The 72089-nt window shown below is 40.6% G+C and overlaps 1 protein-coding gene across 2 annotated transcripts; it reads left to right on the forward strand.

Moving 5' to 3' along the window:
• Positions 1 to 21843: 21843 nt before the first annotated feature.
• Positions 21844 to 25416, forward strand: CBX8 (chromobox 8). 2 transcript variants are annotated; one of them, XM_044068070.1, is made up of 5 exons: positions 21844 to 22051; positions 23566 to 23609; positions 23752 to 23817; positions 23969 to 24035; positions 24314 to 25416. In XM_044068070.1, the coding sequence occupies exons 2-5, from the start codon at positions 23572 to 23574 to the stop codon at positions 25238 to 25240; spliced, it is 1098 nt and encodes a 365-aa protein (XP_043924005.1). In that variant the 5' UTR covers positions 21844 to 22051; positions 23566 to 23571; the 3' UTR covers positions 25241 to 25416. The 2 variants fall into 2 exon arrangements, with proteins under 2 accessions (XP_043924005.1, XP_043924003.1); XM_044068068.1 differs by lacking the exon at positions 21844 to 22051 and adding an exon at positions 23158 to 23406.
• Positions 25417 to 72089: the final 46673 nt, after the last annotated feature.

A 72089-nucleotide genomic window follows, 5' to 3' on the forward strand; every position in this document is an offset into this window, starting at 1 on the left:
AACATGGACAAGAGCATCTCACAGTGGCTGTCCCTGAGGGGGAATTAGGGCAAAGAACCTGCTACATTTGTTGTTCAGGGAGAGGTGAATAGAATGCAGCATAGTTGGCCCCCATTTACGAAAGATCATATTTGCCACTGACTGACTGAGAGACCACTTGTGAAGTGTCAAAATGGTCCTGCTGAGCTTGTCCACTAAGATGTTGAATGTCCCCAGTATGTGCATTGCTGCAAGAAAGTGACTGGAGGAGACTGTCTACTTCCAAACCCTCAATCCTTAATGTCACAGGGGATAGGATCTGGTTCCCTCTATTTGTTTATCTACCAGGCTACTGACATGTTATCCATTTGAATAGCAATGGTTGCTAGTGCAAGAGAGTAATGAAGGGCCTGCAATGCTAGTAGCATCACTCTCATCTCCGGGACATTTATATGCAAATGGTCTCTTCTGAGGACTATGTGCCTTCAACAGTAGGTCCCATGTAATGCCCCCCCCACCCCAACAGGGAGGAGTCCATAGTCAACATGGCGTTCAGGGGAGGAAGAATAAAAGGACATCCTTGACAAATCTCTTTGAAGTGCGTCCACTACAGTCGGGATCTTCTGCAAACTTGAGATAATTTTATTGGATGTCATAAGGGATGTTAATGAAAAGACCATTGCACTGTTAGAGTCCATTGAAGAATTCTCATATGAAGATGAGCAGTGGGTATTAAAGTTATTGCAGTAGCCATTGAACCTAGGGCTTTAAGTACCATTTTTGCTGGGGCAGATGGATAAGAAACAGCCTGTGTGACATGCGGTCTCAAAGTAAGAACTCTGTTTTGAGGCAGAAAAGTTAAATACTTCACTATATCTAGATGAGCTCCCATAAACTCCAAAATTTGAACTGACTGTAGTTGTGACTTGGCCAGGGTGATCGTAATTCCCACAGAATGGGATAATTGCAGTAAGTAATCCCTGGCTGTTTCCAGAAGATACCTGGTTGGTGCTGTAAGCAGACAGTTGTCTAAGTAATGAAGCACTATGAATCCAAGTAGTCTTAGATGAGCTGCTACCACTGCCATGTATTTACTGAACACCCTGGGGGCTGTGGTGAGACCGAAGGGCAGGGCTCTGAAATGACAATGACTGGCTCCCAGCCAGAAGCGTAGGTATCTTCAAGAGTGCCTGTTCATTTTGATGTACTAGTACATGTCTTGAAGACTGATAGAGCTCATCCAGTCTTCCTTCCACAGTAGAGGCAGAATGAAATGAACTGTGACCATCCATAATTTAGAATTCTTTACAAACTGGTTCAGATAACTGAGATCCAAAGTAGGTCACAGGTCCCCTGTTTTCTTTGGCATGGAAAAGATCCTTGAATAAATTTTGGATCCTGTTTGGTCTGGGAGGACCTTGTGGATGACTGTTTTGTCCAGCAGCTTTTGAATATCCACAGTTGTTAATTCCCTCTGATTGGGTGAAACATTGGGGAGACATTTCCTTTGTCTTTGGAGAACTTGTAAAAAGGGAATGAAATATTCTCTGGATATGATCCTTTGCACCTACAAATCTTTTGTGATGGCTATCCAGGCTTTTAGGTGCAAGGACAAGCACCCCCTGACTGACTTCAAAGAAGGATAGTCAGGCAACCTTTCAGAAGTGCCAAAAGGATCTGTCTGAAAAGGAATCTTATGACCCTTGATTCTGCTGATCCCCTCTGCTGCATGAGCAGCATCTTCCATTGTAACTATTCCCCCTCTGCTTTTGGGGGAAAAGCCTTCACATGACTCTTGGAAATGTCCTAGAGATTTCCAGAACCACAGCTTTTTACCACCACATTGCTTCTTCAAAAAGGATTACTTTGAGGTAGAAAAGTGGATTCCCATGGCAGATAAGGTCTTTCCATCCTTCTTACTGCACGAGAATGTCTCTTTAATTATTAGCCCAAAGAAGATCCATCTAAAGCAGCATTGATGACTGATACCTTGAAGTGCTCCACAAAATCACAAAACTGTATCCATGCATGTCTCTTAATGGCTATGCCTCAACTGGCTGCCCATAAGGAACCTTCAGCTGTGTGTGAGATTAACCTCATGGATGCGTTAGTAATAGATTACAAGTTGGCCAGTCATGAGGAAAAGGACCTTTGTTCCGCTGCAGACATGGACCCAGGGGTAGATTTAGAGAGTTTCTTAACAAAGGCCCTCTGTAACCTCATGAAATGTGCCAGGTAATTCAGTGACCATAAGGCAAAGGTCGCTGATGCATACACTCACTTCCCAAACTTGTCCAACATCCTAAACTCCCTATTAGGGAGATGGACAGTGGAGCTCTGTTCAGCCTGCTCCTTTTTAGTGGCTGCTGCAACAATCATGGCATCTACAGGGATTTCCTTAGCCCAATGTAGTCTGTCAGAGGGTGCACTCAGAATCTTGTCTGGGCATTTGGGGATCGGTTCCATGGAGTCTGGTTCCTTCCATGTCCTGTGGGAGAGAAGGTCTATAAGCTCATCTACAGGTGGGATAACCACAGTCATAGATGTTCCAGAACTAAAAGCTTCCAAGAACACTGATTCCTTCTGGGAAGGGTTTTGGGAAGACCAATCACCTTTCTGGTGAAGGATCTCTAAGACGTCTCCAAACAAGACATCCTCAGGTGAAGATCTAGGGGGCACTTCTGACTCATAAAAATAGGTGTCTTCTGTGAGAGATTCCTGCAGGCAATCCAAGTGCCTCCTTCTACAAGATCTCTTCGAAAGGAACCTCCTCAGTGGGGTATTCTGGGGCGGTGTCAAAAGAAGTAGGGTGTTCCCTTGCAGGAACTTCTTGGAAGATGATCCAGGCTGGCTGTTCCTGACATGTAGGATGAATACAATCAGACACAGGATCTGAAGAGGGGACAGGGAATGGATCTGAAGGTGCAACAGTCAAAACTACACTGGAGAGAGAGAAAAACCTCTCCACCACCTTGAAGGCAGAAGGACCAGGAGAAGCTGAGGACAATCCGTCCAGAGGTAAAACTCTCAGGGTAGATGATCCAAGGCCCTCTCCAACCCTCCACTCTGAGGAAGGAGTCAGAGCCGAGATGTCTGTCAAAATCTAGGGTAAGTGACAGCTCTGAAAGCTTTGGAATCAAAGTTAACCCCTTGGATCTGACTGTTCTGCTCCAAGAACCATTGTGCTTCAAAGGGGTAGGAGCTAATTGGATCAGGGAAATTTCCGAAGTGGAAGATATCAGAATCTTCAGATCCGATGGCTCAACTCTCAAGGATCTCAGATCTGAGGGCTCCAAAATGGCAGGTTGGATCAAAGCAGCAACAGCAAGCTGGAAGGAAGGCTTAAGGCTCATGGATCTGACATGAGATGGACCCGATACGATCCCCATTTGAATCTGTGTTCTGATGAATTTTCTCATCATTCTATCTACCTCAGCCTCAGAAAGACTCCAGGAAGACCTAACAGAGGAGGAAGTGAATGGTGGCCTGGAAGACTTTCTAGGCATCTCCTGAAGGAAAGGAGTCCTTAACCTTGGGGGAAACCTTGGAGTATGGAGCTGAGGAGAATTGGTAACGGTAGCTGTTAGATCAGGAGACTTCAGATCCAAACTCTTTGCAACCTTCTTAGGAGGCTCAGAAGAAGGTGCTGACTAAGAACACCATGCCGATGAGGACTGTCGGTGCTCCCTGGGCTCCTTACATTTATGAGAGGGAGTTTGAGTCCCTGATGAAGAAGTACCAGCAGAAGGAGCAGAGGCTGGAAGGAGGCCTTTTAGGATAAGTTTATTTCTCCTATCACAAATGGCCCTAGCATTAAATGCCACACAAATGAAGCAGAAGGTGTCCAAACATGCTGGGCCCAGACAATAAATGCACTCCCTGTGGGCATCAGAGTTGGGGAAAATATGCCCACATGAAGTTCACTTTTTGAACCAAGTAGGCTTATCAGTCATACTGCAAAATCACAAACAAAGCACCCACAAAAAAGAAAGTTTTTTTTTTTAAACAGTTATTAGAAAAAGAAGGAAAAGGGAAGTCTTAATACCAATAATGGTATGACAAAGGATTACCTTAAGATGAGATAATAGAGGGAGAAAGGTTACCAACAATGGGAGCTAAGATTACCAAAAAAGAACCCTAAATTTGGAGGAAAAAAGGTTTAGAAAAGTTTAGAAAAGAGGTAAGAAAGATACTATAAACTATTATAAGGAAAAGGAGATAAAGGAGAAGAAATATAGATTTATGTACTCACTAAAACCCACTAAAAGCTTGAGAAATCACTATCCTGTCTGATCTTGAAGAGCAGCAAATGAGATCTGAGGTAACTCAGTAGTCAGGAGCATTATGGGTAAGGGAGGAGCTTGAGTTGTTGGATACTAGAGTCTAAAGAAAGTGGCCGAGTCAGGTCTGAGGGTCAGATCTGAACCAGTTAATTGATGAACAAATGAAAATGACAACACAAGATTACTGGGACATTCTATCAATAGTCTCAGAGAAAGACCCCCCCCACACACACACACACACACACACACACAGGGAGAATCAGAAAGTGAGCTCTCCTCTGATTCTGAATCAGAAATCTGAGGACTAAACATTGAATCCATCCCTTCATCTTCCTTTTCAGATTCTGAATCTTAAATCTCTTCAAGAAAGCAGGCATTCCTCTTTATTTTACCAAAAACTACTCTTCAAGAAGAATCACCAGCCTTAATTAAACACTGAGCCAGACCCAGTAAACTAGTCCTAGCTAAAGAAATTTGAGGAGGATTAGATACATGCTTGTGTTTCTGTTTTTTTCTGACAGGAAAAATTGGGTCAACCGTGTTACTAATGGCAGAAGCTGCTTCCCCAGGGATGGGCACAGCATTCTGGCACAATAGGGACACCTTCTCTGTTCTCTCTCCCAGGACCGATAAAAGTGGCTTCCCCACTGAGGGGACTCCTAATAGCCACAGAAGATGTGGCTAACTCCTGGTCTATAGTGGCTGTAGGTGCTATAATAGATCCGGGATAAAAGATGTGTGCTATGAGGTACAACAAATGGCAACAGCACCCACCAGATGCAGAGGCAAATTGCAAGACTGCTTTGGTAGCAAAGGCTACTTAAGTTTTTCTTTTTGTGGCTGGATGAAGGACAGACTGTCAGACCATTAGTCTGTTTCATGGTCAAGTAGAAAATGGTGCCTCTTTCCAGGAAGACGATCAGCAAGTGCCAGTAAAACTGCCAGTCCACAAAGGTCATTTATTTAAATATATTTATTTATTTTTACAGAAAAACACAGTAAAAAGTACTATTAAGCACTATGCCAGGCCCACCGAGGAAAGATAAACACAATTATCTCCACAGGAAATATGTTTTCAGTTAGTTAATATGAATTTTAAAATAACAGAAGAAATAAGTGCTCAGATTAAAAGTAGATTACAGTATCAAGACGGTCTGTAAAAACCCACCAATCCTAGCTTTAAAATAACTTCCCTGAAAAGGAAAGTAATAAAAACATCAATAAATTTAAGAAAATGTAGTTTTTTTTCCCCCAAATTGAACTTATCTGCCCAGCAAAGGAAAGCACAAGCCAACCACCGATCCTCAAAAGCCTCAGAGGAGTGTATTCTTCGGTGGCGGTAAAGCTCTGAAAGACTTTGTGCCCAAACTTGTCTTTTAGTCAGCTCACATGAGCTGCCTGACAGTGTAGGCACCTAGAAGGTGCCCAGAAGCTGAGTGACTGTTACATTCTTGGCAGGCTATAACCCATACAGCCAAGACTACAGCAGTAGCGATCAATATGATGAACATCAGTAGATATTGCTTAACTCATAGTTAACAGTAAGGTAGCAGTTTTATTGTGGGATGTTTTGTGTGACCCAGTGGAGTGCAGCAGCGAGGTTTAAGTTGTTCTTTTGGAGTGGAGTAGTCTTCCATTGCTGATATGACTGATTAATAACTATTCATTTTTTAATGCCTGCATGGTCATCTGTGCATAAGCATACACTGTTACTCTTATTTAACAATGCAGTCATGTTTAATGTTCCTGTGCTAGTCCCTTACTGTTTTTTTTTTTGTTTCTACTCCAGGGCTGAGTCTGAGCTCTAAACTTCGCCACTGTTCTAGCCGTCCCTGGTAAACAAACATAAAGTCTATCATATTAATAAAAGTTGCCTGGATTTAGATGGCACCAATTAAATTATTTTATAGTGGTATTAGAGCATTTGAGCAGTTTATTGAGACTTTGTATGCGTATTATGAATATACAGGTAGTAAACTGTGAAGACGCAGTTGTCTGACTCTCACTTTTTTCTTCACTAAATCTGTTATAAAAGTGAATAAAACAGACATCGGAATTGGGAGAAAGCCACACTTTGGCATTGAATGTTACTGAACCTCATGGCTGATGACAGTTTTGCCACACACGCCTCAGTGGACATGTAAATAATCAAATCTGATGTTGTTAATCTTCATTCATTCCTTACCGATGGGTGTTGGCTCCTTCCTCAGAACCAAATCAGCCATAGCAACAAGCTTGCACCAGCCAGAAAACTCTTGAGCTAAGCCTTCACCCACAGTGCCCCTCTCCACATTATCTCAGATCTCATTTGCAGCATATGAATCAAGACGTGTCAGACCAGGCTCTCAGCTAAGTCACTAAAAATGTTTAATTTTTTGTCATATTCTAGTTTTATTACTTAGTCTTTCTCTCCTTTTAGAGTTATTGCATTTCCCTGATATATTTTTTTGTGTCCCTCTAGTTATTTTTTGAAACTTACTACCTAGTTTGGTATTCTTTATACCATCGCTGGTACTCCGCTTTCTTTATCCGTTTGGGTATTCCCATTACCATTGCTGGTAAATCTTTCTGCTCTTTCCCTTTATAGTTTAAAAAAGAAGAAGACCTTTTCTTATCCTGTGCATTTACTGGATATAGTTCTGGAATATTTCTGTGTGTTTACTAGATATTGTTCTACAAAATGTTAGATAAGAAAGGAACTACAGGTTCCAAACGCTGTGATAGATGTGACAGAAAGATGCCTAATGTAGAAAGCCATTCATCTTGTGTTTATTGCTTAGGGTGCCTCACCTGTCTGAGAAACCCCCTTGTCAGATCTGTAAAAGTTTCCACTTCTGTACGCTTGGGAAGCGTAAAAATAAACTAATGCTAGCAGGATTGTTAAAATTGCCATTCACGGAGGTTATTTCGGAGATGGAGGCCTCACCACCTCCTAAGAGATAAGATTAAAAGAGGAGCAAGTCATTACCCTCTTCTCCTCATGAGTCAAAGCAATCGGAACTGAAGCCTAAAGTTCTGAAATTGTCATATTTGTAGGTTCCGAGGCCTAAATCTGCTACCTTGGCTCCAACCTTGGTTCCAAATCAACCAGCCACTTTGGCGCCGTCCTCTACTTCTTTGGCACTGATAGTGTTACCTGCACTGACCATGGCACTGACAACTATAATTTCAACCTCGGTGCTGACTCATCTTTTTGTGCCAACAATAGTTATCCAAGATCCGGTCACCCCCCCCCCCCCTGTACTTCATTCTGATCCTTCGACCTCGGTACAGAAAAGTGATATTTTCCTTAGGACAATATACTCCCCCTCAGTGGACTCTTTTTATGGCCAACAATACAGCCCCTTTTTAGAACATCCATCTTCACCTTCGCAGATGTCCACACATTCCTTTAAGAGTCTTTCTAAACTAGCTGTAGTGAGGCTAATGGATTAGCTCCTAACGGCCAGATGAATTTCAACTCCATATAAACCCTCCCTCCCATTCATAGTTGAGGGTTCTGCTCCAGGGACTCCACAACATTTTTCTCCTTCGACCTCCTTGCAGGTTTTGGAGCATTCATTACTGACACTGACCCCAGTTCCAACTTCCTCGGCACCAGCAATAGATCTTAACATGGTGCCAGGGACTACCCTTTGGCCTATGGCATCTTCGAATCATGCCATCCTCGGGACTGAGATTGGCCTGTCAGCACCGTGTTCGCTGGCACGGTGTCACCTTTTTATACGTCTGCCTCAGTTCAGGTAGCTTTGATGGAGCCTTCTCCTCCCGTGGCTCCCTCCTTGGTGGTGGGTCCTTCGGGGCAAGGTGTAACCCCAGTTCTGAGTTTGTCTCTTTTGGTTCTGGGCTCACATCCCTCTTTGGGAGGAGCAGCTTTCCAGGCAATGGAGAGGGCCTTGGCCTCGGCAGGCTCTCAGTTGGTCCCTCCACAATTGGAGATTAGCTCCTCCCTTTCCTCTGAACCACAGCTGTCACAGCCCTCTACTCATGGACACCAGGCTCGGGAGCCACAAGACACCCTTCAACAAGGTTCCCCCTCTACAGGTTCCTCCTTTGATGCTCCCCTCGAAGAGGTTCCTTGCAAGAGATTGTGCAAGAGGAAGCATGTTGACTCCCCACAGCAATCTTTGACAGAAGATATGGATTACGATGAGGGGGAAGGGTCCCCATGGTCGCCCCCTGATGATGTCTCCTTTTCAAACATTTTTGGAGATCCTGAAGCAGTGGGGTGATTGGAAGTCCAGCACCCCTTCCTCTGAGGAGTCTGTGTTCTTGCAGGCTTTCCAGGCCCAGCCCTCTACCTCCTGGGTAACCCCACCTGCAGATGAACTCATCCAGCTCATTATGCAGCAAGCGTGGAAGAGTCCTGATGCCATTGAACCTATCCCCTGTAGACCAGATAAAATTCTTTCACCACTAGAGGACAATCCACACTGGTTAAAGGGCCTTGCTGTGGATGCATTGGTTGTGGTAACAGCCACAAAGAAAGAGCTCGCCGAAGAGAGTACTGCTGTCCATCCTCCTAACAGGGAGTTTCAGGCGATAGATAGACTGGGGAAGTGGGTATTTTCTTCAGCGACCTTCGCTCTTTGGTCCATGAACTATCTAATACATTTTACTTGGCTTCAGAGAGACATAATTTCAGAACTCTCAGAAACCCTTGCAGGAGCAGTCTCTGATTTGGTACAGAACAAAGTCACCTCACAGCTTGCTACCCTGGAGTCCATCTCAAATTCGTCCATGAGGTTGATTTCACACTCAACCATAGGGGTGGCAAGAGCAGCAGGTGCTGGCGTTGTAGCTAGACATCATGCCTGGATGCGTCTATGTGATTTTGCAAACTTTTTCAAGTCTTCCTTCCTAAATGCCCCTGTAGAGGCCTCATCTCTCTTTTTGCCTGAAGGTTAAAGCCTTCTTAGCCAGGTATGAGAAGGATGGTAAGACCTTGTTTGCTGTGGGCGTACATTTTTCTACACCTCTACAGCTCTACACCTCTACACATCTACAGCTCTCAACCTCATATGTCCTCTCCTGTTTGGCATCTGCTTCTCAGAAGTCCAGGCCAACATGGAAGGACTTTGGGTGACCAAGTTCACAGACGACTGCAAGCTGGGAGCCATTATTAACTCCCCAAGTGATGCAGACATCCTACAGAAAGGCCTCACTGGAACTAATGACTGGTGTCAAAACCATGGCCTTTAGCTTAATGCCAAAAAATACGTGGTCATACCCTTTGGGAAAAACTCATTTCCCACCAATTACCACATCGATGGGAGCCCACTGAACACTGAAGGCATTATAAGAGATCAGGGGACACAGGTTGATAGCAAACTCTCCTTTGACCACCACATTGCCACTGTGATCAGAAAGTCCTTCTACGTGGCACATCTCATTACCAAAGGTTTTGCATCCAGGAAGAAAGAGGTCATCATTTCTCTCTACTCTCCCCTCATTAGACCAGTCATAGAGTATAATTCCCCATTTGGCTTGTACCTCACCTGCAACAGCTGGAGAGGCCACAAAAGTACCTCATGAAGAGGATCCTAGGCCTTAAACACATGTCCTACATGGACAGAACCAAAAAACTCCAGCTATTCTCTGTCTCATATCATCTACTAAGAGGCGATCTCTGCTTGACTTACAAAGCCATGTCTGATCCAGCTCTGTTAGAAATGCTACATCTAAAGAAATCCCAATCCCTCCACACCACATAATCCCAATCCCTCCACACCACATGCTCTAGAGACCTCAACCTCATTACCACAATCAACAGAACATGCTGGAGGGACAGGTTCATAACCCAGAGACTGCCCATGCTCTGGAATAGACTTCACACACATGTCACTGGCCCTCATCGTGAAAAATCTTGATGAGTGGATGGGAAATAGAAATTTTGCCCTGGGGATTATTCCAGTGGCTCTACTTGATAGAAGCACTGGGAGCTAACATTGGGTGGCACAATGCCAGGGCACTTCTTTGAGCCAGACTTGTAAAGGCTCCAGGCCCACTAGCTTAGTACACACCTATGAACCTATGTGCAAAATAAAAGACAAAGCCAATAATCAGGGGCAAAGACCTCAAACCTAGAACATTTTTTTAAATACTGGTATTACTACTGCCTAACAATGTTTACAAAATTGGAGAACCTAGACTAGAATGTATTGTCTAAAGTAAAAGATATCTGTAACTATAAATAGAGTATTATCTGCTGTTCAGCTTAAAACACTTCTTTTTTTAAAAAGTTATCACTTTTATGAGGGACGGAACAGAAATTGTGACCTAAAATCAGCGATGTCCCTGGAAACCATGGGTCATCATCTTCTTTCCATTTTCTTCATGTCCTTTTACAGGGCAGAACCTTTTGTCCTGCAGTTTGGTCTCGTCGATTTTCAAATATTTTGTCTTTTGTATTAAATTAGAACATATTTAAATTTAGATTTTGCTGGAGAAAGACACTTTCCAGTTGTTCTTATGACATGTTATCAAATATAACATAGCTTCTGTCCTAAAGTTCTGTTCTGCTACAAGGATAATATCTACCTATATGTATATGTGATACTCCTTATAAGAATGAAGAATTAGAAACATTTTGAGGTGCTGACTTTGGGGGGGAATACGTACAAAGTCCAAAACGTCTGTATCTCAGCATTCCCTTCTCTGGTCTACAGCGATCACAGAATTAGTATAGAAAAGTAACGTGTATGTTGCCACGTTGGGTGGGGGGTCATACCTCCTCTCAATTGTCCAGAGTTTTTCAGAATGTCCAGACTTTAGACCCATGTTTTTCTCTGTTCCTCATGAAATGTGTGTTGTTCTGGCAAAATCTCTGAGGTTGGAAGTCAATAAGTAGAGACTTGCATTTCAGACTTCATATCCCAGTAAATACAAACTAATGTAACACCTGATATTTTATCAACTGTGCAAGAGTCAACTTTGTGTGAGCAATATTTAAATTCTGTCCCCAATTTAGGACTTTCCCCTTTTTTGAGATTTCTTGTGGCTTAGAGGTTGAGAAGTAAAGAGGAAGCACAAAAAATGCATTTGCTTATGCATTCCCCCAAAACATTTGTATATGTTAAAGTATTGTTTGATAGTCGCCCTCCCCTTCGGCGTCGGCACCCCACCACCACCACCAAAAAAATCTGTTAATTACAGTAATTAATACTTGAAAACTTGATTGTTCTAAAATAAGATCTTACCAAGCTTCCAGCTGTTAGAGGAGCAAGCCCCTAGCTCTCAACTTTCCATATCCAACATGTGAAACACCACCTACCTCTCATTGTGTGGAACAAATAAGCAATGTGTGAATCACTTAATACTTACAACTTCCAAATGCTGTGGTTAAAATGTATCATTTTATACTTACAGAAAGATCTTTAGCTGAAGAAATAAGATTTGGTATTGTTTATCTGAATATTTGTTAAAATGTTAATGATAGGGTTACCACCTGTCCCATTTTGAGAGGGACAGTCCCTCTTTGGTCAGTTGTGTCCTGCAAAAAAAATTGTAAAAATGTCAAATGTCCTGAGATTTTAGGACAGTTTTTCGGAGAATGTCAGTGTTTTGCCTGGTATTTTGGTCTGTTCCTGATAAAAACTGTTAGCTTCCTGGTAAATTACTGAAGATTGTGAAATCAGTAAATAATGACATGCATTTGATTTTCAGATTTTGCATCCTCCAGAAAATACATACTATTATTGTCTATATTTTATGTGATAGTTGCATAAAACAGTTAATCTGTATCAGAAACACCTAAATATTATAAGAAACAGAATAAACAACTAAAATACTTCAAGAATAAGCTTTTATTTAGGCAAAGAAGTGAAGTTCTGTCTTGTGTACTAGCCGTGGGTATGTTTCGGCCTGCAAAATCTGACGTTTCTACCAAAAATGTCCCACACTGGGCATTTGAAAAGGTGGCAACCCTAGTTAACGATGGATGCAATGTAGAGCTATGCTTGTACAAAAAATATGCATAGGGTGTATACCTTTCAGCTGTTGCTAAATATGCAGAACTTGCCTGATTTTTGTCTCATATGTTATCCCGTCCCTCCTACATTTTTTTTTCCTTTGGTAAATCACTGAGGATTACAGTCAGTCCGTAATACCAGACATTATAGTTTTATCGTTCTGAAAATTCGCGTGTAGATGTACAAACCCGTTGTTCTATTGTTTTGTTTTTTTAAGAAAATTAAGAGTAGTATTTAAAATGTCGCTGATTTGAGGGCTTGCCCCGAGTTTAGTTTTGTCTAGAATTCTTCAACAAAGAAATTGCGGGGTATTGCTGGGTGAAGTAAGGGAAGACACAACTGCCGTAGAGGGTATAGAACTTCCTTCGTTCTCAAGAAACAAATATCATCCGAACTGCAAAACTTCGTGGGAAAATTATATAAATTTATCAACCATGTGTTTTGACGCAGTACTACATATCACGGCTGTAAATTAGAATGAGTTCATAATTTCTCTCTACTGAATTTAAATGCAACAAGTAGCATTTCAACAGAAAACACAAAAATGTTATAAAAATATATAGTCCTGCCTACTAATAACATATATGCACGCGCGCAAACACACAGTCCGGGACTCTGGAGTTTGGGCTAACATGTCACACAGATTACTGTAGCTTTTGAACCAAACTCCGGAAAAAAAGACAGGCATGGTTCTCAGCCTTCTGTCCATAAAATGTGGAACAGTACCTCTAAAAATGTTGAACAAATGGAAAACATGCAGAACGCACACTGACAGCTAACTAACAGCTTCAACTAGGAAACTTGTTGGATGGTTACACCTATACAGAGCTGTTTGGTGAATTAATACGACTTAGTATTGTTTACCAAATATATCCGTTTAAAGAGTACATTTGCACTCAGTACGCAACTGACCCTTTCAATGTAAACTTTTTAAGACTCGTCATAATGAGGAACGTTCTCTGAGGTACACACTTGTTGAGAAGGTACGCAGAGAGTGAATGAGACCGACGCAATCATGCATCTCAACTGGCCAGTTTTTCGGAGAAAGTCAGTGTTTTGCCTGGTATTTTTGGTCTATTCCTGATAAAAAAAATGTTAGCTTCCTGGTAAATTACTGAAGATTGTGTAATCAGTAAATAATGACATGCATTTGTTTTTCAGATTTTGCATCCTCCAGAAAATACATACTAACACAAATCCTGTTATTCGGGCAACTTTCTAAGTTTATAAGAGCAATATTAAAAATCTGTTCCTATTTTCAGCCTTGTTTGCCATTATTTTAGGATTTGTTCAGATTTTTTGCACTAAGAAGTTAGAACGTAATTATCACTACTATTAATTGGTTAGTATTGGGTTAGCTGTCCTTGTGGGTCATTTTAAGCCTAGCCCATTTCCCCCTTCAAAGGCGGGGATTACATTCTGTACTTGGTGTCTGCGCGGTAAACACCATAACCATTACACCACTCCCCAACACCTAATACTGGGCTTGTCTGGGATTATTAATACAGTACAGAGCTTGCTTGTATTATCATATCTCAAGCGTGCACACACATACGCATTACTCAGCATTCCCACTTCTGTAATATTTCAATTTAAAATGAAAACTTGAAATTGTACAGCAAATGTACAGTAAACATAAGTACAACGGCCACAAAATATGGCTGTCTTTGTACATGTGTGTATGTATATATGTGTGTATGTATGTATGTATGTGTATATATATATATATATATATATATAATCTAGTTTTTATATATATATATATATATATATATATATATATATATATATCTGTGTGAGTATGTATGGGTCCACTTTGTAATTTCGAAATACTGAAATCTCGAATTTCAGTATTCCGAAATCAAAAAGCCGAAAACTCAACCACAACTCACAAACTCGAAAACACACAACCGCGAAATTCAAATTCCCGTACCCACGCTACACATACAGTACACACATAAACATACACAAAACTCCCCTACTCACAATCAAACAAACCAATCTAACTACATATAAGCAGGGGGCAAGCCCCCACACCCCCTACTTATATATTCTAACTCCGAGATCGCACAAACAGTAACACAAACGAAACTCACAAACACGCATCTTACAGTCTCTCAAACACACACACAACAGTCACAACACACACTAAACCCCTAACCAACCTACTTACACACATATACTTACCAAAATTAAGCCCAAACATCCACATTCTGTAACACCGGAAGCAGAAATTCAAAATATCCGCGCTTCGGTATTTTGAATTTCGCGCTTCTGCCGGTTTCGGAAATGTGAGTATTCGGCTTTGTGATTTCGGAATACTGAAATTCGAGATTTCAGTATTTCGAAATTACAAAGTGGAGCCGTGTGTGTGTGTGTGTGTGTGTATATATATATATATATATATATATATATATATATATATATATATACACACACACACATATATATATATATATATATATATATATATATATACACATATGCACATATGTATATATATATATATATATATATATATATATACACATATGCACATATGTATGTATATATATATATATATGTGTGTGTGTAAACATTTAAAGGGTCTAGTTTGAGGTGTGTCCTTATTCTTGTGCTAAGACATTGGGACTTGTGCCTAGAAAAAGTGTTGTGTAGAAGTTCATAAGTAGGAACTATCACAGTCGTTAAGATGTATTTTATCTGTATGGCTGCATGCACATATCTTACTTATTCATTTGTTTATTGGGTGAGTGGCCTAACGGCCTAATGATATAAGCCACATAAACTTTCATTAAAAGCTATGGCAAACAGAAAACAAAAACTATCAAGTTCATTAATAATAAGGAACGCAATAAGCAGTTGCACGACTGAGGCTATTTTCCTTCCACTGGCATCCAGGGTGATCTAAGAAAGTGTTCTAAACCTGCGAAACAAATTACTTTAGCAGTGACAAAATCATCATTTTTTTTTCATCCCCGTCCTGTCTGTCCACACAAGAGTCCTACAGGGACCTGTCTTTGGATCTATTTAATTTACTATTACCATTTCTGCTTTCCTAAACTCCCTAATCTCCGACGTTTTGAGATTTTCTCTACAGAGGATATCATAATTCTATTCAGAAAGCAGAAACCAAGTAGGAATAAGCAACATGCTAGAACAAAGTATAAAATTGAAGAATTGGGTAGACAGAAATAGGGTATCCCTTTGGGTCTCGATTTGGGGACTAATTGTGGGGACGAGTCTGAAACTTGGAGGAATTAAAGCGTTTAAACTAATCAAGTATTTCTGGCAAGTCATAAACCTTCAATCTATTATCTTCAGAATCATGGGCAAAACGAAAAATGAACGGGGATAGATGCCTCATATTAGGGAAGATATTTTGTTGAACATTGGTACCTCTGATTTATAAGGTTGACAGAATAACAGGATTTAAACTAGCATGTATTTATCTTAAGTAAAAGAAGTATGTAGCTGTAAACAATGGCATTACTGGTTTACTGCTCCATTTTATCTAAAAAAAATAGACTTTAGGAGAACGCAAACTCGAGCCATAATTAGGGACATCCCTGAAAACAAGATATACAGGTGTGCAGTACTTTATGCAGAAAGGCTGTCATTTGTAAGGAGTGGATAGATTTACAGAATAGATCACTGGAGGTCAACGTGGAGTACAGTGTGGAAGTATTCCATGGGACGTGCTAGAAGTGGTATTTGGGAGAAGTTCAGGCAACACTAGTGTGCTTTTTTAAAACGTTTTAGGCAGATTAAATGACACAGGGCTGCATGTTATAATAGCATGGGAGAAGAAAGGAATCACAGAGTGACTCATACCTCTCAACTGGCTTGATTTTCAGGGACGTCCCTGATTTTAACTCAAATCTTAGTTCTATCCGTCTTAATCCCGCCCAGAACTGGTGACTTTTGGAGAGAAGGTAGTGAATTCTACTTGAGAAATAATAATAATTACAGTTCTAAACTTATTTTACTTCAGAAAAATATATACTAATTCACATTCGGTCATTGTCTCAGGTTAACAGTACTAATATTTAAAAGTGTATTGATCGTCCCTGATTATTTCTGGATTTGTCCCCGATTCTGTTGAGATTTACCCCTATGTTGGTTAAGAGGTGTGCAGAGTGCTGCTACCCGGGTTGAAGGTGTTTGCTCAAGCGGGACTGGTTTTAAAAGTCATTTTGATCTGCATATCTTTTTCCTTTTTCCCGTGTATGCCTTTTCCCTCTGCGCCTACAGATTGTAAGGCCACCTCTTTCCGCCGTGTCAATTTGTTCAATTGTCCTGGGTATTTCTCACTAAATAAACGTGTTACAGCGCTGTCACTCCTCTAAGGGACTTGACATTAGATGGGCATGGTATCCTCCTTCTCTCTGCTTCCTAGGATGAGTGCCCCCTTTCAGTATCATTAAGCGCCCCAAGCATTCATCCATGGGTCGGCTGGTGCCTAGTCAGAGCTTTACTCGTCTTCAACTGCCGGTCAGCAGACTGGCCGTATTAACGAATACCAGGACTCACATGAGCAGGGACTAGGGGCCCGGGATAATAGCGGCTAGGTTCGCATTAAGTTGAACATGAATTTGAAGGTATACTACTGCTTGCAATGCTGTTTTACACAATAATGTATTAATTTCTCTCCTGTCATTAAATATATAAGAGTCTTCTGGAAATTACGCATGTTCGGTTGCTTTATTTTACAGTAATTGTCTGTTATCTCTGTTTGTAGAACCTCCGTAAAGAAAACATTGTTTGTTTCTGTAATGCTGACTCTTACTTGACTTTCTAATATTTTGCTCCTGGTAGTAAATATTCATATGTTTGTACAAATTACGCCGGTTTTGTTTCTACAGTTGTTGGTGGCTTAGCTTTACAGTAAATATCACACAAATGTAATGACAGTTGCACAGATAATCAATATTAATTAATGCTTAAGGCGCACACAGATGTAATGACAGTTGCACATATGGTCAATATTAATTAATGCATAAGACACACGGATGAATATTCATGCTGATACTGCCTCCGCCGGGTTGGAGGCGTGTTTGGGGCGGGATTTTCTACTGTGCATCCTGCGAGGTACTACACTAGTAGATTACCAATTGGTTAACATCAAAAGGGTTGCGATTAATCGTACCCAAACCAAGGCAAATCTTGAAGATACTGGCCCAGTCAGCATTTTAATTTCTCCAAGAGTATTCCCCCAGTAAATAACACGTTTAAACTCGCGCAGAAAATGCATCGAAGCTGGTCTGCAGTAGCGCGTTTGCCTTCTGTTTAGAATGTTACGCCATTAGCGCAGTTTGACAACTTCTCGCTTTTGCTGTAACATTCTAAACCTTATCACAAACCGTATTTTATAAAAAGTTATGGCAGACAAAACAACAAATAAAAAAAAAAATCAAGAGCTGATGTTACGTGATCCTTGTCATCTAGAGCTAACAAAACATTTCTTTAGCTGTGCGATTTTGCAAAACACTTTCATTTTTGCTTGTTTTGCCCTGTCCCCATGAACTGTTAGATGTTCTGGTAAACCACTGAAATTATAGATTTTAAATATTGCTCTTAAAACTTAGAAAGTTTATAGAATAATATGTTTTGCATTAGCATGAATTTTCTGAAGGATGTGGAGTCAAACTCAAATGTTTGTCATTATGTAATGACTTCAATCCTCGGCTATTTGCCATAAAAGTAGAGGAGGTACACGCCAAAAATATGAGGCAAAAATCTGTACAGTTGAGAGGTATGTTCTTCGAGTCCCTCTTGATTTTTTTGTTTTTCTGGTAAATTACCGAGGCTTGCAGCCAGTGTGTAATGACATACATGTAGAGTTTCATACCCCTTAATGTTCCTAAAATAAATGCTGATAATCTAATAACTTTCTAAGTGGATTAAAAAAGCTTCACGTGTGGTATATTGCTGTTGGTAGTGAAGTAGGCAATACTGGCATCTTCATCCTTGAACGCGACTTAATGGTCCAGGGTTCTCCATTACTGCAGATCATTTAAGTTCTACATAAAACATTCTTTCAACTCCTTTTCACAACCTTAATTCAACCATTTACAGCTATCTGTAACATTAGACAGACTATCCAAAGTATGTTTCATTCTTCACGTCCACCATCAACAAAACTGTCTTATTTTAACATCTGGGAGGAAGCGGTGATCAGCCTGTAAAAACAGGTAGCAAAATGATCTTGAGAAGTATGCCATATATAATTAATAGCGTGCATTCATAATAAGGACGGCAATGAAAATTTGATGAATAAACATAATTCTTTCATAAATAGAAAAGCCATTTCTAGCCATAAAAAGTGGATTTTTCTGGGTACTATTTGTAATGTTGCAACACTACACTATATACAAACATTTCTCACCTACATGTTCTGATTGTTGCAGGCTTACTGTTCACGTTATCGTTTAATCTACCCTGTGTGCCTCCTATAAAATAACTCATTTAGCAGATAGGCCTCGTCTCACATCATTTTTAATGAGTGTTTTTTTATGGATTACATTTCACACGGGCGTGTGTTCGTGCGTGCGTACACATCCAGGGACACGTTTTAAATATTGATTCTTTTCAGTTAGAAAGCTCATCAGCTTGCTGTCACCGCGATGGTTACTAAGAAAAAATGGTTTAGAAAATGAATAACTGAATGTATTTTCAGAGGAATGAGAAAAGTGTAACTGCAATGTGTAACATTTAAGTACAGTAACAATCACTGCTTCAGCACAAGGTCACCTGTATTAACTGTCGGCGCTTTTTGCAATGTCTGAAACCGTGAAATGAATTCAGAGATGTTCCTAAAAATTGAGGACAGATGGTGTGTGTGTGTGTGTGTGTGTGTGGGGGGGGGGGGGTTCTCACAGGGAAAAAAAAACAGTCCTAGTGTAGGTGCGGACATACAGTGCACTTCGCACATTGGAACAATGGTGTATCCAAGGTCACGACTACAATCCTGATGCGATTGATGTGGGCAAAAAGGTTTCACCCAAACTTACGTATTTGCTTATTTTAGTTGCAAAAGTCACAGTCTTGTTGAAATATAACCATACTTTGTGACAAATAATGCTTTGTGTTGTTTTTGCCCGTGCGCCTGCCAGCCATCAATTGTCCTCTCTATTAGACATGCGGTGTCCGGTTGGGTGGGGGCGATATCAGCTTAATAGCTCTGTAACAACCGATTGAGCTGATTTGAACTTTTCCTGTGTAGTCAAAGTTGGTTTACCCAGGCAAGCCCGCATAAGGGTTTAACTTTATATCTATTTTCACCGTGCAGTGTTAAAAACTGTGTACCACACGAAGGAAGCCCATAGAAATGAGTCATAGTTGCAGTGAGGATTATTGTCATATTTCGTACATTAGTGACAGCTGGTAAAGGTTTTGAGACATTCTAAGAATCTCTAAAAGTCGCTGTTGCTCCCCCTTTCCAACATCAGCGCTTTTTTAGGGGTGGTTGCTGTCGAAGCAGACTTAATGCTCATATCCCACCTGGATAAAGACAACTAGAATAGGTAGCTATTAGATGTATGAATGTCTTCAGCAATCTCGTTTTCATTCCATTCTACACAGGCAAAGTAGTGTCACGTACTAGGAAATATAGAAGCCCTGATCCCTTGCATATCCTCAGGGTGTAGCCAGAAATGTACATTTTGTACTTATCTGGATAATGTTGTCCCCACCACCCTTTCACTTGTCATTTAAATGTACAGCCCCCAAACGTTGACAAATGACAATACACACTTCAAAAAAGGGACACGCTATTTTTAACTTTTACATGTTAACAACCATATAAGTGTCTAGTTTACAGGTGTAGTCCTGTCTCATCACGTAAACATGTTTTACATAGCTCCATACTGCAGGCGACAGTTTAGAAAGTTCTAAACATTGTGCGCTATTTGAGCCATAACGTTTCTGAAAGAGATACCGCTCAGTGCAGTGCGTATGCCTAGCTACACCCTTGTATGTGCTAACAGTGGATTGGTAATGTAGAATTCCGTGTGGTTTATATGTAGATGGACTATTGCATTGCGTATAGTGTCAACAACGTCTGTCGGCATACCTCTCAACTGTCCAGGTTTCTGCAAAATATTCAGATTTTTACTTCATATTTTCGGTCTGTTCTTCAGAAAATGTGTGATTTTCTGGCAAATAACTGAGAACTGAAGTTAATAAATAATGCTATACATTTGAGATTCACAATACATATAATGTACGATAACGCAAATCTCATTATTCTATAAACTTTCTATGTTTATAACAGCAATATTTAAAATATGCCCATTTGCCCCCCCCCCCCATTATTTTAGGCTTTGTCCATATTTCTTGCGATAAGAGGCAGAGAGGTACGTTTGTCAGTAAAAAGGAAAACACAAATATTGTAGTTTGTTCTTTTTGAGTTGCATAAATCAACACTGGAATGTGTGGACTTGTATTACAAAAACAATAAAATGGCACACACAAGAAATGCGGTTGTAAACGAAAGGATTTATACAGCAGTCCATTCATTGTACAGTTAATTAAATGAGGCATAATAAAACTTAGTTTGTAATATCTTTTAATTTGTTGTACGTAAAGGGTGGTAATTATAACGACTGTTTAAAATCGTCTGCAAACACAACATGTGTTTATGAGATTTTAAACATACCGTATGCGGGTTTACATGAATGAATGAATACATGTATACATACATACACATTAGTGACTAGTAATAATTTAGCAGTTTATAAGCAGAAAATACTATTACCAAACGAGACAAAGACTGTGTGTGTGTGTCGGGGGTGGTGATGTAAAGGTTTAACTAGTAAGACCGCAGTCTGTAGAAGTACACTGGCCAGTGCAGAATACATTCACCCCTTTCTCAAGAGTCATGGATATGCTGTTTGAACATAACCCATTCCTCATTAAAATACATCGTCTGACATACTGTATCCTGAAAATAATATTGCAGTAGTTGGAAGCACTTATCTTAAACAGCATTGCAACTTTTTTTGTGCGTGCGGGGACCGATAACCTGCGTTTGTTTACTTGTGATTATAACATCCCCTTTAAACATTTGTTGCTAGCATCTATTTGGTGCAACCTGTTTACTCATCTATAAAGTTGTGTAAAGTGAACGGCAAACTACGTAGTTTAGTCACTTAACGATTTTGGAGAGGAAGTCCAGTTTTATAGTCCTTTCGTCTGAATGAAAACAGTAATAAAATTGACTAGAGTTTATTTCCAGAGGATAATAAAATTGGGCCAAACCTGAAAAAAACATCAAAAAGATCAGATGCGAACAAAACGAACTACCATCTGACCTAACAATGGCCTGGCTGAGACTCTCAAACGCCGTATCAGGTACATTTTCTGTCAGAGACTCAAGAGTGACGTAAGCTTTCGTGGTGGTGGTGGTGGGGGGGGGGGGGGGGGGTTGCATCTCCGAAAGGAAAATTGGTAACATTTACTTTTCCTACAAGACAGAAAACGACTGCGTACAAAAAGTACAGACTGTTTATTCACACAGACACACACACACGCGCGCGGAAAAAAGAGGAAGTCCTAAGTCACTTGATCAGAGCTGCACTTATTTTCACATCTTCTCATAGTAGTCAGCAATATTTACTGAAGCCTAGAGTCACGCACTTTGTAACAAAAACACTGTCTGTGAAGACGGCAGTGTTAGGAAAAGCCTTGCACCCTCAAAACTATGGGTTATGGCATGCTGCAGTTATGTAACCCATTTATTCGAAGCGACGTGATTAACTGCTTCAAAGCAAGTGTGCTTCAAATTCGGAAGTGTGACCATTCTAACGCGTTACTAAGGTATGACATTAGGGCAGTATGAGATACAGTAATATTTGCCAACTTCTGAGCATTACAAATCATAGCACTGATTTTTTAAAATTGTCAGAAAAAAGAGAATTATTTTAGAAATGTAAGGTCTTTATATTCTAAGCCGTATACCATGGGGATAAGGAATCTTTCTATAAACCTGTTTGATTAAGTTATTTAGTGATATTCTTAAGCATGTTTAACTATGTAAAACATTACTATAGACTGAGTACGAGAAATTTGTTAGGGGAAAAATTATACCACTGTGCCTGAATCATAGTAGCTGAAAGGTACGATCGCTCACACATCTCTCCTGTCACATATTCACGGGTACGCCATTCGTCTCGGCTATCAAAAGAAGGTGATTTAACTGCACAATGAAATATGACAACATACGTGCATACTGATTTACAGCGTTCCATAGTCAGCAAATGTTGAAAAAGGTGCAACATTTTTTGTCACACAATGTATTACATATTTTGATGAAAAAAAGGCTGAGACCTGTGATGGCATGGTTTACATAATTACGTTATTCTGACAGTTCAGACACAACCTTTCTTTTTTTTTCTTTTCGTATTTAACATACTAAAATGTTGATTAACTGGCGACATACATCTACATGCAACACACTCGATGCAATATGAATGGAATTCAAGTAACATTCAAAGGTCATATAACCGCTTACAGCTCAGGAATCTTCACTTAAGTAAATTCCCAGTTGAAGCTGGTTGGACTTTGAAACTGTGTTTTTAACTCATCCATTCTTCATTTCCTTTGTTGTGCTGTTTCAATCATGCAGTCATTTATAAAAGCATGCAGTAAGAGCAATATATCTATTCTTAATTTACATAACACTGTGATGAAAACCTGTCTTTTTCACCTATCTCAATCTTTCTCACGCACACAACACCACACACGCACACACACACGCACACTCGCTAGCAGCCTTAGCACCCTAACGTCACTTCCTTATAGCCCAGCTCTTTTTTTTAGCCCCCCCCCCATTCCACCCCCTCTCATGCCAGAGAAGGAAAATTCATACACATGTGTACACGCACATACATAAAAAAGCTAGTCTACATAGATTTCCCCCTCCCCCACGAAACAACAAGGCAGTCAGAACAGCATGAGGGCCAATCAGCTGGCCCGGGTGTGTCGAACGAGAAGCGTATAGCCTCGGCAACTTACTTGGCAACAGGCAAAAGAGTCGACGTCAGCAGATGACTATTATGGTCTGGCTGTGGGCTTAATCCAGATAGGGCGAGAGGCGAGTAAACATGGAGCTTTCAGCTGTAGGGGAGCGAGTATTTGCAGCCGAGTCCCTTCTCAAACGCAGGATTAGAAAAGTAAGTGATTCCCCAGTCTAAGGCTAGATTCAGGATCAACATTTAAACGTCAAGATAAGTGTTTGGCGGCTACTTCTAATAGGCTGCAGATAATTGGCCTTTTTTGACGTTTTTTGAATTTTCTGTTGCATTTATGTATTCCTTCATTATTTCTTACAGGGGCGCATGGAGTACCTTGTCAAGTGGAAAGGCTGGTCTCAGAAGTAAGTAGCTTAATGATGGTTCACGTGATCATGTACTTCAAAACGTGCTTTAATAGAAAACGATTGCACTACTGTTTTTCCCCACCATGTAATTGAATGTCATGCGTGTGGGTGTGCTTTCTCTTTTTATCACTAAACACAGGTACAGCACTTGGGAACCAGAAGACAACATATTAGACGCCCGATTGGTTGCTGCCTTTGAAGAAAGGTACAGGCCGTAATTTATATTAAAATGTTATATGGGTCACTGCAAATTATGTCAATATTTTAGGCTGATGTTTCTGTTATTGTTTGCATTTTTCTTTTCTTTCTTTTACTTGAAAAATAGAATGCCAGCTAAATGCTATTTTTATTTGTAGAGAGAGAGAAAGGGAGCTGTATGGGCCTAAAAAGCGGGGTCCCAAACCTAAAACATTTCTGCTGAAGGTAAGAGAAAAAGTAAGACATAGCGAAACGGTAAACAGCTGTGGGTATATTAAAAGTAGTGTTGTGGAGATAGTTGTTTATATGAATTATACGTATTAGTAATGCATTACATGTTATTTCAGCAGTGTGATAGCTGTAGCAGGGACAGTTTAATTAAAATATATATGCTTGCAATATGAATTATACATATTAGTAATGTATTCCAGGTCATTTCAGTAGTGTGGTAGCTGTAGCAGGGACAGTTTAACAAGTATGTGTCATTTGGGTTTCCCTTTTAGGCTCAGGCCAAGGCAAATGCAAAAACTTATGAGTTTCGCAGCGATGCCACAAGGGGAGTAAGGATTCCGTATCCTGGTAGGTTGCCACAGGATTCCAGGTCTTTCCGAAACAGAGAGGGCTTGAGGACCATCGTTGTGTCTCCCCATCAGAGCAGCACCACATCTGTTAGAAACGAGAGTGGCCGAGAAAGGGTAGAACGACCTGAAGAGAAACGAGCGCCAGCAGTACCCAGACCAAGGATAATTGGTATTCTTAAAAAAAGGGGCCCAAAACCAATGAAGGAACTATACAGGGAAAGCAAAGACATACTTCTGCCCCCTAAAAAGAATAAACAAGACAGACTAGGGCACAGTGTTGTTGCGGGATACCCTCCACTGAAGCATGGAAAACCTGATGACTTGGGTGCATGTCCAGGAGAAAAAAACATATTGGGATCTGGGGTCATACATTTAGGCCGTCGGCTAGAAGCTGGAACAGGTAGTGCAATGACCACCCAGGTTGGACAGCAACAGACATCTGGTGGTAAGCCTGGAATAGACTCTGACATTGACTTCCAGGGGAGAAAAGGTGCAACAACATTATCCTCTTGGTCTAAGAATGAGGAAGACTATTCCCAAACCAAGGATCAAGACAGGTTAGAGACTGCAGGTCACCAACACTCTAAAGTTAAGCCTAGCCCTGGCCATATGAGACATACTCAGGGTACGTTGTATGGGGGCAGTGTATACTCTATCCAGGACAAAAGTCAGTCAGTTAAGAAACTGTCTGATGCAAGAATCGTGGGAGGAATGGAAGAAGAATCTTCTTGGACTCCACCAATCAGTAACCTTGAAAAGGTAGTGGTAACAGACATAACAACAAACTTCTTGACTGTGACCATTAAAGAGTGCACTACAGATCAAGGATTTTTTAGAGAAAAAAGATGAGACACATTGGTGACAGAAAGTGTGTTTTTGGACAGTCATGCCATCTGTCCCTAAATATAATTTCTTTAATCTTCTGTAAAATACTGAGTTAAAAGGTATATTTTATAGGTGTATAGGTGTACAGAGACATTATTTAAAAGAATATATATATATATATTATATAAATCTCTATATTATTTCTCTCGCAAATATTTTTATTTAAAGGTTGATGGGATAGTTGGTTCACTTACATTTTGAAATATCTCCATAATGTGTGTGTGGTTTCACTTCATAATCTTGAATTGCTGAAATGTCTAATTTCAGCATTTTGAGACAATGAAGCTGAAACTGCAGAATGCCGAAAGTGCATAAGAGCGAATTTGAATATGTCAAATCCGTGCTTATGCATTTCCGGTACATTACTTGAAGTGTTTGGTTGGATTTGGAATTGAAGAAGGTGAGTGAAGGTGAGTGAGTGTATGTGTGTGTTTTTCTACGTTGTATGTGTGGGAAGGGTAGGAAGATGTAAGTGTGAGTGTGGGATTTGCTGGTGTTTGTGTGATGTGTGTGTAGAATGCCATGGTGTGATTTTTTTTTTTCCCCCATTATGTGCGGTCTCGGAGTTGATATATATATATATATATATATATATATATATATATATATTATATATATATATATATATATATAAGTAGGGGTGCGTGGGGGGATTGCTGTGGGTAGAATAGTGTGTGTGTGTTTTATGTGGTGTATGTATGTTCGTGATTGTGGGTTTCGGGTTTGTGAATGGTTTGGCTTTATAGTTTCAAAATAACTGAAATTCTTGATTTCAGCAGTTCGAGATTATGAAGTGGAACCGGCAAGACACATGTCACTTTAATATAACATCACCTTTACAGGGAAATGTCAAGGTGCAATGGAAGGGCAAGTATTTGACCTCTCTTCAAGAGCGGCTTTATTGTAAACTAATACCCAAAACAAACATGCCTTAATGATATCATGTCACTTTGGTTCACTTATACTACTTGTCTTCTTTTTATTTTGTGAGCCTATCTAGACATAAGTATGTTTATAATAGTAACGCTTTAAATTATCAGCAGCCAACCCCAACTGTTAAATATGCAAAGCAAATATATGCACGGATTGTAGCTATGGTTACATTATTTAAAAAAAGTACTGTTAAACTTCAAAAACGTTACTGGCATCGCCCTTTGTGGACTGTTCGATGCATCGTAGATCGAAGGCAGGCACTGTGACATAACCCCTGAGTAAACGTTTACCTGTATATAGAAAGGTGCGTGTATGTGTATCTTCAAATGAAGACTGAAATGAAGATGTCGTCCGAAGACAGCTCTGCTGAAACTCACAGTGCTGAAGGCATCACACTAGCAAAGTATGGAAAAATATGTCTAATGGCAGATAATAGACAAGACATGCAATTAAAACTAGTCCCTTGTGGTATTAGTACACAACAGCCAAACTCAAAAAGGTCGCTTTTATCAATACAGAAGGGTGCAGACTTCTTAATCATGAACTACTCATACACTTTGATGTTAAGCCTCTGTCTCCAAAACACACACATACACACACACACACACACACACACACACACACAAAATTACTACCCCAAGCAATAATCATCATCATATCTGGAACACTGGATTGTACATGCAAACAAGTTTGCTCCTCTGTAGTAATTAGTAAATTACAAGATCGCATTTTGGTAGTAAAGTTTACTTGGTTTATCACATATCTTATTATCATTAGACAGCTGTTCTTCCCATTGTAGCACTTTCACAAATGTTAGGAGTGCTTTAAACTTAATGCAGTAGAAATAGTGATGACTCTTGCATCATACCACCTTTTTGTTTCTGTGGTACTTCTATTCTGCTATTGCTCTAAGAACTACTCAATATCAACTAAACATGTACGGATTTGTAAACAGCTGTGATGATTTCTCAATTTACTTACATTTATTTTAAACAATCGCTTTATTAACCTAATAAGGACACTATTAGCGTTTCACTGCTAGTACAATTAGTTCCCAGAACAAAACATATTGCAAAAAATCAAGACAAGTGCATGAGATAATTACACTGGGCTACTGTAAAAGCTTTGAGGGTATACAGGAATGCAACTTTACACCCCTACAACAACAGAACTGGAAATACTGCTCTTCAGCAAATAGACAGGAAGGTGTTCTAATACATTCAGTATTTCAGAGAAACCATATGAAATGCATTTAGCTTATAAGTAGTATCCATTCAAGATTTAGTACCGTATATTTTTTTTTTTTTACAGTTAATAATGTCTTTTAAACCTGGTGGACTTTTTCGAACCGTCACCAAGGCCATTGATGAGGGAAAGGCAGTCCACACAGCCTACCTCGACCTGGCAAAGGCTTTCGACACAATACCCCACTCGGGTATCATTGAAAAACTCATCAGCTTAAATGTAAACCCATACGTCACAAGATGGGTTGCAAATTGGCTAAGTGACAGAACCCACAGGGTCAGAGTTGCTGGCGCCATGTCAGACTCAAAGCCTGTCACAAGTGGTGTCCCACAGGGCTCAGTCCTGGTCCCTCTCCTGTTCGGCATCTACTTTTCAGAAGTACAAGCAAACACAGGAGGATTATGGCTGACAAAATTTGCAGATGACTGCAAACTGGGCGCCATAGTTGAGAACACATCTGACACAGGTATCCTTCAGAAGGGTCTTATAGAAACGGAAAACTGGTGCCAGAACCATGGCCTAAAGTTAAACGCCAAAAAATGCATAGTCATACCCTTTGGGAAAAACAAGGTTACCCCTAGCTACCACATAGGTGGCAACCCACTAAGCACAGAAGAGGTTATCAGGGATCTGGGTACCCAGGTTGACAGTAACCTTTCATTTGATACTCACGTTGCCAAAGTAGTTAGGAAGACCTTCTACATTGCCCACCTAATCATGAAGGGATTCACATCTAGATCAAGGGAAGTCATCGTCCCCCTGTACTCATCACTCATCAGGCCTATGATTCGGAATGTATCTGACACGACACCTGCAGCAACTGGAAAGGCCCCAAAAGTTCCTCACCAAAAGGATAAAGGGTCTCAAAAATATGTCCTATGCTGCCCGACTGAAGGAACTTCAGCTCTACTCAGTCGCTTACCGTCTGCTCAGAGTTGACCTGTGCCTGACATACAAGGCCATGTCCAACCCAGAATTGATGAACATGCTTCACCTCAAAAAATCTAGATCCTTCAGAACTACAAGGGCGGGAGACTTAAACCTTGACACGGTTATTAATAGGACGTGCTGGAGGGACAGATTCATCACCCAGAGACTCCCTATGCTGTGGAACAAAATCCCGGTACATGTGAGGCAGAGCACCTCGCTGGCTTTGTTCAAGAGAAATCTTGACCAATGGATGGGAGATCGCAGATATACTCCAGGGATTATCTCAGTGTCACTGCTTGACAGAGGCACAGCAAAATAATGGGCATAGTATCCTCCAAACTAAAGGGGTGGCGAAAGCCACAAAACTCTGGCTAGGCTTATAAATGCCCTTGGGCAGATAGCCTAGTATGAACCTATGAACCTATAATGAATAGAACCACAGATTTCTAGACTCTTTGGAATACATATATACCAATGTCATAGTTCCATATTCTGCTGCTGTATACATAATTACTGAAAAGCAGGAGTGGCTCTGCATACATCATATTTCTATTTATATACACACGCACACACACCTATGTGCAATTTCTGCAGCTTATGTGTGTATATTAACACATACAAATATGTACTTGCCATTAGCATTTAACTGTAATACAACAGCCAAAGAACTAATGGTTCACCAAGTGACATGCTTACAGTTGCACAGTTACAGTAATATTGTGCAGGTTGAGCTGTATCAGCATACACTGCTTATGACATTCAATAGTTTAATATTTACCTATATATTATACATTTATTTACATATATATGTATGTATATATATATATATATATATATATATATATATATATATATATATATATATATGGGTCTACTATGGTTGATTGAAAACTCACGACTGAAAATGAAATTACTAGGACCACTTCACTGAAAACTCACTTCGTTGAAAGTTATAAAGGGCTTTTCCCCACTGTAATGTGATCCTGGAGTCTGTATGTAAAGTAAGGGAGGGGGGTGTGGGGGGCATAGCCCCCCACATATTATAAACATTTTAAACTATACACAGTGATACTTACAAGTGCAATGAATAACTGTTTCCAAAAGAGAATGTATAACCAACATACACCCCCCTTACTATGTATGCTAACTCCAGGATCGCACTACATTGGGGAAAAGGCCATTTATAACTTTCAACGAAATGAGTTTCAGTCAAGTGAGCTTTCAGTGAAGTGGTCCTAGTAATTTCATTTTCAGTCAAGTGAGTTTTCAATCAACCGTAGTAGACCCATATATATATATATATATATATATATATATATATATATATATATACACATAAACTCCACATATGGTTTTGCTTCATAATCTTGAATTGCTGAAATCTCAAATTTCAGCATTTCAAAATTGTAAGGCCGAACCATTCACAATCCCAAATCACACAATAGCGAACATGCATATACCATACAACAGATAACTCACACACCATTCTACCCACCGCACAAAAACCACACAACCCTACACTGCATGTAAGCTGCACCCGCCATGTTGGGGGCTGTGCCACCCACCCCCCTATTTATATATACCAACTCCGAGATTGCACATAATGGAAAAAAATCACACCACAACATTCTACACTCGCGCTCACACATACACACAAACACCAGCAAATCCAACACTCACACTCGTACTTACACCTCCCTACCATTACCCACACATACAACGTACAAAAACACACACACACACACACACACACACACTCATTCCCCTTCAATTCCAAACACCATACCAGCCAAACACTTCACATAACGTACTGGAAATGCATAAGCGTGGATTCGACATATTCAAATTCGCTCTTATGCACTTTCGATATTCTGCAGTTTCCGCTTCATGGTCTCGAAATGCCGAAATTTGGCATTTCAGCGATTCGAGATTATGAAGTGAAACTGCCTTGCCATACCCTTTGCTTAAATATACCTTTAGGTTTAAACACTATTATTACCCTTGTGTAACACCTTCCCAGACTTAGTAAGGTTATTTTAAAAATGCTTAAGCTGAAGGTGATAGAAGTTGCAAATTCAGCCAGTCAGAGACGGTAGTGTATTAATAACTACAACAGTAGTAGTAATAGTAGCACATTAATGTACCACAGCATGCCAGCATGCTAAGTTAATGCGGAGAAGACAGAGTTGTACTTTCTTTCTAAGCGAAATGAGCTTCTTGCAGATCACAGTTATTAAGCCTAAAAGTTTTTCCGTCATTGAAACACTTTTGGCTGATACAGTTCCATGCCATGAGTTCTCTTTTTCGTTTTTACGTTCTTGACATTCCATTGTACGTCAAAATGACAGTCTCGGTACATTCAGATGCAACCTTCCTGTGGTACTATTAGATATTCAAAAAGGCATCCGTTTAAGGAGTAGCAGTATACAGTCTATGTATTTCCTTTACTTTCCACATTATACCTTTACAGCTTTTCATTATGGGAACAATTTATTGTGACAGTTTCATGTAAGCATACAGGCACACAGAGGCAGATGGGCACACCTATTAATACTAGTGGTGGATTGTCTTACTGCTTTGTATTCCTCTGGTAAATGTAATAATTGAAGTCTGTGTGTGTGTATGTATGTGTGTGTGTTTTGAATATATCTAAAAGTGTATACTGGTGTATCATGAAAGGATGTTTAAGGGAAATAGGCCACAGTGCTGGCCAATGTGAAGTGCGTTTAAAAACAGGCAGAAGTTCAGGTCAGCCCCATTCTTGCCGTGTGTTTTGGGTTTCCAACCCTGTGGGTTCATTTAGGTAGAGAGGTACAGGTACATTTAATTTGACAGTGTTATGTGTTACAGTTGATGTGCTAAAGAGCCCGTTTTTACATAACTATCTAGCTAAAACATATGTTTTGATTTACAATATTTGAGTTTTATTACCCATTGAAATGGTCAAAACTAGACCTGTACATGTAAGACTTCCAAAGTTAAATAAAATATCCAATTTTCTGCCAGTATAAAACGCTAAGAAAATATATGAGCTACTACTTTTGAATGGCCTGAAATATATTATGTCTGTGTGCCTTTTTGCTTTTTTTGTGGTGTGGAATACCTCCAATAGCAGGACTTGTATGCCCTTAGAATGATATAAAGGTGTTAAAAATCCTGTTTACAAATTAAGTTAATAGCCCAGAACTACACATTTGAGTTTAATGAAAATTATCACATTATAAACGACTTAACTACTACACTTTTGTTATGAATAAAATTCCCTTGGCCCTGTGATTGAGTTCTGACTTTCCTCAAAAGGCAGGCCTAGTAGTGTATGTCACTGATTATTTAAACTTGATAATTATAAGTTTGAGCATGTGTGCTGTTAAATGACATTTCCTAGTTCAAATATAGGTATCAAACAAATACCATACTAGTTGGTCTGTCTGAACATTTAAAAAAAATCCATCCATAATTGTTCATATTTTGAAGATTCAGTAATGTTTAAAATAGCCTCCTTATAGAAATTTCCACAACTTTTTTTGAAATATTTGACCATGGCAAGGTTCTAGGGTCACAGCAAAACAATATATGTGATAGGTTAAGTTACTCATAGCAAAGAGATGGAAGAAGAATGTGTTACAGGGGAGGAAGATGTGACAATAGTCTAAATATGTTGCAGAAAAACATGAAATGTTTTAAGGGCACAGAAGTCTAACAATGTGAGTTTTGGGGAAATTATATTATTTGGAAGGATTTAGAGAGAGGTGTTTGCGGAGAAAGCATTGGAGTGGAAGGCACGTGTCATTGGGGATTATGGTAAGGACCTCTGAGGAGTATAGGGTTCAGAGGTTAGGATCATGGGTGTTGTAAAAGCGGCTGAAAGTTAGAAGCAGATAGTTTTAAGTGTTAATACAGGATAGTCATGATTTGGGTTTACACAATGTTGCTAAATTGTTAACATACTGATAATTTATGTATTGCTCTCAAAATCTTTTTAACTTGACACCCATACAATATCCAGTGCATGATGCTGTTCTCAAGAATTTGGGGTTTATTCTGAATTGAGTATACCGTTGGAATTTTAGGACTTGGATGTATTACAGAAATGTAATAAAAGACACAGTAAAGGGAATTAGACTAAGTGCACATAATTACTGAGCTGTGTGACTTCATCAGCACTTTTTTGTGTAAAGTAAGTGGTACGTCCCTGTTCATATCCATTTAATTGAAAATGGGGCAGAAGTTAGTGATTGTACTTCAACGTACCTCTCAACTGTAAAGCTTTTTCACAGAATGCCCATATTTGCTGGTCTGTTCCTCATAAAATTGTGGCTTTCTGACAAATCGTTGAAAAAAGTCACTGAATAATATGGATATTTGAGTTTGAGTTCATGTTCTTCAGAAAATGCATGCTAACACAATACCTTTTATTCTAGCAAATTTCCAAGTTTATGCAAGAAATATTTTAAAATTTGACCCTATGTTTTGGGCCTTTGCCCCCCCCCCCCCCGTTATTTTTGGCCTTGTCCAGATTTTTTGTGCCAAAAGGTAGAGAGGTATGATTCCCAACCTTGTGTACATTATTACTTTTGGTAAAGACACCTTACAATGGGTTGCTCACTTCAACATACTGACATCTTAAAACGGTAGGAATAATAGTGTGTGGACTAGTAACTAGTGACTAAATCCTGCTTGCGAGACCTTCACTGGCTCCCACCCTCTCGGAAAGTAGTTTAGAGGCAGTTTGTTCAACTGATAGTTCTTATTTGGTTCAGCACCAGTACCTTAAGGATGTATGCTTTTTTGCCATTGCAACCTACTACGTTAATTTATTTAAATTTATTTACCGGCTCTGAACACTGATCAAACAGACATTTACAGGACCAGCCTGGCTGAGCCCAGCTCCTATCCTGTCACCGAGTGTACCCAACCTTTTACTTAAGTATTTAGTTTCAGGAGCATCTTCACTTTTATCTCATAAGTTTGTCCCTCTTGGAATATGGGATTTATGGCACAAAGTAGAAGATTACTGTCAATAAACAATGGCAGACATATTACAGTCACAGATTTGTTATTCTTCAAAAGTGCAAGACAACAGACATGTTACAAGTATGGCTATCTGGACTAAGGGGTTCAGAGCTATCCCAACTGTCCCTGATTTTGACTCCCAATTTAGCTCTGTCTCTCTAAATCCCTCCTAAAACTGATGATTTTTGGTGGAAATGTGGTGAATTATACTCAATAAACGACAATCATTAAGAGATGTTTCTTTCTTTTACTTTTACCTGATTTTTTTCTGGATTTGTCTGTGATCTTTTAAAATTTGTTGGATGAGAGCTGTGGGGCTAAGTAACAATTTAACTATTTTAAAGAGTGAAAGTTAAAGATTCCATTTGCCATTTGGTTGTCACCCAAATGGCTTTCAATCTATATCCTAAAATGTCTGATGTTGGTAAAATGTGTGACACCAGATCCCACTCTAGGTCGTAAATTCAAAACATGTAGGAGCTATTAAGATTGGGGTTACCACCTGTCCTTCTTTGTGTGGGATAGTCCCTCTTTGGGCAGTTGTGTCCTGCTGAAAAAAAAATAGCAAATGTCCTGAGATGTTAGGACAAAAAATATATCTTAAGTTTTGTTAATAGTTGCATAAATTTGCTATTTTGTATTTGAAACACCTAAATGCTATAAGAAGTAGCTTAAGCAACTTAAATACTACACAGAAACTTTTATATTGTCAAAAAAGTGAAGTTCTGTCTTCTGCATTGGCTGTAGGTATGTTGTGTACTTCAAACATTCACATTTCTACAAAAAAATGTCCCACTTTGGGCACTTAAAAGGTGATAGCCTTCGTTAAGGTCTATAATGATTTAGAGCTGCATAGTTTTATAAAATTGTTGTGAACATCTTAAAATTTCACAGAACATTGTTGAAATTGTAATTCCTACAGTAATCAGTAATGCAGGTTTCCAAGAGCTAGTGTTAAACTTTTTGTAGGTCAGATTATACTGCCGCATAATTAGCAAGCATTATGCCTGACCTGCAGTAGTTTTGCAAAGCGTTTTTGCAGATTGTTCAGTGAGATTCTTTATAACCGACATATTCATAGTACTTCGAACACCAATGTTGTTCCTGATGAAAAATTGTCCCAATATCCTAATAGAACGGCTCTGCCATTTTCCATCGACTAATGTCCTATTATGTCTGTTGGGGGGTGGGTATATGTGTGACTGAAGTATCTCATCGTCTCCATTAGATTTTCACAGGCATCTGTATTTACTTCTCAATTGTCCAGAATTTTGCAGGATGTCCAGATTTTGCTTCATGTTCTTCATAAAATGTGTTTTTCTGGCAACTCTTTGAGGGTTAAGGCACTAAATAATGATATATATTTGAGTTTCAAATGTCATATCCTTCAGAAAAGGTTCTGTCTTCTTTCTAAATTTATAGAAGCAATACTTAAAATATGTCCGTGATTTTTGGGCCATTGTCACCCAGTTATTTTGGCTTTGCCCAAAATTCTTGATACAAGATATTGAGAGGTACATCCCAGCTCAATTAGTTTAACAAGTTGGAAAACCCCATACTTGTAATTTTGATTGGAAATGAGAGATGCCAGACCTGTCTTGTAATTTTGATTGGAAATGAGAGATGCCAGACCTGTCTTGGGGGGGCAAAACATGTGAAGCTGTGGACTTTAAATTTAGATATATTGGCAATAGTCAAATGCCATTTAAATTACAGTGTGTGTGTGTGAGGGTGAATAATTGGGGGGGGGGGTATGTGCCAAGTCCAATACAGATGCATTTCGGAGAATTAAATTTTCTCCGAGGTACAACAATCTCTGAGTTAGTACATATAAGTAGGGGGTGTGGGTAGAGAAGGGCTTGCAAAATAAAACAGTCTTTTAATGTGTGACGGCAACATTTGCAATTTTCTGTTATGTTCCAGAAATCCCCTTATTTTTAGTTTTGGGAGTTGCACCATTGACTATCGGCCTTCTGGTGTGGCATGTAGTACATCAACCTGGGCTTCAACAACACTTGAGAAATGTATTTTAAGTTTACATACCTTATGGAACCATAGAATTATGAAAACGTTTTCCTTTGTTAAGACCCGGCCAGCTAATCATTTCAGGTAATTCAAGATACACAACTTGTACAGCCTTGCATGGGGTTAATTTCTTCACCAATGGTGGTGCAGTGAACGACATTCTGGTGTCATTCTAAGGGGATCCAGTATCTGTCTGCTTGGGATGACATGGTTGACAGACCACAATGCTTTGCCACAGATGGCCTGCACCTGTCACCCCTGGGATTCCGGATAATGGCTAAGGCTCTTGCTGCCCCTATAGTGCCTTTTTTAGGCAATGTTCAAATAACAAATTCACCACCATAACAGGAACAGGCAAGCAAAAACTGAGGGTAATGCTACTCAGTGCTAGAAGTCTAAATCTCAAAATGCACTCACTCAAGGCACTCCTTAAAATGGAGAACATCGATATCTGTGCAGTGACTGAGACACGGTTCAAGGCTCCAGAGAGCACCCCTGCGCTACCAGACTGTAACTCATACCACACGTTTCGGCCATGAAACCTGGACCGAAACACCAAAAGCAGAGGTGTGTCCATATTCATTAAGGATATCCACATCTCCAGACTAGTTGCTCAGCATAATGCATCCGAGATTATCCAAATGCAACTAACTCTGGGCAAAACTGCAATCCAAATTTTAGCTTGCTATAGATCCCCCACCATGCCCCAGGATTCCCACTCCTCTTTTCTTGATGTACTGAAAAATATTAAGGTTCAAACAAATACCCTAATAATGGGTGACTTCAACTACCCTACCATTAACTGGGAAAACTACTCTTGCACCAACACCTTAGCTTAACGCTTTCTGGAATTCATAAACTCCAGTGCCCTGGATCAACTTATCCACACACCCACCAGGGGCAACAATATCCTAGACCTAGTCATTACCAACATGAGTGACTGGTGTTCCACACCTGAAGTCAACTCCTCATTGGTCTGATCCGACCATAAGCTAATCACCCTTGATATCCACATCCCACCCCCACCCTCCATTAAGGAAGCCACAGTAAAAAATTGCTCCAAAGCCAACTTCATGCTTCTTAAGACAGAAGTGGTGAACTTCATGACACCCATGCAGATGGACAATACAGTTACAACTGCTGAATACTACAGAAATGCACTCTATAAGAACTTGCACAAGTGCATGGATCGTGTTATCCCAAACAGAACCAAGACACTATCCTCCAAAAAAAGGAAGCCAATCTGGTGGTCCCCTGCCATAAACAAGCTGTACAACAGAAGGAAGAAACTGCTGCAAAAGAGAGTAAAATCCCATAAGTGGAGGAGCTCCCTGGTCACTCTCAGTAAGAAGCTGAGATCCCTTATAAGATCCTCCAAAGCTAGCTACGAAAACAAAATCTCTACTAATTCCAAGGACAACCACAAAGCATTCTATAGCTATGTCAAGAATCTCGATGGCAACACCCAGATCTGCTCTGAGTTACAGCACAAAGGTAAGAAAATTACAGAACCAACTGATTGATATTGCCAACATCCTGGCAGATAGGTTCAATGCTAAATTTACCCCCCCACCCCCTAAAGGGCCCTTATCTATACAGGAAGAATGCAGAGTCCCTGTAATCACAACTACGCAGGTAAAAGCTGCACTCTCTAAAGCCAAAAACACAGTTTCCATGGGACTGGACAACATCCCAGGCTGCATTTTACATGAACTTCAGAACGAACTGGCTCCCCACTTAAGTACCATGTTCAATAATAGCCTCGCATCAGGCTTTGTGCCGACTAAATGGCACACAGCAACAGTTATCCCACTCCACAAAGGGGGTGCCACCACTGATCCTGGGAACTATCGACCTATTAGCCTGACGAGCCTGGCCTGCAAGGCCATGGAGCGTATCATCATGGAACTCATAAACAAAGACATTGGTAACCTCCAAACTCTGGATCCCACCCAGTTTGGGTTTGTGAAAGGCAGATCATGCCTCCTGAACCTGATCGACTTCTTTGAGGCCGTCACCAAAGCCGTAGATGAGGGTAAGGTGGTTCACACAGCCTCTCTTGACCTCGCCAAGGCTATCGACACCATCCCCCATTCTGGAATTATAGCTAAACTCACTAAACTAGGTATAAATCCCTACGTCACAATTTGGGTTGCCAACTGGCTCACTGACAGATCCCACACTTTAAAAGTTGCAGACTCCAAATCTGACTTCAAAGCAGTGACAAGTGGAGTACCACAGGGTTCCGTCCTGGGACCTCTTCAGTTTGGTATGTACTTCTCTGAAGTACAGGCTAACACAGAAGGCCTCTGGCTAATGAAGTTCGCAGATGACTGCAAACTAAGAGCCATAGTCAAGTCCCCAAATGATGTGGACATCTACAGAAGGGCCTCGCTGAGACAGATGCCTGGTGTCAGAGCCATGGCCTCAAGCTCAATGCCAAAAAGTGCAGTGTCATCCCCTTTGTTAAAAACTCTGTACCCATGAACTACCACATAGGCAGCAATCTACTTAACACCAAATGCGTTATAAGAGACATTGGGACCCAGGTGGACAGTAGTCTCTTTTGATAGTCACATCGCCACAGTAGTCAGGAAGCCCTTCTACATGGCACACCTCATCATAAAAGGGTTGTCATCCAGGAAAAAAGAGGTCATTATTCCTCTCTACTCAACACTCGGACCCATTAGAGTACAACGCCTCTTTTGGAATGTACCTCACAAGACATCTGCAGCAGCTGGAAAGGCCACAGAAGTACCTCACAAAGAGGATTACTGGCCTCAAACAAATGCCCTACACTGACCGCCTCAAAAACCTCAAGCTTTACTTGCTAGCATATCGCCTACTCCGAGGTGATCTCTGCCTAACATATAAAGCTATATCAAACCCAGAGCTGTTGGACATGCTACACTTAATGAAATCCCAATCCCTCCGAGCTACACACTCTAGGGACCTAAACCTTGTCGCCACAATAAACAGGACATGCTGGAGGGATAGATTCCTGTCCCAGAGACTTCCCATACTCTGGAGCAGGCTACCCATCTATGTCAAAGTTCTTCATTAGCACTCTTCAAGAAAAATCTTGATGAGTGAATGGGAAATAGGAAATGCACCCCGGGGATCACTTCTGTGTCTCTGCTCGACAGTGGCACATGAAAATAACTTTCTTAGGTGGCGTAAGCCAGGGAACCTTGTTGGCTAGGCTTACGTAGGCCCTTGGGCTGATAGCCTAGTACCTGCCTATGAACCTAAGCCTTTTCACGTGGTCCATCAAAGGCAGCCCTGGAAAAAGACAGGACGATCTAAATGTACAACCACCAATAAATAAGACTCTGATGGTTAGGGTCCCAGCTTGGAATAAGTTATTGCAGATCAAAGTCCTACATTGGCTACCTCTAAGGCTTGCCTTGATCATTGGATGGGTGGACACAAATTTACAGCAGGGTTATTCATCTGCAGTCTGCACAGTTTGTGAGCTGAACACTTTTAAATGTGTGAAAAAGGTGTGAATAACGTTTGGGCACGTTTACTTCATGTTGTATATTGATAAGCATCTGTTGATCATCATCAAGTCTGCATATCATTGCTGGAGCCTTCCTGTGTCCTGACAGAGTGCTCTTCAAACTATCTGGAGATATACAGAGCTGAGTATATTTTTCTGCCACTTCAGAGTTGTGTAGTAGTAATTGTTGTTTGACTAATTTTATGTCATTGCTGGCTGACTTCAGAGTTGTGCACTGTTATTTGTGCCTCACTATATAGTTTTTCAGATCTCTGCTGAAGGTGTTGGTTTTCCCATACCCACCCTACCTATTCTTGTGTTGTTTTTCCCACACCCACCCTCCCTATTCTTGTGTTTTTGTTTAAATTTGGAGGCTTTTGCAGTTGCCCGCCCCCACTGTAGATTTGATCTGGGACACTCCCCCCAGTCCAATCTCTTTACCTCATTCTACCTAATAGACTCCTTCTGCGCTTATTTTTAGTCATTTTTAATTTAATTGCATTTTTTAATTGTTTGGTATAACATTGCTACATACTTAAGTGTGCTAGTTTACACTGCATTTGAATTGTTTTTGCTGCTGTTTTAGCTACTTTTCTGTGTGTGTGTATATGTATGTATGTGTGTGTGTGTGTATATATATATATATATATATATATATATATATGTATACATTTCCTGTAACTAGTGTAGTCCAGATTCAGATTTGCTGTATCCAGAACTGTATGTAAGCTTCTGAGCCCTCCCAAGCTTTCTGTGTTGGAGGGAAGCCTTCTAGCTTATCTGTGGGAGTGGTAAGCACTAGTGTAGTCCAGATTCAGATTTGCTGTATCCAGAACTGTATGTAAGCTTCTGAGCCCTCCCAAGCTTTCTGTGTTGGAGGGAAGCCTTCTAGCTTATCAGTGGGAGTGGTAAGCACTAGGTAACCTATCTACCACATAAGGAGTGGTTCTGGCCCAGAAATTGTAGTTATTGGCCGTTTGGGCAGTTTTTCCAGCTCTCTCAACTGTATGATTTAAAAGCCCGCATTTGCACTTGTTTCCCCCCTTTCCTGTAACTAGTTTAGTCCAGATACAGATTCTTAGTTTTAGCACTTGAATTTGCTTATTCGTGATCAGCACTTGTTCATAATTTGTAAGCACTAAATAACCTGCTGATTACTACAGCACTCAGCCTTCCTCATTACCTAGAGGAAAACAGTTTTGGTACTTACGTTCCTCACTTGCTTAGAGAAAAACAGCTCTTGTACTCACTTTCTTCACTTATCTAGAGGAAAATAGTTTTTTATTCAGGCATGTCCAAGGGTCAGCTCCCAGTGTTCTCTTCTGTCTATCTGATGAATCTGGGCATCTTGGGGCAATGTAGAAATTGCCTCATGTACACTGACAACCCTCTCCTCCTACCACCCAACACTACAACCTATGAGAGATGCACTTATCTAGCCCAACTGGAGGTAAAGCGCTCTCCAATCAAGACTGAACTTGACAGTCAAGAGAAGAAGGTAAACACTTGCACCACACCACACTCATCACATAGTCTCACTAAATCTACACCACCAAAATCCACACATAGAAACACAAAAACATTTGCGGAGGCTCTCAATAATAATCTGCTCAAGCAACAGAGACCTCCAAAGCAGAAATGCAAGCAACCTCCACCGTCCCAACACAACCCAAATGACACATAGCCCGCAGACTCAGTGTGCCACTCAACCACAGCCAATAAGGCAAAACAACTTACCCAACACACTAGTCATAGGTGACTCTATAGTCAGGCACACTGATGTCCCACTCACCAGGCTAAACAAGGAGAAGGTTACTGTCAGCTGCCTGTTGGGTGCCAGGAGCCGCCACATAACCCATGCACTCAGGTAACTCCACAACAAATATGACTCTGTCATTGTCCATGTTGGTGTGAACAACCTGAGACGTACCTCCCTGGACTTGTGCTTACCACTCCCACACTGATCTTGTAGCCCAGGCAGGTATGACCCTAGCCCTGAGTAACATTCTGCCGTCACGCAGAATGATGCTGCAGTACAAGGACAAAATGATTGACTTCAGCAATTGGCTAAGCTTCTGGTGCCATTGTAAAGGGATCCAGTATCTCTCTGCATGGGGTAACATGGTCGACAGACCACGATGCTTTGCCAGAAATGGCCTGCACCTGTCACCCCTGGGATTCCGGATACTGGCTAAGGTACTTGCCGCCCCTATAGTGCCATTTTTAGGCAAGGTTCAAATGACAAATTCACCACTGTAATAGGAACAGGCAAGCAGAATCTGAGGGCGATGCTACTCAATGCTAGAAGTCTAAATCTCAAAAATGCACTCACTTGAGGCACTCCTTAAAATGGAGAACATCGATATCTGTGCAGTGACTGAGACCTGGTTCAAGGCTCTAGAGAGCACCCCTGCACTACCAGGCTATAACTCATACCACACTTTTCGGCCGTGTAACCTGGACCAGAACACCAAAGGCGGAGGTGTCCATTTTCATTAAGGATATCCACACCTCCAGGCTAGTTGCTCAGCATAATGCAGCCAAGGTTATCCAAGTGCAACTAACTCTGGGCAAAACTGCAGTCCAAATTGTAGCTTGCTACAGATCACCCACCATGCCCCAGGATTCCCACTCTTCTTTTCTTGATGTACTGGAAAATATTAGGGTTCAACCAAACACCCTAATAATGGGTGATTTCAACTACCTCACCATTAACTGGGAAAACTACTCATGTACCAACTCCTTCGCTCAACACTTTCCGGAATTCATAAACTCCAATGCCCCAGATCAACTTATCCACACCCCAACCAAGGGCAACAATATCCTAGATCTAGTCTTTACCAACATGAGTGACCGGTGTTGCACACCTGAAGTCAATGCCTCATTGGTCCGATCCGACCATAAGCTAATTACCCTAGATATCCACATCCTGCCCCACCCCCCCATTAAGGAAACCATGGTAAAAAATTTCTCCAAAGCCAACTTCATGCTTCTTAAGACAGAAGTGGTGAACTTCATGACACCCATGCAGATGGGCAGTACAGTTACGACTACTGAATCCTACACAATTGCACTTTATAAGCACTTACATGAGTGCATGGATCGTGCTATCCCAAACAGAACCAAGACGCTATCCTCCAAAAAAAAGGAAGCCAATCTGGTGGTCCCCTGCCATAAACAAACTGTACAACAGAAGGAAGAAACTGTTGCAAAAGAGAGTGAAATCCCATGAGTGGAGGAGCTCCCTGGTCAGCCTCAGTAAGAAGCTGCGATCCCTGATAAAATCCTCCAAAGCTAGTTACGAAAACAAAATTGCCACTGATTCTAAAGACAACCACAAAGCATTCTGTAGCTATGTCAAGAATCTCAATGGCAACACTCGGATCTGCTCTGAGTTACAGCACAATGGCACTAAATATACAGACCCAACTGATATTGCCAACATCCTGACAGATAGGTTCAGTGCTAACTTTACCCCCCCCCCCTCACCCCCTAAAGAGCCCATCTCTGTACTGGAAGAATGCAAAGTTCCTGTAATCACGGCTGCACAGGTAAAAACCACACTCTCCAAAGCCAAGAACACAGCATCCATGGGACCAGACAACATCCCAGGCTGCGTTCTACACGAACTACAGAACGAACTGACACCCCACCTAAGTACCATGTTCAATCATGGCCTCACCTCAGGCTTTGTGCCTGCTGAGTGGCGCACAGTGACGGTTATCCCACTCGACAAGGGGGAAGCCACCACGGACCCTGGGAACTACCACCCCATTAGCCTGACTAGCCTGGTCTGCAAGGCCATGGAACGTATCATCATGAAACTTATAAACAAAGACATTGGTAATCTCCAAACTCTGGACCCCACCTAGTTCGGGTTTGTAAAAGGCAGATCATGTCTCCTAAACCTGATAGACTTCTTTGAAGCAGTCACCAAAGCCGTAGACAAGGGTAAGGTGGTTCACACAGCCTATCTATATCTTGCCAAGGCTTTCGACACCATCCCCCACTCTGGAATTATAGATAAACTCACTAAACTAGGTATAAATCCCTATGTCACAAGATGGGTTGCCAACTGGCTCACTGACAGAACCCACACAGTGAAAGTAGCAGACACCAAATCTGACTTCAGACCAGTGACAAATGGAGTACCACAGGGTTCAAGTCCTGGGTCCTCTCCTGTTTGGTATCTATGTCTCTGAAGTACAGGCTAACACAGAAGGTCTTTGGCTAACGAAGTTCGCAGATGACTGCAAACTAGGAGCCATAATCAAAACTCCTAATGATGTGGACATCCTACAAAAGGGCCTCACTGAGACAGATGCCTGGTGTCAAAGTCATGGCCTCAAGCTCAATGCCAAAAAGTGCATTGTCATCCTCTTTAGTAAAAACTCTGTACCCATGAACTACAACATAGGCGGTAGTATACTTAACACCGAAAGTGTGATAAGACCTTGGGACACAGGTGGACAGTAGTCTCTCCTTTGATAATCACATCGCCACAGTAGTCAGGAAATCCTTCTATGTGGCACACCTCATCACAAAAGGTTTCTCATCCAGAAAAAAAGAGGTCATTGTTCCCCTCTACTCATCACTCATAATAAGTACAATGCCCCTTTTGGTATGTACCTCACAAGACATCTACAACAACTGGAAAGGCCGCAGAAATACCTCACAAAGAGGATTACCGGCCTCAAACAGATGCCCTACGCAGACCATCTCAAAAAACTCCAGCTTTACTCCATCGCATATCGCCTACTCAGAGGTGATTCTGCCTAACATACAAAGCTATGTCAAACCCAGAGCTGTTGGACATGCTCCACTTAAAGAAATCCCAATCCCTCCAAGTTACACGCTGTAGGGATCTAAACCTTGTCACCACAATAAACAGAACATGCCAGAAGGATAGATTCCTGTCCCAGAGACTTCCCATACTCTGGAATAAACTACCTACCTATATCAAACAAAGCTCCTCATTAGCACTCTTCAAGAAAAATCTTGATGATTGGATGGGAAATAGGAAATTCACCCTAGGGATCACCTCTGTGGCTCTGCTTGACAGTGGCACAGGGAAATTATTTTCTTGGGTGACAAAAGTCAGGGTACCTTTTTGGCTGGGCTTGTATAGGCCCCAGGGGCGATAGCCCAATACCTACATATGAACCTATGATCGCTTACCTAGAATTGTTCCTATGGAAGTTGGGGGGGGGGGGTTGAAAAATCTTGCACAGTTTAGATAAACTGGATTCAACTGTCCTCCAGGGGCTGCTAGCTTACTAGAGTGATACTCTTCAAAATTCACCTTACTTGGTTTTTGGAACAGTTATGAACGTAATCCTATATAGTGAAACCTTCTAAAATATTAATTTTCATCACACTTGTGCTATTTTTTCTTCGACACATTTATGTGCAGGTTTTACCAACCCGATCCTCTCGTTTCTCTCCATTTCCCCTCACTCTGTCTTTGCGATCACTGCTGCAGTCCGTTGTAGGGGAATATGCACTCTCTCTCTCTGTTATGTAGTTAGTTCCCCCTTTTTGTTTACCCATAGTAAAATCATAACACAATTATGGATGGGTGGTTTACACTGGATATGACAATTTATTAGCCTTTCTCATCTAATTTTTTCAGATGTTATGCAAGGGATGGTTGCAAATCATGCAGAACACCTTCACAAGCTCTGCTGTCTACAGCTACCAGCTAGTCATTCATATACAGCACCTTTGATAATGATGAGGGTGTATTTTTAATTTATTCTTCCCCCAGATTACATTGAAATTAAAGTGTATTGCACGTTTGCAGTACATTGATGAAAATCCAGGAAGAAACTACGCAGGTGGCATGCGAAACTCCTCAAGATGGCAGTGCTGCATGCGTGACTTTGTTTATTGCTGTATGCAAACTGCTACAAAATATGACATTTGTGTATAACGTTTAGTGTAAAGAGTAGGTTTCTGGCTCTATGTAACCAATTAATAAACAAATGCAAACAGTAAATAAGTAAAGCAATTAAGTACAAAAGAAATATATTTACAAGCACACATTCACTCTACGTGCCTCTGGTTTAGAGGTGCTGTGCTGCTCATCCAATCTAGCATGTAGAGGGAAGAAGGAAAGGACAAAAAAGCAGATGGGAAGATGGCAATGCCTCATGTAAGTATGTGTGTTTACTACAATGAGGAAGCAAGTTGCTGCTTCCCACAATTCTAAATTAAAACATTAAATGACTTTTTGTTGTTGCTGCTGAAGTGGGGTGGAGTATGTGCTCCGGATGTCGCCAGTTGCAGATTCCAGGTATGTGTATAAGTATTAAGAGCATCTGCTTAACCATATTATGCATTTTATTTGACTTGTGATGGTCCAATAAAATGTACCATCTTTGTATTCCAGTGTTTCATGCCGGCAGTGAAATGTCGTGGATTTTTACAAGTCGGCAGCGATCATTTGCACTGGCTCACTGCTTTTAGACACTTGCTTTAATGGGCTATAAAACATGCCTTCTTTGACCAGCAAAATAAACACAAGCCTGCTGCCGTCCTTCACTGACGAGCTTTGGGAAGCATAAAAGCCTATACACTAGATGATGTAAGAAATGTACTCACACAGATGAGGTTGGTTTTCCTTTTTTGCAAATAACTTTTTTTCTAAGTAATTTGAAAAAAGGGTTCTCACAGACTCTGGCCCAAAACATGATTGCTGATTCGTATGCTAGATACCACCCTCTCTCTCATGCACTCACATCTCTCTCTCGCGTGCACACACTCACTCCATGCGTCCATGTATGTGTGTGTGAAGACTTTTCAGCAGTTTTTCATAGGCATTGCTACACATAAAAGTACATAACAATGCAAGCATTTTCGACTTTATGCACATCACTACTCAAATGATCAGCTCCCTGTCTTCCACTCACAGGTCAGCATCATGATGGTGGTGCACAAATTGCAACACTGGAGTGAGGGAAGCAAGAAATGCAATGTTTAGGAATGTGTAATTCATGCTATCATTGCTGGCTAAGGTACAAGAGTGTTGTAGCTGTTGCATGTGTAATTAAATACATCTGAGAACTGGCTCTGTCCCGTGATCTAAACATACAGTTAATCGGTGTTGATCATACTTTTTTACGTATGCTCTGTTTCTATAGTGATCTTGTACTTTACCAGCTTCATTCCAATGACATTCACTCAGAGACATTCCCTAAGTCCAGTTGTAGTACGTTTAAATTACATCAGTTCCTTAAAACAACCAGCTAGGTCAGTATGAGTAAAAACAAACCATTGGCATGTAATCTTAATAAACAATTATTGTCAAAGAACAAAGTGTTTGGTATTTCCATTTTCCATATTTTAAATGTTAACACCCAATTTCTCTATCAAAGAATGTAATGCAAAGCTATAACCTTTACACAAAGCGCAAACAAAGTACATTTTTGCATATGCACTGGATCTCGGCTGGGACATAATTCAAAACTTTACGTGCTCCTAAACCTATCTTTTCCCAGTAGACAGATAAACCAGATTTGTGTGTAATTTTAAATTTGCATTAAACATTTTTATTGCTTAGTAATAATGAATTAAATAATATATACAGTTGCACAGCTTAACAGTTCATCATGACCTGCAGTCATTAATGCACATGTTCCTTTTTGGCAGACCTACTACACCTTTATTTTTGGTTTTCTAATTGGAAAGACACCACCCAGGTGGCACGCAAATCACTACTAATCAGTGGCAAGGATTTAGGGGATAGGCTGAGATAGGTTAATTAGATAATACTGCATATAAGACGGGTATGAAGGATACCTGGACTAGCTTAGGAAAACTAGAGTTCGAACAAGTAACCTTGGACAGATGGTTAGGAGCTAATAAGTCGCATCTTGACTAACGAAAAAATGACACACTTTTAAAGGACAAGTGACATAACCAACTGAAAAGACCACATGCACCAGAGGAACTGGCTCATGGAGTAGTCATATAGGTTGACCAGCAAAAAATAAAAAACATGCATTGAGCTTTTCTGTGTTGTATGCATGCATTCTTTGATTCATTCTTTTTCTTTCATTTTTACAGGGGTTGCTACTATCACTGTGTGTGTGTGTGTGTGTGTGTATGCTCTGTCCATCTATATCACGTATTCAGGACAAAAATATTTCCTAGATTTTCTCTACTAGTTGCACAAAATTTGTAACTAAGAGACATTAAAATGATATGAAACAAAAACAAATCGAGTTCTGTAAATGTGAGCTTTTGTCATTAAAACAAAGCTCAGTTAATTGCACCAGTTATGCGCTTGATTTGTCTTGCAACATTACAGTTTTATGTAAAAGTGTCCCATTTTGGGCTTCTGAAAAGGTGGCAAACCTCTGTAGCAGTCGAGAAAACCAGCATTTAACAACTGATGAACGTGATGAATTGCTCAGTGGGCCCGCAGTTTTCATCCTTTTCTTAAAGAACATAACTGAAGGACTTGCCTCTCGACATCTTAGCACAAGAATTCTAGACAATGCCAACACTAAAGGGAAGGGGGCAATTAGGGACTGTAAGTATTGCCCTTTTAAACTTAGAATGTTGATATAACAACAGGTTATGCATTATTATACATTTTCTGAAGGATATGAAATTATTTGCCAGAATAACATAGGTGTTTGAGAAACAGACCAAAAATATGAAGCAAACATCTGGGCATTCTACAAAAATCTGGCCATTTGAGAGGTATGTTGAAGGAGGGGGCTGTGGATCAAAACTGGACTGTGATTGCAGGGTGGGGATAGCTCAGCATCCTGAGGTAGTGCAAAGGCAGCCCAAACTAGTATTCCTAATAAAATAGACAACCTAAATTGATGGTCAAAGTGCAATGCTTCCATCCAAAGCTTAACAGTGTATGTCCAGGTGCTGGGAACTGGCAAACGCCTCCCCAAGGTTAAATTTATTTTAGTTTGGAATTCCATGAAATTTGACCTCACTTGCAAGGCAAGATTAAGTATCTCTGATTTGTTATTTACTCAAGCAACCTGCAGCTACACTCACTAATTAAGGTTCGAGTTTATTACCCTGCCCTAGCCAGACATACTCTTACGTTAAGCGCACACCATCTCTAAACCATGTCTCCAGAATGTGGAACACTACCTCTCATAATGTGGAATAAATCAGCAAAATGTGGAACACTTACTAACAGGCTCAGCTTTTTGTGATGGTTAAACGTGTAACTTACTTTATGCTTATAAAACGTTCTTTTGATGAATTAATCTGATTCAGTGCTATTAACCATGGATATCTGTTAGAAGAATTTCTAACACTGAACGTGTAATATACACCCGTTCAATGTAGAACTGTGAGGAACATGAACCTTTTAAGACTCAAATTTGAAAAACTCATTATGTGGTACACTTGAGAGGTACGGGTTGGTCTCGACACGAAAGTGGGGTGTGTGCTCACTGACCCTAGGCTTAGCGCAGGTTTACACCAAAGACCCGTGTAAGGAATGTACACAGTGTCTTTTTGGTAGATGCTCCCGCTCCAACAAGCTGCCAAATACTGGCTGCCTAAAAGTTCTTCTCCGGTATAGCCACTGTCCTCTGGTGGTGCTTTTAACCATAGTGAAATAGTGCTGCTTATACACTCTGCTCTTCAGTATACATTTTCTTCTTATTGGCATACTTCGCAAGTATACCTCATTACGAGGAACGTGCCTCATTTGGGGTCTTAAAAAGTTCATGTTCCTCAAAGTTCCACATTGAAATGGTCTGGCGCACATTTTGTGTTAGAAATTTTGTAACTAATATCCATGGAAAATAGAAATAAATCATATTAATTCATTAAAATTTCTTTTTTTATAAGTAAAACCAGCATATTTTAACCATCCTATGACCCTCCTAGTTGAAGTCAGTAAGCCATTAATATGTGTTCCACATTATGAAGGCTGGTGTTCCTCATTTTGGGTATGGAAGGTTGAGACCTATGCTTATTGGATAATTCATCTTTAGATTTTGATATTGAAAGAAAACTATGCACTGTATAAAGTGCTGCATCTTCTAATAACATTTATATTTGAAATGCTGAAGTGTCGTTTTGTTGTGAGAAAACTACATATTTGTTTTTCACATTGAGAAATTATAAATTACGTTTGTGTTATTGTCTTAGTTTTAAAACTTATTATTTAAGTTATTCTGATAATAGTCTATTTTGTTATATTTGAATGTGCTTTATTTCATATGCATTTCATCTTTTTCCTTAGTTCTTTTTAACATTTGCCCGACAAAATGTCATCTAGTTTGTAAAACGCTTTGGGATAAAGGCTGTAATGCAATTTGGTTTGGTAGAAGTCCCCTTTACCTTTGCTGGCATAATTTGTCAGGGACACATAGGGGATTCTCAGATAGTAGAGATGAGATGAGTGAAGGTAAATTGCCAAAGAGGAACAAAGGAGTTATGTGGGTGAACTTTTAATGAAAACTGACAAAGCAGAGACCTCAGGGAAGAAGTCCCCAGACAGCATAAATGTACTGCAGAATGGTTTTTAATGTGTTAGATTTTGTACACAGAAAGTCCTCATAAACTATGGCAATTTTCTACACAGAAAGTTCCCATAAACTGTGGCAAGAGGCTTAATTCCAGTACTGCAAATCAACTAACTGTAAATAAATGATGTATTAGTTTTTCTAAACTCTCCTTTTTATCCATTATTAGTATCGTTGTTATTTTAATGTATTGTATACATACTACATTGTCAACAGAAAGCATTACAATTACTATAATTAAGATTACTCTATATAAATAAATGATAATCAGTGTCTTCACTGAAATCTTCCACCTTCCCATGCTGTCAGCAAGCATTACAAATGTTATTGCCTTTTCTTTAATCCTGTGTTTTGTTTATGGACAATTATCTCCACTGAGTCTGTCTTAACCTTTTCCCCATTCCCTCATTTGCATACCTTGCTGATGCTCCTGTTTCATGCCCTGTACCAACTGAAGCTTATATCACAACTTGTCTGATTTCCTTTGTCTAGTCATTTCTGTATTACCAATAACTCAATAAGCATAATCAGATACATAGTTCTCTACCCATTATTTCTCCCTTCTCTGGCAAACTCAGTAGAATGAAAGGCAGAATTTCCCATTATTGTAGTCATGTATATCTCTATTATCCCACCAAAATGTCTCTAATTTAGGATATCTGCAAATGATACAAGCCATATTAGCTGTCTCTCTTTCATCACATTCTACACTTTCCATGACTCTGTCAATCTCTGCTTAGTTCAGATATGTCAAAAAAGATAGCCTTAATCTGCCAGTTATACCTTGTCTAGTACTGTGTCACAAATTTGGGGCCCCACTTAATAACATGCTCCCATCTAATTTTTCTAATTGACATTAAAGTTTTTTCTTCCAGACCCCTTCAAATTTTTTTCTTTCCTCGCAGGTCACCCCATTCCCCCAAGAACTTTATACATTCTTTTATCAGATGACATTCTGAATCTATTATTACAGTCTCTGTAGGTAATCCAGTGTCATCCCATTTTTCCATGTTTTTCCTTAAGCCCTGGTCAGGGATTCCCCATTATGTTTGAATTTTCCAGTCATCCAAATCAAATGAATCATCCAAAAATAGACTGCAGCCCCAGGTTTAACTCCAGGAACCTTGTTCTTGACACTTGTGTAGTAGCCACTGAGGACCTGATCGCTTTGTATCCCCCCCCCACTTGTGTGAGCAAGGAATCCTCTCACTCCAGCTAAAAGCAAAGAAAACTCTAACCAGCAATCATCCAAAAATAAACTGCAGCCACAGGTTTAACTCCAGGAACCTTGTTGTTGCCACTTGTTTAGTAGCCACTAAGGACCTGATCGTTTTGGGTCTCCTCTCACTCCAGCTAAAAGCAAAGAAAACACTAACCAGCAATCATCCAAAAATAGACTGCAGCCCCAGGTTTAACTCCAGGAACCTTGTTGTTGCCACTTGTGTAGTAGCCACTGAGGACTTGATCGCTTTGGGTCCCCCCTTACTTGTGTGAGCAAGGAATCCTCTCACTCCAGCTAAAAGCAAAGAAAACTCTAACCAGCAATCATCCAAAAATAGACTGCAGCCCCAGGTTTAACTCCAGGAACCTTGTTGTTGCCACTTGTGTAGTAGCCACTGAAGACCTGATCGCTTTGGGTCCGCCCCCACACTTTTGTGAGCAAGGAATCCTTTCACTCCAGCTAAAAGCAAGGAAAACTCTAACCAGCAATTATCCAACACTAGACTGCAGCCCCAGGTTTAATTCCAGGAACCTTGTTGTTGCCACTTGTGTAGTGTAAGTGCCAGCTTTTGTGACTACTGTTATGCCTTGTTAACAGTCAGCTAGACTGCATACCCCAGGGGCAACAGCTGCAAACCTTCTTCCTCTTAGCCCACCCCCACCCCTTTCATCTGTTTCACTGTTGATAATTTGTTGCTGTATGTTAAGGTACTGAGACCCTCTCAATAGTCATAGCCTTCAGTCCCTCCTCCTCAATACTTGTTCTTCACTAAACACCAAACAGAGGTACAAAGTCTCCAGTTGCTTTTATCTTTAGCTACATTGTGTGCAGCAAACAATGAGCAAAGGGGAATACAAATGTAAAAGAGAATAAAATCTGCCATTGCAGACTAGTAAGCAGCATTCAACTTCTACCTGTGGTGTGCTCCTACACATAGTTTTTCTTGGAGAAACCTTCCAGTCCTTGAACAAGGGTGCCTGCATGTTTACCTTATTTCCTTGGCTGTCCTTTGATAATTAGCTAGCTTAGCAGAGTGCCTTGGATTCTCCCCTGCTACTTTAAATTCCAGTTGATGGTTTTCCTCCCTTCCCCACCCCCAAGTGATTGCTCAGGTACAACACACCAAAGGTTTTAAAAACCCTGGATGCCATATTTGCTCTAATTGCAGTTGAAAGCTCTCCAGGTGTAGCATCTCTAGTAAGTGTCCCTGGACTAGCTGATAGAACCTATCTGGAAGGTGTAGCCCCGCTCAGTTCGCTTTACTCACTTCGCTCACCCCCATTCCCACCCACCCACCATATCATTACCTTTATACCTATCCATACAACCACACCCCCTCACTTCCTTCCAAATCCCCCACCCCTCTACTTCCTGTTCTCATACTACCTCCCTTCTTTGCTCCTCCCCACACTTACCTACTATCCACTATCAAAGACTTCTATACCTTACTCCCACCCCTTCCTCTCATCCTCTGTTCTACATCCCATAGTGACGTCTCTTACAACTCAAACTATACTCTTACCTTCTCTACTCCTTATACTCTCTCAATTCATCTCCTATCACTCACAATTACCTACTCCCTATTTCCATCCCTTAAACACCACTCAACTCAAGTACTACACCACAACCCTATCTACTAATTTGTCCCTCCATTCTTCCCCCCACCACTCCCATTCCTAAAATAAAAATATCTCTCCCCTCCCCTTTAAAACAAAAAAAAAAAGTCTACTTACTCAAATTAAAACCCATTACAAACCTCTACTTCTATCTGGTGACATTCATCCTAACCCAGGCCCTACAGACACTACCCTGAACAATAACCCCCCCTGTATCTAAACCTGCCAACCCCTCCAACCCACAGAAACAAGTACAATTCTGCTCTATCAACATCAGGAGCCTTGTAAATAAAGTTCAAGAACTCCATGCTTGGATAGCTAACTATACTCCTGACATAGTTACCCTAACCGAAACATGGTTAAAGCCACACCATCTGGACAGTGAAATCATCCCTCCTGGCTGTAATATCCTTAGATTAGATCGGCCTAAAAGAAAAGGAAGAGGAGTCTCCATATTCTACTCCAGTTGTCTCTCCCAAATCAGTTCCACACTAGACTTACCCTCCTTCTCACCAGCTGAACTTCTACTGACCAACTTCAAACTTAACAGTTTTAACACCATAACTGTCACAGCAATCTATATTCCCCCTGGTGATAATATTAACATACTTGAGAACATCCTATCTCACCTCTCACATACCATCCACAATGAAATAATTATACTGAGAGATGTAAATATTGATTGGCTTACATTACAAGCTCCCAGCACTACTTCCTTTATAAACCTACATGGGTTTGAGCAGCTAATCACAACCCCAACCTACATTAATAAATCTCACCTACCTAGCTCTCTTCTTGACTGGATATTGGTCTCCCACCCTCAAAACTATCATAACTCCCAAACCCTTCCAAATGCCCTCTGCAACCACTGCCCTATAACAGTTACCAGACATACTCCCCACTTTACCAAACCTAACAAATATATTACCACCCGCTCACTTTCTCATTTCTGTCCTAATTCCTTTATTCACCAACTCTCCAAAATTAACTGGTCTTACCTCATCACTCTTCCTTTAGATGAAGTTGTCCACTCCTTCAACACTACATTCCTAAACATTCTTAACTCCCTTGCTCCTCTTTGCACAATTAGAATCAAATCTGATACTGCTCCCTGGCTCACTAAATCTACCAGAACCCTAATGAAAGACCGGGATAGGATTTGGAAAATGTGGACTAAAAGTAGGACCCCTTCTCTTCTTCAGAAATATAAAGAACTCAGAAGTAAAATAAAAAAAAAAATCATCCATTATGACAAAATAAACTTCTATGCCAATCCTCCCTCTTCTCTTAAATCAGACCCAAAGAAATTCTGGAGCTCTATTAAACAGACTCTTCATCCAGGATGTCCTTCCTCTCCTAACCCATGTCCCAGTGCAACACCTGAAGACATAGCCAACAAATTTAACAATCATTTTATAAACTCAATAACCTCCATAATAAATTATCCCCCCCCCAGAAACAACACTAGCACCCCCACAAACTCTATACCTCTTCCAAACCCTCCTAACTCCTTCTCTCTAAAATCAGTATCAACTATGTAAAGTCATTGCTGTGTAAACTTAAACCTTACTCCCCATCTCTTCACAAGCTACCCTCTTACTTCCTGCAGATTGCCTCTGAACTTCTTGCCTAACTTGTATCCATCTTAATCAACTGATCCATTTCTGAATCCTGTCCTCACTGTATGGAAGAATTTCTTTACTCTACCCATTCACAAAGGGGGCAACTCCTCAGACATATCCAGCTTCAGACCGATTGCCATACTCTCTCCACTCTCAAAAATCCTAGAGAAATGCATTCACAAGCAGGTAATGCATTACCTTCACCAGGAAACCTTCTCACACCCACACAGTATGGTTTCCATCCCAAGCATAGTACAATTACTGCACTCATATCATTCATCAACATAGTCTCACTAGCTCATGATAACAATAAACTTGGCTCATGCCTATTCCTTGACCTTTCTAAAGCCTTTGACACTGTCTCTCACCCACTCCTTCTAGATAAACTCACTAACTTACATTTCTCTCCCCCTATTATCTCCTGGTTCTCCAGCTCTCTACCCGCCAGCAATCAGTTAAATGGCTCTCTGCACTATCCTTCCCTCTCACTGTACAAATGGGAATCCCCCAAGGGTCCATACTTGAACCACTACTCTTTAATATTTTCACCAACTTGCTCTACTCCACTTGTTCCCAGTCATCTTTTGTGCAATATGCTGATGACTCAGCTGTTATAACCATTGCTGACAACCCAACTGACCTCCACTCAACTACCCAGGTATCCTTCCACACCATTGAGACTTGGCTTAGCAATAAACTAATACAATCCAAAAAAAAAAAAAAACTAAGCTCCTGCTCTTCCTCCCTAAAAACATTGCCTCACTCAAAAGTACATTTACCATCTTGTCCTGCAACAACACTATCATCTCAGCTGAATCTAGTACTAAATTGCTAGGTGTTACAATAGATGATCAGTTTAAGTTTGATCTCCATATTACTAACTCGGTAAAAATAACTCATCAGAAACTTGGACACCTTTTCCGTAGTAAGAAATACTTAACTAACACTGCCCGAATAACTCTCTCCCCTGTACAGCTGCCACATATTCACAAACCTAAATTCTACACTTATTTCCAAGCTTGAAACTTCCTATAATAAGATCGCCAGATTTGCAGCTAACCAAACCTACAAGTCACACCACTGCTTAGCACTACAGCAACTAGACTGGCTAAAATTCCCTCAGCTGCTCCAACTACACCAACTACAAATCCTCCACTCTATCCTCTATCTACCCTCCTTCTGCCCCAGCCTCTCCACTATCCTATCCAAATATTCCCCTGCTAGGATGCTACGCAGCTCAAATCAAGAATTATTAGACATCTACAAACCCAAAACCAAAATAGGCTGCCTTCTCTATAACTATAACCCAGCTACATCCTGGAACCAACTCCCCTTGGAAATTAAATCCCTCCAGCATAGCAAAAGTTTCAAATTAACCACAAGGAAATACCTAAAAACAAAGTGGTCTTGCCACTTTAGCCGACCACCCTGAAACCACCATCCTTTCACCTATTTCACCACCTCACTCTTAATTTATCTGTAACACTATTCCCCTGCCTCTTCTACCTCTTCCCTTCCTTTATCTCCAACCACTCTTAATTCTTACAGTCTCAAAACAACCTACCTGTCTAGTCTGTCTCCTATACTCTACCTCCCCTACATCTCCTACTAGCCATTCTTACTTTCCTTTCTTGTTCCAAACTCCTATACAACTAGATCCTACCCACTTTACATAAGCATCTGCCTAACTATTAACTCATTTTGCTCTAAGCAGCTTAAATAATATTGTAACTAGTCACATTTTCTTTCTAATTGTTTAAAACCTTGTTTGTAACAACTCACATACTTGTCTGCCAATTGTTAATACTCTGTATAATTGAATTGCCTGAGGAGCTTTTTTTCTCTCCAGGTCTCTGCTTGTAAGATCCTATAGCTGATTGTTACTTGTTTGTTGTTTATTTATCTTTCGGCTTTTCCCGGTAAGGGGTCGCCACAGCGGAACTCCGGTCCGCTAATGATTGGCAGTAGATTTTTATGAAACGCTGACGTGCCAGCTCGATGCCCAACCTTCAACGAAGGCACGCCCATTAACGCAAGCATGTCCTTCGAACGCTACCCAACCGCGGGGAGGACATGCAGACTCCACACAGAAGGCACTCCCAAGCCCAGCCGAGAATCGAACGGGAAAACCTCTTGCTGTGAGGTAACAACGCTACCACCGTACCACCACGGCATGTGTTACTACTATGTTAATAAAATTGAATAAATTGTTTTCTAGTACTGAGGTGCTTCTCTCCCCGGGTCTCTGCTGAAAATGAGCCAAAAGCTCAGCCAGACTAACCCGGTTAACAAATGTAAAATAAAAAAAATAAAATCGTCTCCTATAATGTACCACACCTAAATGGAACTCATAAATCAATTCTGTTATAGTTTCATCTATTTTCTTGTGGTAGGAAGGCTGTGCTATAAATATAACCCCTCTATCTTCCCAGAACCTAATACCCCTGTTATCTAACCAGTGCACCATTTGTTTATACATCTGGCATCTCTCTCTTCATACATAGTCCCCTCTTAAAGCCATTTCTGCCACCATTTTACTCATTTGTTTGTTTGACCATCAGATGCAAAACCTGATTTGTTATGACCATTTCCAGCCACAAGCTGAAATGTAGGCACACAATATGGACAGTGTGATACAGGACAAGGTACAAGTCACACACACTTAAGCAACACATGCCAAGCAGGCCATATGCACAGGTGCACAACATTGTAGCATTTAACTAAATGCATCAGCTTCACTTATCTTACTTAACTTCATTGCACTAAGAAGTAGGAAGAGCCATTGGATACCAACTTATTTATTATGTCCATCTAAGACTAATAATCTGAAATGCATTTTCAACAGCATTGTAATACCTTCCAAATTAAAGGCACTGCTGTCTTCACAATGGATGCATGGATGTTGTTTTGCAGCTCAGGAGCCCAAATATAATTTCTGATGTTCCATGTCACCTAGATTATCTAGCCAGTTTTTAATAAATTTGGCAGATCTTTTACCCTGTCTATGAATACATAATGTAATGAATTAGGGTTAGCTGCACACATTTTATTACTCAAAATATTAGCTTTAACAGATGACTGGACACTTAGTTTCACCTTTAGCTTTTTGTTAATGGTAGGCCACATTTGAATGAATTGGTGGCAACTTGATATTAAAGGTTCCATACTACTTGTATCAAAATCATCTTATAAACAAAATGCAGAGCACGTGAAACAACATTATTCTAATCTAACATACCATACATCAGTTCACACAAATTCAATCTCCTTTATTTATTGACACATTATCATTTTGTTTTCTAAATTCAGCAATATACTAAGTATGCAATTGACCCACGGTAGTGGTGCTGCGGTAGAGTTGTCGCCTCACAGCAAGACGTTGTCCCGTTCGATTCTCAGCTAGAGCATCTTCTGTGTGGAGACATGCGTGAATGGGCGTGCCTTCGTTGAAAGTTGTGCGTCAGGGCTGGTAACTCGGCACGTAAAAATCCACTACCATACATTAGCGGACTGGCGTTCCGCTGTGGTGACCCCTAAATGGGATAAGCCGAAAGACACAACAACAACAACTAAATATGCAGTTGAAATAAATACATGTTCTATACTTAGAGCGAGAGACAGATGCGTGGATAATACAAATGGGTTACGTATGCATGCTGCAAACAGTAGGGAAGTTTAAACTTGATCTTTTAGTTTGCAAATCTTTTTCAAAAGTAACCTGTAAGAGTTTTAAAAAACCCTGTAAAATAAACAAAAAAAAGAGAGTAAGAAAATGAGTAGTCAGTAAGGGACCACCTTCATTTTTTCAGGTTCTTATTACTTCAAGTTAGAACATTACTTTTAACCTTTACTTTCTGTTTAACGTTATATATTCATAATCCTTTTTGTTTTGCTTGTAGACCACAAACTGAACGTTCCGCAATCACATCTCTTTTCATAGGTTCATAGGTTGGTACTAGGCTATCAGCCCTAGGGTCTATACAAGCCTAGCCATAACAATTCCCTAGTTATTTCTTCCCACACTATTTACGTCCCTGGACCTCTGTCTAGCAGGGCGACTGACGTGATCCCCAGGGTGAATTTCCTTTCTCCCATCCAATCGTCAAGGTTCCTTTTGAAGAGGGCCAAAGAGGCACTCTGCTTGACATGTATGGGCAATCTATTCCAGAGTCTGAGGAGTCTCTGGGTCAGGAACCTATCCCTCCAGCATGTTTTGTTTATTGTGATGACAAGGTTTAGATCCCTGGAGCGTGTGGCTCTGAGGGATTGGGATTTCTTTAAGTGTAGCATGTCCAACAGCTCTGGGTTTGACATAGCCTTGTATGTTAAGCAGAGATCGCCTCTGAGTAGACGATATGTGACAGAGTATAGCTGGAGTTTTTTCAGGCGGTCAGTGTAGAGCATCTGCTTTAGGCCTGTGATTCTTTTAGTGAGGTATTTCTGCAGCTTTTCCAGTTGTTGCAGATGTCTTGAAAGGTACATACCAAACGGGGTGTTGTATTCTATAATGGGTCTAATGAGGGATGAGTACAGTGGGACAATGACCTCCTTTTTTCTGGATGAAAAGCCCTTAGTGATGAGGTGTGCCACATAGAAGGATTTCCTGACTGTTGTGATGATGTGGTTATCGAAGGTGAGACCACTGTCCACCTGTGTCCCTAAGTCTCTTATCACACTTTCAGTGTTTAGTGTACTGCCACCTCTATGGTAATTCACGGGTACATGTTTTTTCCCCAAAGGGGATAACTATACATTTCTTGGCATTGAGCTTGAGCCCATGGCTCTGCTGTTAAAACACAAACACAGACAGGCAGAGAGACACACACACACACACACACACACACACACACACACACACACACACACACACACACACACGTATATACTTGGAAGTTATATTCAATTAATGCAAACATTTGTATGCTGTTTGTTCTTATGCATATCTCCAGCTGGCAGGAAATACATTTACATTAATGCAGCATACACAAACACACACACACACACACACACACACACACACACACACACACACACACACACACACACACAGACGTGCACATGCTCGTTAACAAGGTCTGCAGTCTCATATAGAAGTGCAAGGGTTTCATACATAACTTAGCATGCTATCTTACTAAGTTCTGCCTTACCTCTACTTCTTCTGTCTGAAAAAGGTATATTGCATAAAAGTGTTCCTGGGTTTCAACAGGCCCTTTAAGTCCTTATTGCTAATATATACAACACTCTCCTGGTCTGGGGGCAATGATTTCTTTTCATATTCACATTTAGTAGCATATTCAGACATGTCAGCAAACAACCCTCACTCTAACAAGCATTCTTACAAATTCTAATAACCCAGCCAGTTTGTAAGCACAGACTCCACAGTTTATGCATAAATATATGGTCTGCATATAATTTTAGTTAGAGAATAAAGGCCTTCCAAAATATGCTCTTCTGTCTCTCTGACATAAATCCTGGCACCATTCTCCCAGTTCTTTATCATGAACAAGCAGTGTACAAATACAGTGATAGTTCTTATCATAGAGTGGGCAATGACAGTACTTCCGTACGATATTCATTTTGCAGGGCATATCATTCCTCTGTTAGTCACGTTATGGGTCATCACCTAAAATGTTAAACTAGGTTCCAGAATGTATGCCCCTCTTTCTGAAATGGAAAGCAAATCAACTATTGTAGTGTAAGTGACACAACAGGTAGCACTCTTGCCTTTGGTGCTGGAAGACCAGAAGGCTGTAGGTTATATTCCCACTCCAAAGGACTGGATTGCTGGCAGTGCAGCTTTAGGGTGGTGCTGTACTCCTGAGCGTGATGTCGTTTGGATGAGATGTTATACCAAAGTTTCATCTGCTTGAGTTGGTGGTAATTCAAGTGGATGTAAAAGATCACATGGCACTTTTTGAAAACAGTAGGGAAGTTTCTCCATGGCTTGGCCAAATTTCACCTAGCAGTAGAAATGCCACCATGGGTCTTCCCTATAAAGGGGCCATTGGCCCAGTGGGTCTAACCTGGTCAACAAATGATAAATAATGTCTCACTGGATTAAGATGCCTGTATGATATCATAAAACATTTATAAACAACAATTTACATATTTAATACCACAGTCCTGTAGACAAATAAATGAGAGAAGGGACTAGATATATTCCATCCTGATTAGAACTTGAGTCTTTATTAAACCATGTATCTGTCTTTTATTTGTGTCTGGTAAATTTGTTTTCTTACTAACAGTTATTGCCTTGCATTTTACTAAAATAAATTACTGCCATGTTTTCTGGTTATTACATTTTAATTTTTACTATTTCTTTTGGCTAACTAGCACCCTTTCTCTCAGCTGAGCCTTTTCTATCACGGGAGCAATTCTGTTCTTCACCATATTCACTTGTATCCATCTTTGTTTCCTTCCCACCCTTGCTACCTGTATAACACCTATACTAACCACTCAGCTTTACTGTCTTGCCACAACAGAACAAGTTATCTGTTCATCCTAAGACCATGGTCATCTTCATCAAAGAGAAAGCTAGTATACCTAGGAACATATTTGCCATCATTATAATTGAATTTATAGTGAAAGTAAATAAAGAAGGGTAAGTGGACACTGTCATCATCAACCTGTTTTTCCTACATTTCTTACATGATGTTAGTGTTTTGCATCAGCTGTTCCCACGTTTCTTGATGAAAAGCCACTGTATTCCTACTTTGGCAATTTTGCCCAATGGTCATGGGACTTCCTAAATGCAGTCCACCATCTCTGTGCCGGACAATCCTTGTCTCCTCTTACCAGCTTACTTTCTCTCCCAGATCTGCTTTACTAGATTATCTTCTGCTTTCGTGAACAAATCACTAATCTGTTTTCCATGATCTCTGATCACTAATCTGTTTTCCATGATCTTCTCTGCAGTTGGGACTACTTTAGCTTTTGCTCTAGTGCTCTTTTAGGTTTGTTTGCCCCAGAGTGTATGTGCATCAACCCAAATTGCACTCTAACATTGCCACCCACAAGATCATTAACTGAGGGTGCCATGGTATGTCTCACCAAAATTTCATGCAAAAAAAGTCACAACATACATGGTAATTCATATCATACCAACATATGAGATAAGTAATGAGGCTATAACCTATCAAAGAACTTAAATTAATGAATATTATACAATGTTTCACCTTCTCTGTCTTTCTATTCTGAAATATTCCCTCAGTATTAGGATCACCTCATTGATTTTTTCAGTTCTTAAGTTATTTGTTTTCTAGTGTTAAAAGTGGTTAGCACTCTGTTTCTTAAAGATGCTGCCAGTATTTTACAGTCACTGTTAATCAGCAGTAATCAGCTCTGTTTCCTTTTGTATCAACCATCCCCTCTGAAAATAGAACATTATGAAATGTTTAAGAAGGTATTTAGTTATACATTACCCTTAATATATAGCTGAATACATGTTGATATATAGCCCATTCCTTAATAAATTCATTAAAGAGAGTCAGAATTGCTGGACTATCCATTCCCAACATACCCTTTTATTTTCAACCTTCATGACATTTCGTACTTTCTTCACTGCTATCAGTTTGTGTAACCCCTTTCTCTGATCTAAAATCTAACTTCCTCTTGTCTGAAACTCACTATATACCCCATCTACCTTTTGCCACCCCCCTCCCCCCACTAATCACATCCTTTTCATTTAGCCCTAGTACTATGTACATTCCACATCATCTTTCCTTTCTATCTCAGTAAGGCCAGCATTTCATATAACTTCTGCTTACTCAAAGCTATTCCACATATACATATGTCTCTCCCCTACCCATAAAATGATTTCAGACATCTGACACACGTGTTATGGCAGTTGTGTTTTTGCATCACTGTAGTTTTTTTACACAAATTCAATCTCTCCTTGCTATGTTTTGTGTAAGATTTCCCCTGTTCTGCTTTTTGCATACTGTTTAATTTCTGTACTGTGACTATCTCCACTCAGTTAATTTCCATTCCATTAAAAATATACTGTCCTTTTGCATACTGTTTAATTTCTGTACTGTGACTATCTCCACTCAGTTAATTTCCATTCCATTAAAAATATACTGTCCTTATGTCACACTACTAACAGTCTTGCTTCCAGCTGCAGATTTTTCATCCTTGTCAGTCCCCATACATGAGTACATGACCACAAACATATATATATATATATATATATATATATATATATATATATATATATATATATATATATATATAAACATATATATATATATATTATTTTTTTTTTGCTTTTTATGCTTAGTAAAAAAAAAATAAATAAAAATCTCTAGTTTGCATGTCAGACAAATATAATAAGAAATGGTTTAATTCCGTGTAACATTTGCTCAGTCTCACCCAGTTTCTTGGGAAAAAAAATCACAATTTTATTGATATACTTCTGCCCCAGAATATGGTACTCTAGCAGCAGCAACCTTCCAGGTCATACTTCACATGTCTGTAGAGATGTACAATACTAGCTCTTAATATCTCTGCCCCCATGTTCTTTTTATGGTCTGTTAGGAACCACTGGGTGGCACCATACAGCCATAATTTAAAAGCTGCACTAGTATCTCCTGAAAGATCTTGCAAAACACCAGCTGCAGAAGATTATCACATTTAAGGAAACAGTTTTCAGTTCCTCTGTCATGGCTTTTATCCTTCCTCCATCTATTCTTTATCCACTTTTCTTTTTACAACGTATTTCTGCACTGTCTTTCCAGATTTTAATTTTCCTCATCTGTGGTCTCTCTTCCTCATCTTCCAGTCCAGTTTCCAAACTGTTTTCATCATATTCTAAAACACTATATCTGCAGCTTAAATTATTTCTTGTTTTTTTCATTGTTTATTTTATTCTAACCAAAATTCTGGGATGCATAATTCCTTGATAATCACCCCTGTATAACTCTTGTAATCCAGAAGATGCTACACTGAATCTCCCATGAATACATAAGGCATACCTCCCTAGTACTAATGACTCCATTAAGTAGACCTTCCCAATACTAATGACTCCATGAGGTATGCCTCCCCAGTACTAATGATTCCATGAAGTATATCTCCCCATTACTAATGAATCCATGAAGTATATCTCCCCATTACTAATGAATCCATGAAGAATACCTCCTCAATAGTAATGATTCCATGAAGTATATCTCCCCATTACTAATGAATCCATGAAGAATACTTCCTCAATACTAATGAATCCATGAGGTATATCTCTTTATTACCTCTAACCACCATTTTCTTCTGAACATCCACTGTTATAACCTGCTCTGTCTGAGCTTCCTTTACATATTCACACTTTTTGTCTATATCTTAGCTTTTAATAAGACCTGTAAAGCCAACTGAGACCTACCTGTCTGATGTCCTACCTCTGTTATATCCATGGGCATTTGGTCTATACAATCTTTCTTCTTATTATTATAGGTTCATAGGTAGGTACTAGGCTATTGGCCCTAGGTCATAATTAAGCCTATCCAAAATGTTTCGGCTTTTGCCTCCCAAGAGGTTTAGTTACCTGCGCCTCTGTCGGGCAGGGCCACAGACGTGATTCCTGGGGTGAATTTCCTGTTTCCATTCCACTCATCAAGATTCCTCTTAAAGAGTGCTAGTGAGGGGCTCTCCCTCACATATATGGGGACCTTATTCCAGAGCAAGGGGAGTCTCTGGGACATGAATCTGTCCCTCCAGCAATTCCTGTTTATTGTTGCTGTCAGGTTAATGTCCCTTGAGCATGTACCTCTGGTGGATTGGGTTTTCCTTATCAGCAATTCGGGGTTTGCCATAGCCTTGTATGTTAGGCAGCGGTCACCTCTGAGTAGTCGGTACATGACCAAGTATAGTTTGAGTTTTTTTAGCCTCATGGCATAAGGCATGTGTTTAAGGCCCGTTATCCTCTTTGTGAGGTACTTTTGAGGCCTCTCTAGTTGTTGCAGATGTCTTGTAAGGTACATCCCAAACGGGGCATTGTATTCAATTACGGGTCTAATGAGTGATGAGTAGAGGGAGACAATAACTTCCTTATTCCTAGAGGCAAACCCCTTTGCGATAAGATGGGCCATGTAGAAGGATTTTCTAACCACTTTAGCGATGTGGTTGTTGAAGGAGAGGTTACTATCCACCTGTGTCCCAAGGTCTCTTATCACACTCTCTGTGATAAGTGGGCTGCCACCTATGTTGTAATTCATTGGTACTTGATTTTTCCCAAAAGGTATGACAATGCACTTTTTGGCATTTAACTTGAGGCCGTGATTTTGGCACCATGTATCTGTATCAGTGAGACCCTTCTGGAGGATGTCTGCGTCAGTAGGAGTCTCAATTATGGCGCCCAGTTTGCAGTCATCTGCAAACTTTGTTAGCCATAATCCCTCATTGTTTGCTTGTAGCTCTGAGAAATAGATGCCAAACAAGAGGGGTCCCAATACTGAGTCCTGTGGTACTCCACTAGTTACAGGTTTGGAGTCTGATCTAACATTCCCTATTCTCACTGAATGGGTTCTATCCATGAGCCAGTTGGCAACCCATCTTGTTACGTAGGGGTTTATGTTTAGGTTAGTGAGTTTGTCTATAATTCCCGAGTGGGGAATGGTATCGAAGGCCTTGGCAAGATCAAGGTATGCTGTGTGGACCACCTTCCACCTTCCCTTCATCTATTGCCTCAGTGACCTTTTCGAAAAAGCCAACCAGATTAAGGAGACATGACCGTCCCTTTACGAACCCAAACTGGGTAGGGTCTAGAGTTTGTAGGTTCCCGATGTCTTTTTATGAGTTCCATGATGATGCGCTCCATGGCCTTACAGACTATTCCCCCTCTACCCTTTCATGTCAGTAATGTATGCTTCTTTTTCCATGCCTTCCTTCTCCACCTTTTGTAACTCTACCTCATTAACCTCTATGACTTCCTTATCCCTGTCATTTCTTGGTTCATTACAAAGGTAGCTGCAGACATGTCTGAACTTATCACTACATAATCCACATGCATACTTGTGACAATTTTCCAAAATATTATGACCAAAAGATTAACAAGCTTAGCATTTGTCTGTATGGCATTTAGAGGTCATGTGCCTAGGGCTGTAAGATTTGTGGCATCACCTAGGCAAAGCAACACAGAAAATGTGCACTCAGCTTTCTCTAAATCCACACTGTTTGCAAAATGATGCATATTCTGCACTACAATATATACTTTTTGTTATTTTTTTTCATCCTACAATCAAGATATTCAGATTATGTAGTATAGGGGTCAGATTTTTCAGACATCTGGTATCCTGGTTTAATTCAAGTTTCTTGTGGTCTGTTTCTTTTCAACCTGTTCAGAAGTCATCTATCAAAGAATAGTTTTAAGATTGCCATCAAATAAGCTATTTCTGATATGTGCAAATAAATTTATTCTACCAAAACAATGCAAACTCCCAATACAAATGTTCTGTAGCACTTTGACCAAAAAGTGTATGACCAGTGAGTGAGGCATACCTGAGGTGTCAAATTATCTAAACACTGATCTTCAGACCACTATTTTAAGTGTTTCTAAACATGTGTATGAAGTTTCTCATAATCCCTGTCAAATTTTGGAAATACTTATCTCTGGAACTTTGTTGTTGCTTATCAGTCATTATCATTTTACTTCAGTTTTGATTAGACCCCAGCCTGTAGCATTCTTCTTTTGCCATCCAGACTTTGATATGGCTGTTTCAGACATTTTCTTCAGCAGGGCTGTTGTAGGCATTTCCCTATTTCTTTGCAAACTGTGCTTCTTTGTTGTCATTTCTCCTTAGCAACTTTGTAGCCTCACTCCGCCTTGTAGGCTTACCTTGACAGTTTGCTGAATCTGCCATTGTTGTGATCTCCATCTGATGACCTGGTGACCTGATACTCTCAGCAGTACTTATTACTACTTGATATGTTTTTATTACTTCATAGGTGATGTCATCAGGTAAAGCATTATTTATTACCACCAGATCTGTTTTCAGTTGCTTCATAGAAAATGTCAGTTGGGGCAGTAGAAATATTGCACATAATCTTAACGCATCACCGAGTTCATGAATTCAAGATATTTATCTTCATTCTGTTGTACAACCTGGCTAAATTAGTTTTGTCACATGTTGTACAGTAATCTAAGTTTTGAGCACAGATTTTGCTACATTCACTCAGCCCTTGCACAATTTCATCTTAGGACCTCAAGTGTTCCTCCTACATAAGAGCAAAATAACACCTGTAATGTCCTGATCACATCTTCCTCAGTAAACATAAATACCACCTTGTGACTCCATAAAATGCCATAGAACAAGTGGGATATAACTGATCAAATGAGAAAAAACAATAAAATAAAATGACATAAAATAAATATTTATTTCACCACACCCATAAAAGGAACAGTGCAGTTAGTCAAAATATTCACCAATGTAGTAACAATTTACAATATTGATTAATTCATATTTAATTAGGGGTATATCTGTCATAGAAAGGAAAATCTTAACATTTGTGCCAAAGATTCTAATTTTTATCCATTCTCTGAAACTTGATGACCTGAAAATGAGTTATCGCATGTATCAGGACTACAGATGCTACAGGTTATTAGGGGAGCAGAAGTGCACATCTCACTTCAGGGCTGAAGAGGGGAGTAGAAGTGCACATCTCACTTCAGGTCTGAAGAGTATGCCTTTGTAAAAGACAACTGTTTAATATTTTTATTTGAGGAGCATCTGTTTTAATTTTAATTAATTTCTTTGGGTAATGTAAGATGAATGTATTTTGATTATTTGTTTCCCATCAGGTAATATTTGACAAAATGTGTTTCAAAGAAGGATGTCTAATCTGATTGCCTCCCTCCAACCACCATATACGCACACAAACAGTAAGACTGCATACCCCATCTTCATTAGCTTCAAAGAAAAATCAGCCAATGCTTTATGTAGTCTTCTGATACAACATTTCACTTCATTAAGCATGCCTCTCCACCATTGATACTTCACAGTTCATTATTTTAGGAATGAAAATCCTACAAATTAATAGTTGGTTTACCAAATTGAAACTTCAGTTTTTCTATTAAACATAAATTTTAATGATCACGACATAACATCTTAAAATCTTTAATGAACATAGTAGAAGGTGAGCACTTTCACAGCTTTAAGCTGCTTCATCAGACATTCATCACAGATAACCATCAACTAGTTAAATCAACATCAACCAATGGGGAAATCGATGCAATTAAACTTGCAAAAGTTTTTTAAAGTGCTAAATCACCCTTATATCATATTCCATTGAGTGAATATGTTACATAAAATAAACATGGATGTTATGTAGTCCTATTTCGCCGTAATTCTTGCTTGGTGGGTTCGGAGCCGATTCTCGTCTCCGATTCGGCCGATTACTAAAAGCTTGAGAGCTTCCAGTGACTCAAGGCTAATCCCTATCCCATGATGCCCCACGCTACATCCCCAGATCTCGTTTGCTGCGCAGGCTTTGAGACGTTTCTCCAGTTGGCTCATAAGTATAACTTTTCAATTATTTGATATTTTCCTAGCTAGTTATACTATTTTTTCTTCCCTATATATCCCTAACTTCTAGCTGTTCTTGTTGTCGACGTTTGAACCCCTTTTAAGTCTTTCCGCCCCCTTTTAGAGAGTGCCATTTTTAGTTAGAGGCCTATTTTGGCCCCTTAAGTTTCAGGGCCATTTTCTCTTCCAAGTCAGAACCCGTTTTAAGTTAGAGGGTTTTGCCCTTTCACCTTGCTTTGTCTGTTTTTTTCTTATCCTCTTTAGGTAGAATCCATTTCAGTTAGAGGATTCTATTTAAAAAAAAGTTTTAAATTAATACTTAGTAGTTGTTTTTGTTAATTGTTCTTTGTCATTATTGTCAATAATGTATAAGGAGAGTTCGAAGGACTCCTGTACAGAACCCAAGGAGCATAAGCCTTCTGGGTTCAAGAAATGTGTAAAGTGTGCTAGAAAGATGTCATTAACAGATGCGCACAGTAATTGTGTTCACTGTCTCGGTGCCATACATCTGCAAGATCCTTGCACTATTTGTCACTGGTTTAGCAGCAGAGTTTTGCAGGAGCGTAAAAATAAGTTAATAGCCAAAAGTCTTCTTCCTTTTCAGCAAGCCTTGGATGAGGGCTCAAAGTCATCTAGAAAGAGGCCAGCTTCCTCTCTTGATTTGGAACCACACAAAAAGATTTCGGAACCAAGGGCTTTTGGCTCCGACAAGTCTGCATCACCGACCCCTTCGGCGCCATTAGTGTCGAAGGAGCCAACTGAGGTTTCCACTCCTCAGAACCCAGTTTTGGATCTGACGGTGGTGTCACCAGTCTTGAGATCTCCCATATTGGAGTCTAAGAGATCTCTCTCGTTGTCCACCCGCTCCTCCAGGAGTCTTTCAGATGATGGGGTAGAGCGGGTGGTGAAGATATTGCTACGCACACCGGCCCTGACTAAATTGCTTTCACCGGCCCAAATGCATCGGAGCTGCCTGTCTCTACTCCACTTTCTTTGATTCCTTCTCTGATTACCATAGAGTCATTGGAGCCAGAGGGTATGGATCAGATTGTAGTGGAACCGTCGGCCCTGAGACCCTTGCTGGCTTATTCAGTTCTGACTTCAACTCTGGTGTCTTCGGCTCCATCCGGTGCCGAGACATCTGGGAGCTGATGTTCTCTGGTCAGCTCCGAGGAAGAGAGTTGGCACAGTATGTATCCTGATCCAACTCTCCCTCTTGGTGCTTCGGTTCAGTTGAGCTCGGCGCCTACCTCTGCCTCGGAACCACCTCCTTGGAGCCGATCTCCAGCATCCTCGATGCGGATGTCTTCTCCCTAGCGGGTTGGGGTGCTTTTGAGGTACCGGAGAGGATGCTGTCCCCTCAGATGGCACCGCTGTCAGATCCACTCCTTATTCCCCACCAGGTGCCTGTGTCTATCTCTTCTCCACCCCCTCCTAAGCGTAGAGATCCGGAGCACCAGGTGACCACAGTGGGTGGTGCCCCCTCTTCTGGGACGTCTCCTGAGTATCCCTCGGAGGATGTTCCCAGGAAGAGGCTTTGCAAAATGAAGCACACTGACTCCCCTGAGTCTGTCACTTCAAATACTGATTTGGACGAATCCAAGGGGTCCCCAAGATCCCCCTCAGAGGATGTCTGCTTTGCAGACATCCTGGAAATCCTGAAACAGAGGGGTGATTGGCAGCCTATCAACCCTTCGGAGGACGATTCAATATACCTGTAGGCTTTTAGATCTCGCCCTTCCACCTCCTGGGTGACGACTCCTTATGACAGATTGTTAGATGTCATTTCTAGGAAAGTATGGACTTCGCCGGACACTGTGGAGCCTGTTCCAAGGAGGCCAAACAAATTTATTATGGCCCCTAAAGAAAAGGAATTTTTAACAAAAGGTTTCCCCGTAGATGCCATGGTGGTGGTGCCGGCGGCAGTGAAGAGTCAGAAACCTCTTCATCTATCCATCGTCCTAATAAAGAGTCTAAGACTATGGAGAGATATGGCAAGCACATTTTCTTTTCAGTGACCTTCACCTTGCGGTCGCTGAACTGTTTATCCCATTTTACTAGACTTCAAAGGGATCGCATCAAAGAGCTAGGAGATACCCTTCAGGGAGCAGTAGCTGTGGGGTTCACAGACAAGGTATTCTCACAGCTGGTCACCCTTACCTCTATCGCAAACTGCTCCTTGAGGCTAATCTCCTATGCGGCTGATGGAGCGAGTAGAGTGGCAGCATCAGGAATCTCTCTCAGGAGACATTCCTGGATGTGCCTTAGTAACCTTTCTGACCCTTTCAAGTCTTCATTTACCAATGCCCCTTTTGATGGTTCAGCCTTGTTTGGACCCATGGTGAAAGAGATGCTGACCAGGTGCGAGAAGGACGGGAAAACCTTATCTGCCGTGGGAGTCCATTTTTCTACCCCTTCCAGACCTTATCCCAAAGGTCAAAAGGGTCAGAAAATGTGGTTCCACAAATTCCAAAAAGGGTTCTCAGACGCACGTGACGATTCTTCCCCCAGGGGCAGAGGGGGAAGTTATAATGGAAGACGCCATCCTCCCGGCAGATGGGGTCCACAGAATCAGGGCGACAGGGAGACCTTCTCTGATAGGCCCTACCAGGGCACCTGTAAGGAGACTCACCTGTCCTTCTCTGGAGGCAGTCGGGGGTCGATTGTCATTGTACCCAGACACCTGGCAAAAAATTTCCTAAGACAAATGGGTACAAGATATAATTTCCAGGGGTTACCTCATTCCCTTTTCTTCCACTCCTCCAAAACTTCAGTCCTTACCAGACGTTCCACCCATGCAAAAGGACTTGGCAACTCTACAGATTCAATCATTGCTAGTCAAAAGAGTCATCCAAGAAGTCCCCACAGACCAGATAGGATCTGGAACTTACTCAAGGTTCTTTTTAGTGCCAAAAAGACAGGAGACTGGAGATCCATCCTAGATCTCAGCAGATTAAACAAATCTGTAAAGAAAACAAAGTTCCAGATGGTAACCCTGCAATCGATATTCCCTTTCATAGGGAAAGACAACTGGATGTGCTCTATCGACCTCAAGGACGTGTATTACCATATAAAAATTGACAGGCGGTCCAGAAGGTATCTGCACTTCTGGCTGGGAGCCAGTCACTACCAATTTTGAGCCCTGCCCTTTGGCCTCACTACAGCCCCCAGAGTGTTCACCAAATGTATGGCAGTGATTACGGCTCACCTGAGATGTCAGGGATTCCAAGTGTTTCCATATCTGGACGACTGGCTCCTCACCACCTCCACCAGGCATCTACTATCCCAGGCCAGGGACAAAACCCTTCTTCTTTACAACAAGCAGGGCATCACTATAAATCTAGAAAAGTCTGCCTTGTTACTGTCGCAACATATTGTCTTCTTAGAAGCAGAGTTAAACTCAAGAGACATGATGGCAAGACTCACCCCAGATCGAATCCACTCCCTGCATCAACAGGTAAAATTTTTGATTTCAACAAAGAGAGTCCAGGCCAGACATGTGCTAGAGACCCTGGGAACCATGGCTGTTGCCATTCTGTTGGTGCCCTTAGCCCGATTACACATGAGACTCCTACAATGGCTTTTATTCGCACAGTGGTTGATGCAAGATCTCCCTCTTTCACATCCAATATACATCACGGAGTCTTGCAAAAGAGATTTAGCTTGGTGGCTTCAGACAGAACAGCTGTATCTATGTCATACATTTGTGTTTCCCCAACCAAAGGCAGTGTTCACCACGGACACTTCCCAGATCGGGTGGGGGGTCATTATCTGGGAAGGGCAGTTCAAGGATTATGGCAGGACCACAAGAACCATCTGCATATAAACATCTTAGAGATGAGAGCAGTGCTTTATGTGTTGCAGGCACTTCAGGATGATCTCCCTCTAGGAACAATTGCAATTCAGACAGACAACTTGTCGGTAGTGTGGTATATAAACAAACAAGGAGGAACCAAATCTTGCCCTCTATGTCAAGAGGCATTAAGAGTTTGGCAATGTGCGATTGCTTCTCAATGCTTTCTAATTGCGATGCACATCCTGAGGAAATCCAGTGTGATAGCGGACAGACTCAGCAGGACTCTCCTGTTACCTCACGAGTGGTCCTTGAACAGAGAGATTGCAGAGATGATTTTCCGCAGATGGGGCCAGCCTTGCTGCGTCCTTTTCACCACTCCCAAGAATACCAAATGCAGCAACTACTTTACCCTAATTCCCCCAAAGGGAAAGCCACCCAGGGATGCACTGGTTCATAATTGGCCCTTGGGATTACTCTACACCTTTCCCCCCTTTCCACTCATTTCAAAGATGTTACAGAAAGCCAACTGGTCGAGAAGCAAAATTATTCTCATTGCTCCGTACTGGCCTCATCCGATTTGGTTTCCTTTTCTACAAACCCACCTCTTGGAGGAACTTTGGATTCTGGATCCAGTTCTGGATCTTCTGACCCACTCTTCGGGAGAGTTTCATCCATCCATCCACAACCTCAAGTTGACAGCTTGGCTGCTCCAATTCCACGACTAGCCAGGTGTTATTCTTTCATGCCAGCAGTAAGTCATATCCTAGCTTCTTCCCATAAACCTTCCACTAGGAAATTATACTCTAACAAATGGAAGAGATTTTCATGTTGGGCAGCTAAATGAAATATTGAACCTCTTACCGTCCCTATCCCAGCAATTTTAGAGTTTC

This window comes from Protopterus annectens, chromosome 4.part0 (genome assembly GCF_019279795.1).
Source record: "Protopterus annectens isolate FY-2018-M chromosome 4.part0, PAN1.0, whole genome shotgun sequence".
NCBI lineage: Eukaryota > Metazoa > Chordata > Ceratodontiformes > Protopteridae > Protopterus > Protopterus annectens.

Bases quoted from the DNA above. Each gene is read 5' to 3' on its own strand.
- CBX8 (XM_044068068.1), top strand. From the start codon at position 23,338: ATGGAGCTTTCAGCTGTAGGGGAGCGAGTATTTGCAGCCGAGTCCCTT. The intron at 23,610-23,751 runs GTAAGTAGCTTA...CACTAAACACAG, and splicing joins TGGAAAGGCTGGTCTCAGAA to GTACAGCACTTGGGAACCAG. The intron at 23,818-23,968 runs GTACAGGCCGTA...TTTTATTTGTAG, and splicing joins GTTGCTGCCTTTGAAGAAAG to AGAGAGAGAAAGGGAGCTGT.